Here is a 72,089-nt window from a genome sequence, read left to right as displayed (position 1 = left end):
GTTAATTGTTTTCTTTAAAAAGTGAATACCATTTATAATAGCAATAAAAGTCTGTGAATAAATCTAACAAATAGTGTGCAGGTCCTAGTATGGAAAAAGGTTATAAAATGTTATTAAAAGACATTAAAAAGACCTAAATAAATGGAACCTTATACCATACCCCGTGATAGAAAAACTCAGTATTATATGATGTCATTATCCACAAATTAATCCATAGATTCAATAGAACTTAAGACAAGTTTCCAACAGGAATTTTCATGAAACTTGAGAAGCAGATTTTCATCTTCCTGGAAGAGGGCCAAGAATAAGCAAAATAGTCCAAAACAAAGAGCGAAGTAGGAGAACTTAACCTACTAGACATATTATGAAGTTATAGAAACTAAGTTTGTAATTTAGTTTCTGTAACAGTTAAGTCAGTGCATAACTGATGCTGGAAGAGCTGCACAAACCAGTGGAGCAGAACAGCGAGAAAGAGGTATGCGAGTACATGAGCCATGATCTATGCCAGGGGCCGCGCTCTGGGCAGTGGGAAAATAATAGATTATTCAATAAATGGTGCTGAGTTTCCACGTGAAAAAAATAAAATTGTGTCTCTCACACCACCCCTGAGTCAGTTCCAGGTGGGAAGAGCAAAGACTGTTATGACTTCTAAGTAGGGAAAGATTTTTACAATAATCCCCCTGCAAAAACCTGTAAAATCATAAAGGAAAAAAATGAATAATTTTAACTACATTAAAACTAAGAACTTCCACGCATCAAAAGCCCTCTAGATGAAAAATACAAGCCACAAACTGTGATTAAACATTTGTAACATATGTAACCAACAAAGGAGGGACAGCTAGAATTTATGAGTTAATAAGAAAAAGATAACCCAACAGAAAAAGAAATGAGCAAAGGATATCACTGATACTTAATTGGAAAGAAAAATATGAATGGCCCATAAACATATGAAAATATTCTCAACCTTATTAGTCATTTAGTAACTAAATATTGAAACCACCAGGAGATACCATTTAATACTAATTAGACTGACAAAAATTAAGGGATTTCTCATTATTATTGCTAGTGAGGATGCAGAAAGAGAGATTCACAAAAACTGCTGATAGGAAGGTAAATTTATACAACTCCTGTGAAAAACAATTTGAACATTTGCATACTCAAATACTCCATAGAAGAATGGCTTTAAATCTTGTGACTATCAGCTGCAATAATATATTTTATATCCCAAACCAGCACAACAACATGCTTACAAGTGAAAATAGTGTTCTATGTGATATACTGATACTTTCTATTTTTTCATACAAAAGTCTTCATTTCTTTTAAACCAATCCTGCCATGAATTTATATAGAGTCAGTCCCAGCAGTGTAAACCTCTTACCTTGGGCCTTCATAAAGGTATTATGTTTACATAGAGCAGCCTGGTGTCCCAGTTGAACCCCATGCCTTTCTCGGTTGACTTCCATTTTTGTCTGAGCATTTTTCTTCATATTTCAGTAAACTCCCTCATTTCATTAGAGTGCTTAATGCACAAGTCACACATTACTTCTGGTAAATATCTTCTTTGATCCAACAATTTCAAAAGTGTGGTATTTGACATTCTAGATTCCTTCCAGGTTTGTCGCAGTAACGTTTGCAGCGCCTTCCTTTTAGAATAGGATCCCCTTGATGTCTGCAATATCAACTTTCTGGTGGATTCCCACTATACAGCCAAAGGAACAACTCCATGGTTTCAACAAGGCCCAGGAAACGTGTACGAAGTCCCTCCTCTTTTTCCCTGTTCACCATCCTGGTAACCACTAAAAGATAGCACTTCAGGTTGAAATCTGTAGATGCTGGTGGCATGCCAAAATTTGTTTTCATGACTTACTAATGAATTGTGACCCACTGTTTGGAAAACACTGCTCTAGAGAACTTCTTACATGGTGTGTCAGGAAATACATGCAGAAATATGCATCACAACCATTTGCTCATAGTAGAAAACAATGTAGAAACTACTAAGTGCCCACTCTCAGGAGAAGAGAGAGTTAATTTCACACAATGAATGTTTACGCAGTCAGGAACATACCTAGATACACCTAGATACAATGTGGATAAATCTTGGAAATGTGTTAAGTGAAAATAAGCAATTTGCAGACTACATATAGATACCATTTTTGTAATACTCAAAACAAGCAAAATACAATGTTTAGGGAAATGTACATACGTGATAAAAACTATTTTTCAAACACCAAAGGAAAATTCAGAATTTTTTTTTTTTAAGATTTTATGTATTTATTTGACAGAGAGAGAGAGAGAGCAGGAACACAAGCAGGGGGAGTGGAAAGGGAGAAGCAGGCTTCCTGCGGAGCAGGGAGCCCGATGCGGGGCTCGATCCTCGGGATCATGACCTGAGCCGAAGGCAGCCGCTTAACTGACTGAGCCACCCAGGTGCCCCAGAAAAAAAAATTTTTTTTGAGAAAAAATGTTTTTAATTTTTTTTTTAAGATTTTTATTTCTTTATTTGTCAGAGAGAGCGCAAGCAGGGGTAGCTGCAGGCAGAGGGAGAAACAGGCTCCCCGCTAAGCAAGGTGCACTATGTGGGACTCGATCCCAGGACAGTGGGATCATGACCTGAGCCGAAGGCAGACGCTTAACTGACTGAGTCACCCAGGCATCCCAAAATTTAGAAATTTTAGAAAATTTAGAGTAGTGGTTAGTTCTATGGGGAGCCAGGAAGATGGGATTGGGTAAGAACACACAGGTAACTTCAACAATATTGATCATGTTCTGATTCTAAACTGGATGATGATTTCGTGAGTGTTTATCATTACTACTCACAATTTATATCTATATTATTATACTTATTTGTTAGGTTTATTATGTGGTTATTATTATATATTATATGCTTGTTATTATTAAACTTATGCCTACACTTATCCCACATAACCCATACTTCCTTTTTTTATATGTATTAGATAGCATATAATGCACATTTTTTAAAAAGATTTTATCTATTTATTTGACAGAGAGAGAGCACACAAGCAGGGGGAGTGGCAGGCAGAGAGAGAAGGAGAAGCAGGGCTCTCCGAGGAACAGGGAGCCCAATGCAGGGCTTGATCCCAGGACCCTGGGATCATGACCTGAGCCGAAGGCAGACACTTAACGACTGAGCCACCCAGGCACCCCGCATATAATGCACTTTTAAAATTAAGAAAAAACCCAAACCTGTAGGTTTGGTCCAAGTTGCCATGCACAAGAGTCAAGAGTGCATCCCATATGCTCAGAGTAAGAACAGCTTTTCCCCAAGCCCCAAAATCTCCACTAACAGTCCCTAAGAGGAGGCACTAGAACTCTGCATGCTCCAGGCAAGATTCCCAGTTCACCTAACACTCAACCCCACAGCCTTGACACCACCAGAACTAGGCTCATAATTCCCTTTACCTGCATGTCAAATTCATACAACTCCAGGATTCCCCATTTGCCTCTCAATTCCCACATTCAAACTCCATACAACTTTGCATAAAGTTGCAATCTCATCACTCACCCTTCTTTGATTCTTAGATTCTGTGTCCTCTGCAAGGCAAGGTCAGTCATCAGCAAAATCCCTTATAGCCTCAAACTCTGAATACTCCTGTCATCTTCTTGCTATAATAGAAACCCACCTCTCTCCTAAGGACACTCCTTCCCTTGCAGCCTTCACATAGTGTTGCTCTGTGTCGTCCCTCATACACCTGGCCGGGAGATGGTGAAAATGCCCTTCCTTCTTCATTGCTACTTCCAGGCCATTCTCCCTCCTTCCTCAAAAAATCCCTGAGCTCTGAAACTCAGGCCATCCAACTATACCATTGGCTACCCCAGGTCATTCCTCCTTACTTCTTTCCTTGAAGACTTTAGCTCCTGATTGATTCCCACTCTTTCCAGTACTACTCTTGCTGTGATTCTTGGTGATTCCAGTGTCCATGTAGATGATCCATCCAGTACCCTGGCCTCAGGGTTCCTTAACTTCCTTTCCTCCAGTGATTTTTATCTTCACCAATATTAGCATTCATCCCCATGGTGACATGCTCAGCACTGTCCAGGACATCTGTCTGTGAAGATGGAAATGTCCTATATCTGCACGGTTCAATATGGTGGCCATCTGTCACATGTGGCTTTTCAAACTGGGCTAGTGCGACTGAAGAACTGAATTTTTTATTTACTTTTAGTTAGTTTAAATTTAAATAGCCACTCAAAGCTAGTGGCTATCATATTGGAAAGCACAGCTCCAGATTATGTCAATATAAGCAACTGGAAAACTCCTCTCCAATTTGAATTTCAATCATCACATTTTCCTACCATCTATTTTTCCACCACATTCCCTTGAACATCATCTATAATAATCTTTTCATTGCCATAGGAGCTAAAGCCCACTGATTCTACAATTATTTCATTGTCCCTCAATTAATTTCCCTCTTTACACAATTTGAATTCTGTAATCCCAAACCCCTTGGTATACCCCAGCTTCATTTTACCTGCTTGGCAAAACCTAAAACCTGATTCAATCCAAGTCTCTGCCTTCTACACACCAAAATCTGACTATCTGAATGTGGAGAAGAAAAATGCCCAACTCTACGGATTGGACTTGTTGAGAGATTGCCAACCTCAAAAGGGTACTCAGTGAGTATTGCCTCGCAATCTAATCTATTCACTTTCTGACCATCATAGGATGACAATTTTAGATCTTCTTTCTTCTCAAACCTGTTCACCCGCATCAGCACACTCAGCTTTCCCAAGTTCCACCACCATATCTTCCCACAGGCCACATCTACGCTCACAAGCTCTGCATTCCCTTGGGTTACAATGGATCATTTATCTCTGCTCTTATTTGAGACAGGTCCCTTCTCCCCTAACTCAGCTAAGGACATCCTTCCAACAATTCTCTCCTCTCTCTCTTGCCTCACCAATTTTCCCCTCTCCATTGGGTCTTTTTTGTCAGCATACCAACATACCATTATTTCTAACATCTTAACTAATTCTTGATTCTAATTTTCCCTCAATCTAATATTCAACTATCTCCTCCAAAGTGTTGCCTTTACTTGCCGAAAATGCTGAATTTCTCTCTTCCCATTCTCTCATTCACTTTTTTCTGTCTTCCGATTATCTCTCACTTTTTGAACTAAAATTGATGTACAATAAACCACATATACTTAAAGTGTGCAGTTAGATAAAGCTTGGTGTATGTATTCACCAGGGCACAATCAAATTAACAAACATTTTCTTCAATCCCATAAGCTTTGCTCTGTTCCCCTTGTGTAGCTTCTCTTAAATATTTGAGCATATTTAGCATTCCATTTTAATTCATCTATTGGCATTGTGGCTATACCTCTTTGTATTTTTGTTGTTGGTTGGGATGGTTGCTCTAGGGATTATAATATACATAATTAAACTTTCAAATCTGTTAATTGTTGAGATCTTGCAACCATTGAGATCCTGTTATTCTTCCCCCAATGCACTTTGTGATACAGTTATCACAAGTATTACATCTACATACATTTTTCTTTCAACACTTGAAGGATGTTCTTCCACTCAATGTTGTCATGCTTGGTTTCTGATCAGAAATCCATGATTACTCAAACTGTCATTTTTCTATAGTTAAATTTTTCTTTATCTTTAATCTTATGCAGTTTGACTATGATATATGTAGGCATAGTATATTTTAATTTGTTGTGCTTGGAGTTTGGTGAGCCTTTTGAATTTGTGAATGTATGCCTTTCATCAAATTTAGAAAGTTTCTGTTATTTCTTTAAATGTTGTCTCTACTCCACCATTTATCTCCTCTCCTTCTTGGACTCATGTTAGACATATATTAAATTTTTTAAGATTATACCACATGTTCCTAGAGCTCCGTTCATCTTTTTTCAATCTTTTTTTCCCTCTGTTCTTCACATTTGATTATTTTTATTGATCTCCAAGTTCACTATCTTTCCTATATTATTTTCATTTTGCTATTAATTTCAGGAGTGAATTTTTTTATTTCAGATGTAATTTTCGGTTATAAATTTTCATTTGGTTTTTCATTATAGTTTTACTCTATTGAGGTTTCTCACCTTTTAGTCATCTCAAGTGAGTTTTCTTTTACTCTGTGGAGTATCTCGGCATTGTCTCTTCCCTTGGGAATGGGTCACATTTTTGTTGGTTCTTTGTATGTTGTGTAATTTTGTATTGTGTCCTGGACATCCCCAGTATTAAGTCATATAGCCTGAGTTTTGTTTTAATGCTCTAGAGAATGTTGATGTTTTTATTCTTTACTTTATTTCTGTCCTGGTTAACCTCAGACCAGAACTCCATTTTGCCTTTAGTGGTTCAAGTCTCAGTTCAGTTATCTAAGAGTTTGCAACCTTGGATTGGGTCTGCCCTGCACGCATGTGGTCCAGGGTTAATCTGAGACTTATGCAGGTACATACACAGAGTTAAGGAATCCCCTTCTCTGTTTTGTTTTGTTTTTTCTGTTGTTCTCAGATCTGTCCATCCCTTTACCACCACCACACTCACCAGACTACACACACTCTCTCTTTCCAGTTCATGGGGCTTCTTTACCTGAATCCTCTGGCCAGAAAGACGGGAGTTTCTACTGGAATTTTAGCCAAGTGAAATGCACTGACAAGCTACTATGGCCTGCCCCTGGGGGCGAAGCACTGAGGGGGAAAAAAAAAAAAGGAAACTGGTCACTATTTGACAATCTGCCTTCTTTTGCATATTTCAACATCCTCATGTAGTGTTTTTGTGTTCTGTACAGAGTTTATATGTGTAATCAGCATGAAGAATGTGCTATCAGGGGAAAGAACATAATAACCAGACTAGGAATCTCCTCCTTCCCTTTGACCCCACTCCAGGAAGGTCTTTCTCCTCACCACTGCACCCAGTTGTGCTGCTAAAGGTGGCCAGAGATTTCCTCTTACTTGACAGTTAACTTCTTTCTCCTTCTACCTACTGGACATTCTTTTTCAGTCTCCTTGGCTGGTTCCTGCTCATCACTCTGACTTTTTTATGTTGGAAAGCCCAAGCTTGTTCCTTCTCTAACTCACTCTTTTGTTGATCACCTGGCCTGATAAAATTCCAAAATTTAGGGGCACCTGGGTGGTTCAGTTGGTTAAGTAACTGACTCTTGGTTTCGGCGCAAGTCATGATGTCAGGGTCCTGGTATCAAGCCCCACATTGGGCTCTCCACTCAGCAAGAGTCTGCTTGTCTCCCTCTCTCTCTCTGCCCCAACCCCCACTTGCACGCTCTCTCTCTAAAATAAATAAGTCTTTAAAAGAAAAAAACTCCAAAATTTATATCACCCTTCAAGACTCTTTTTAACTGCAGACTTGTGTTTCCAGCTGCCTACTTACCATGTCCACTTGTATGCCTGAAGGCATGACAAAATTAAAATACCTGACCATACCCATGATTCTACCACCCCTTCCCCACCCACTCCTCCCTCAGTCTTATCCTTCCAATGAATGCCAACTCCTTTTCCCCCAAAATCCTTGAAGTCACTTTTGATTCTTCTCTTAGTCTTACCTCATATTCCATCTGTCAATTCCAACTTCAAAATATATTCGGAATCATCAAGCTTCCTTATCACCCATACTGCCCCAGCCTGATTCAAATCACTCTCATTTCTTAGATTACAGGAATAGTCTCTCAACTCACCTCCTGTTTCTTTGCACCAGTGTTTTCTAGCACACCTTTTATTGACATTTTGTACATTGCAAAATGTTTAGCACCCCTGATCCCCAGTCTTTGTGACAACTAATACCCCTTCACCCATGTGTTTGTACACAAATGCATCTCTGAACATCCTGTTAAGATGGAGGTCATAGAAAGATATTTCATACTCATGAATTGGAAAAATTAATGTTAAAATGTCCATATTTCCCAAAGCAATCTACAGATTCAATGCAACCTCTACCACAATTCCAATGGCATTTTTCACAGAAATAGAAAAAACATTTCTAAAATTTGTATGGACCCACAGAAGACCCTGAATAGCCAAAGCTACCTTGAAAAACAAGAACAAGGCTGAAGGTATCATGATTCTTGATTTCAAACTGTATTACAAAGCTATAGTAATCAAAACAGTATAGTATTGGCATAGAACAGACACAAAGCTCAATGGAACAGAGAAGAGAGTTCAGAAATAAACCTATGCATATATGGTCAATTAGTTTACAACAAAAAAAAGCCAAAAATATACAATAGGGAAAGGACAGTCTCTTCAATAAATGGTGTTTGGAAAATTGCAAAAAATGCAGTTTTCCACATGCAATAAATGAAACTGGACCACCTTATACCACACACAAAAATTAAATCAAAGTGGATTAAAGATTGGAATGTAAGATCTGAAACCATAAAACTCCTAGAAGAAAACATAGGCAGTAAGCTCCTTGACATCAGTCTTGGTGATGAATTTTTTGAATTTGACATCAAAAGCAAAGGCAACAAAAGGCAAAAATATAAACAAGTGAGACTACCTCAAACCAAAAAGCTTCGCACAGCAAAGGAAACCATCAACAAAATGAAATGGCAACCTACTGAATGAGAGAAAATATTTGCAGATCATGTATCTGATAAGGGATTAATATCCAAAATGTATTTTTAAAAAAACCTCATACTACTCAATAACAAACAAACAAACCAATTTAAAAATGGGCAGAGATTCTGAATAGATATTTTTCAAAGAAGACATGCAGATGACCAAAAAGTACATGAAAATATGCCCCACATTACTCACCATCAGGGAAATGAAAATCAAAACCACAAGGAGATATCACTTACACCTGTTGGAATAGCTATTATCAAAAAGACAAGAAATAACAAGTGTTGGGTGTTGGTGAGGATGTGGAGAGAAAGGAACTCTTGTGCACTGTTGGTGGGAATATAAGTTGATGCAGCCACTGTAGAAAAAAGTATGGAGATTCCTCAAAAAATTAAAAGTAGAGCTACCAGATGACCTGACAATTCCATGTCTGGGTATTTATCCAAAGGAAACGAAAACACTAATTTGAAAGGATATGTGGCAACCCCATGTTCATTGCAGCATTTTTTACAATAGCCAAGACATGAAAGCAACTTGACTATCAACTGATAAAGAAAATGTGATGTATATATATACAATAGGATATTATCCAGCTACAGAAAAGAAGGAAGTTTTGCCATTTGTGACAATATGGATGTACCTTGAGGGCATTATGCTAAGTGAAATAAATCAGAGAAAGGCAAATACTATTTTCTATGTGAAATCTTAAAAAAATAAGCAAACAAACAGAACCTGAGAGCTACAGAGAACAGATTAGTTGTTGCCAAAGGTGGGTGTGGGGAGGTAGACAAAATTAGTAAAGTTGGTCAAAAGGTACAAACTTCCAATTATAAAATAAATAAGTCATGGAGATGTAATGGGCAGCATTAATGTGAACGTTGCTAAGAGTAGATCTCAAAAGTTCTCATCACAAGAAACAAAAAATTGTAACTATGTGTAGTGATGGACACTAACTTGACTTATTTTGGTGACCAATTCATAACATATACTGATACTGAATCATTAGTTGTATACCTGAAACTAATGTGTCAATTATATCTCAATTAAAAAACTATTGCTCCTTGAACTTGCTAAAGTTTTCTCATAAGTAAGGTAATATCTCTCAAATATATCTTCTTCCTGGAATTTGCTAAATGTTTTACATATTTCATGCTTTATGATATGCAGCTGTATCTCATGGCCAAATTTTATGCATTCCAGGCTCTATGCTCTTCATAAAAATCTAAATCAAATCAAGTAAGTTTCAGAGTGTTATTTTGTCCCAAGACCAAAAGTATAACTATTAATCATTTCTGATCTTATTAGGGTTCTCTAAATATTATAAAATTAACATTTAAAAAAAGGTAGAAGTCAGATCATGTACTCCTCTGTACAAATCCTCCAAAGACTTCCCATCTTACCCGGACTGAAAGCCAAAGCCCACATCATTGCTTACAGGACCCTACACAATCCAATGGCATTTTACCTCTGATTTTCCCATAGGGTTCCTACTCTCCTCCCTCTCTTTATTCCTGCCATACTGATGCTCTTTGAATGAGCCACTGAATCCTCCTGCCTCTGATACATTTGTGCTATTCCCCCGGCCTGCTCTTGCCCAAGTCTCTGCATGGCTCCCTGCATCATCAGCTCTTAGCTTCACTCAGACCCCATCTTTTAGGCGAGGTCTTCTGCAGCTACTTGTTCTAGCATTGTAAGCCTCACCCCCAGCACTCTCCATCCCTCTTTCCCACTTTATTTCTTCCATGTGTTTATCACCACCTCACATTCTACATATTTACCTTATTATTTTTTATATAATCTGCATCCCCCAACTAGAATATATATTCCACAAGGGCTGGAATTTTTGTTTGATGTATTTGCTTATCTATTCTGACACTTAGAAAGGTGTCTGGCACATAATAGTTTCTCAACAAATATTTGTTAATAGAATGAACATGGGAATGGTGTATGTTTCCTAAGAATGAAGTGCATAATACACAGATGGCCAATAAGCATATGAAAAGATGGTCAACATTTATGTCATTAGGGAAATTGAAATCAAACCCACAATGAGATACTACTTCACACCCACTAGGATGGCTATATTTTTTTAAAAAGACAATAACAAGATATGAAGAAATTGGAACCCTCATATATTGCTGGTGAGAATGTAAAATGGTGCAGCTACTTTGGAAAAGTTTGGCAATTCCTCAAAATGGTAAATAGTCATCATGTGACCCAGTAATTCTTTCTCTAGGTACACGCCCATGAGAATTGAAAACATACATCCACACAAAAATCTGTACATAAATATTCACAGCAGCATTATTCATAATAGCCAAAAAGTGGGAACAACCCAAATGTCCATTAATTGATGAATGAATAAGCCAAATGTGTTATATCCATGCAATTGAATATTATTCAGCAGTAAAAAGGAATGAAGTACTGATATATCCTACAATACGGATGATCTTTGAACACATTATGCTAAATGAAAGATGCCAGTCACACTTACATGAAATGTCCAGAATAGGCAAGCATATATATAGATGAACAAAAGGGAGATTAAAATTTGCTTAGGACTTGGGGTGGGAGTGGTGGCAGTGAGGGAGAAGGGGGAGTGAGTACTAATGTCTATGGGGTTTCCTTTTGGGGGGTCAAAAATATTCCAAAACTAGGTTGTGGCATTGCATAACTTTGTGAATACACTAAAAAACACTGAATGTATACTTCAAATGGGTGCATTGTATGGCATATAAATTATTCTCAGTAAAGCTGTTTTTTTTAAAGAGGATGAGTTGCATAATTAAAGTTAACAAATATTTAATTCACTATACTTGGTCAATTGCATTTTGTATCAACTTTTCCTACTCCATCTGTAAATTTTCCACAATTCCTTATATTACATAGAATTAGTGGCCTAATTCCCAGTTTTGTAAAACACTCTCAGTAACTAGTTTATGATCCATTCGATCATCTTTAAATCAAAGGGCAAGTTTTCTTTACTGAATTCAAAACATCTTGACCAAACTCACTCTAAGCCTTATAGTTCTATTCTTAAATAGTGAGGTTCATAAAATGATAATCAGAAGTTCCTCGCAAAGTCGGTATTTGTTGACTCAATGACTGCTCAGAACTGGATTTTTCTTCCTACTTCATTGGTTTCTATAACACTGGGTTTTCGAAATCCAGTTAAAACCTGTGATTTGTTGCCTGAGAGAAAAAGAAAAATAGTTTAGACTGTATTGTGACAATTATAATTGTTAATATTTATTGCATGGTTAGCTTGCACCAGACACACACTGAAGCACCTCATGTATCTTAACTCATTTTAATCCTCACAGTCAACCTGTAAGGTAGGTATTATTGTCTCTATTTCACTAATAAGTTACTTAAAAGACAGAAATAACTTAGCCAAGGTCATATATCTACTAAGTGGTGAAGCAGAGATCCTAACCCTAGCAGCATGGTTCCAACACCTATGCAGAGAAAAGTCAGCAGTGAGTCACCGAATTAACCCTTTTCCCACTGCAGCATTCACTCAGTTAATAAATCTCTATAGAGTCCAATCAAATGAAGACATAAAAACAAAACAAAATAATAATGAGCCAGGGCTCTTGTTCTGGAATTACACAATCTAACGTGGGAGACAAATACATTCTTGAGCAACAAAAATACAATATGATAAGCCTGTATCATAAGGTCCAAAGTTCAACCAGAGTGAAAGGTGCATATTAACTTTGCGGGAGATGGGGAAGGATGAGGAAAAATGGCACTGAGAGGCTGTTTATTCTAGACAAAAAAAGCAGAGGATGCAAATGTAAAGTGGTATGAAAAGAACATAGTGTCCTGGAATGACCTTGGTGTGTGAGAGCGGCAGAAGAGGACTGGTAAAGTGGACGCCTGGCTGTGAGGGACCCTGTATATTGGGCTAATGCGTTTGGAATAAAGAGCACCAAAGAGTATGGGCTTTACATAATCCTATTTGCATTTTGAGGAGGTAACTAAGAATTCCAATCACTGACAAGGGTTAGAGACAATGAAAGGGTAGAGACGGCAGACAGTAGGCTCTTGTAACAATTAATCTTCTTACACTGTTGGTGGGAATGCAAGCTGGTGCAGCCACTCTAGAAAACAGTATGGAGGTTCCTCAAGACATTTGAAATAGAGCTACCGTACAACCCAGCAATTGCACTACTGGGTATTTACCCCAAAGATACAAATGTAGTGATCTGAAGGGGCACCTGCACCACAATGTTTATAGCAGCAATGTCCACAATAGCTAAACTGTGGAAAGAGCCGAGATGTCCTTCGACAGATGAATGGATAAAGAAGACGTGGTCCATATATACACAATGGAATATTACTCAGCCATCAGAAAGGATGCTTACCATTTACATCAACGTAGATGCTGAGTGAAATACGTCATTCAGAGAAAGACAATTATCATATGGTTTCACTCATATGTGGAACATAACAGGGCAGAGGATCATAGGGGAAGGGAGGGAAAACAGAATGGGAAGTCATCAGAGAGGGAGACAAAACATGAGAGACTCTTAACTATAGGAAACAAACTGAAGGTTGCTGGAGGGGAAGTGAGTGTGAGGATGGGATAACTGGGTGATGGGCATTAGGAAGGGCTTGTGATGTAAGGAACACTGGGTGTTCTATGAAACTGATAAATTATTGAACACTGTATCTGAATCTAATGATGTACTCTTAACTTGGCTAGTTGAATTTAAATTTAAAAAATGCAAAAAAAAAAAAAACCCACCCACAATTGACACAGATTTTTTTTAAAAAAGAAACAATTAAAAGTTAGTAATTTATTTCTCTTTTTAGGTTTATGATAAGCCATTTGTTGTCCCAGGACCGTGGTTAGTACTATCTAAAGCAGTACTGTCCAACAAATACAATGCAAGTCACATATGCAATTTAAAATTTAAATTAAATCAAATTAAAATTTAGAAGCCCCATTAAAACAAGTAAGACAAACACATGAAATTAATATTTTATTTAACCCAATGTATTAATCATCTCAATGTGAAATCAATATAAAATATTAATGAAATATTTTATTCCTTTTTTCGTGCCAAGTCTTCCAAATCCAGTGTGGGTTTTACACCTAAATGGTTCTCAAATGCTAAATTTGCTTTGGAACTACTTGATCTGCATGTAGATTTCATAAAATTTACAATCAAAAAGTAGACTCATATATCCAGGTTGTTCTAAACACAGTTAAATGTTGCCCAGTATTTAAATTGAATGTCCATTTTCAAATTTAAATTGATTCAAATGAAAATTTTTTTAAAGATTTACTTATTTATCTTTTTTTTTTTTTAAAGATTTTATTTATTTATTTGACAGAGAGAGAAGTAGTGAGAGCAGGAACACTAGCAGGGGGAGTGGGAGAGGGAGAGGTAGGCTTCCCGCGGAACAGGGAGCCCGATGCGGGGCTCGATCCCAGGACCCTGGGTTCATGACCTGAGCCAAAGGCAGACGCTTAACTACTGAGCCACCCAGGCGCCCCTACTTATTTATCTTTTAGAGAGAGCACAAGCGGGAAGGGGAGAGAGAGAAAGAATCCCAAGCAGGCTCCACACCCAGCACAGAGCCCTATGCGGGGCTCCATCTCACAACCCTGAGATCACAGCCTGAGCCGAAACCAAGAGTCCAAGGCTTAACCGAAGGCGCAAACCCAGGCGCCCCTCACTAGCTATATTTCAAGGGCTCAGTACCCACACATGGCAAGTGGCTACCATTTTAGACAGCGCAGATTGAAGTACTAATTCTGAACCAAGGCAGAATGACTTACCACACACTCCTGCTTGGCTTATCATAGGTGTTCACTAAATATGTTTGTTACTATCAGAAAGCATAGGATTTAAAAAATAGAGACTCTGGGCTGCCTGGGTGGCTCAGTCAGTTAAGCGTCTACCTTCAGCTCGGGTCATGATCTCAGGATCCTGGGATGGAGCCCCGCATCATCGGGCCCCCTGCTCAGTGGGCAGTCTGTTTCTCCTTCTGCCTCTGCCCTTCCCCCTGCTCATGCTCTCCCTCTCTCTTAAATAAAATAAAAAATCTTTAAAAATAAAAAATAAAAAATACAGAATCACTAATTCTAAACCAACTTCAAATAAAGCCGTGTATAAGATGGGAGGAATTCTTTTGGAAACCAAAAAGAATAAATGCTTGGCACATCATTGATTTTGGCTATTATTTAAAAGAACACTTTCCTTTAGACCAATCCTCTGTTCAGCTACATAGAAAATGCAAACTATGTTTAGAAAGAATTATTCTGTGTTATTAATGTACCTACAAAGTAGTAAAACACACACACACAAAATAAACAGTCCCAACAGGTCAGGAAACTTACACTGTGCCTTGAATAATAGTACAAGAAACTAGCCTTCCTGCAGGAGGGAAATCATCTCCCCTGCCCCCTGCTGTCGGCTGCCCTCCACTGCAGAGCTCCAATTCTGGATTCACTGCATTCAGTGATGACAGATGGCCAAAGGTTTCCCACAGCACTGAGAAATTTGCCAATGGTGAATACATTTTCCTTCCTAATGATGATTTGAGTGCCATCTCTGAGTAGGGAAGGCTGGGGGCCCAGCTCCCTATGAATTGGTTTCCCCACCAGTCATGGCACTAGTAAAGGAGAATGTAGAGAGGACTCCTATGACAGTTGAAGGAGAGAAAAGTAATGGACAAGGCTGGTGTGCAACAGAGCAAATGATGATATCGGCACAGAAGGTCATTCAACAAGTGGTGTGGACGTAAGAGACGGCAGGGAGCAGCAGGGACTAGGGTAAATTGGAGGGTCAATGACAGCTCCGAAAGGGCAGCTCCCTGAGCAAGTGGAGCGGGGGCCAATCACTACTGCCGGATCTGCCCACTGTCTGTTCACAAGAGAAAGATTTGGGATTTCACGTAAAATCTGGTTTTTAAAAATCAGCAAACATCCTGTGGGCCAAACAGGTGTCTAGTTTACAACCTCTGAACATAAAGTCACAGAAGGTCAAAATAGGGGCGCCTGGGTGGCTCAGTTGGTTGAGTGCCCAACTCTTGATTTCGGCTCAGGTCGTGATCTCATGGAATCGGTCCTGTGTGGGACTCCATGGTCAGCGGGAAGTCAGCTTCTCTCCCTCTCTCGCTGTCCCTCTCCCTGCTCATGCTCTCTCTCTAAATAAAAAATCTTAAAAAAAGAGAAAAGATCAAAATAAAGAGCAACACCAGAAACAGAGTTAAAGTAAAAGCTATGTGAAAGATAGTTATTTTGAAGAAAGAATAATGCAAATTAGATCATAGACCAAAGAGAATAAAATCCCTGCTGGGATAGATGCAATCTAGGTCAGTTTACATCCATATCAGGAATAAGATAGATTAATAGACTATGTACCCATAACAATTAAGTAAAGGCCTTCTCTCTAGACCTATATTTGGGGGCGCTTGGGTAGTGCAGTCAGTTAAGTATCTGACTCTTGGTTTTGGCTCAGGTCATGATCTCAGGGTTATGAGATCAATCCCTGGATGGGGCTCTGTGCTCAGTGAGGTATCTGCTTGAGATTCTCTCTCCCTCTTCCTCTGACCCTCCTGCTCATTCTCTCTCTCTCTCTCTCAAATAAATGAATAAATCTTAAAAAAGAAGAAGAAAGAACTATATTTGGATTAGGTCTCCCAAAATACACTCCCACTACATAACACCTGGAAATGTTGGGTAGAATTCTTTTTTATAAAGATTTTATCTATTTATTTGACAGAGAGAGACAGTGAGAGAGGGAACACAAGCAGGGGGAGTGGGAGAGGGAGAGGCAGGCTTCCCGACAAGCAGGGAGCCCGATGCAGGGCTCGATCCCAGGACCCTGGGACCATGACCTGAGCCGAAGGCAGACGCTTAACGACTGAGACACCCAGGCACCCCTTAAGCCCCAGTTTTGCCAAAAGTTTGGTTAAAGATGATTTTGTGAGCCTATTCTACCTGATGGGTAGAATTTTTTAAGACTTTTTTTTTTAAGTAGGCTCTATGCCCCATGTGGAGCTTAAACTCACAACCCCAAGATCAAGAGTTCCATGCTCTATTAACTGAGCCTACTAGGCACCCCTAAAAACACCTTCTAAGCTCATAGCTGAGCTAGCAAGAAAAGGTAAATTCTTAGAAGTCAAAAAATTGAAGTGAAAGCTTGAGGAAGGGGGAGCACAGAGGCTGGTAGCTGCCAATGATCTAGAGGGTTTAGCAGCTGCTTAGGGGATAGGCCAAGGCCCAGGAGCCTGTGCAGTCTACCAGTTGTCCCCCAGAAAACTGTCCCCTTCTTCTTTACCAATAGGAGCTTTAGCTCAGTGCCTGACCACCTACCAAAAGACATATCCCGACCTCATTTGTAGCTATGTGACCAGGTTCTGGCCACTGTGATGTGGGCAGAAGTGACATATGCAACTTCCAGATCACACTCTTAAAAGGAAAAGAGGTGTTTTCTCCATGCTTTCCCTCTTCCCATGAGCTGATATGCAAATATATTCCATTGTGCAGACAAGAACATTATTCTCCAAATAGCAGAACAACACTATTAGGAGCCTGGGCCTCTCAGTCTTCTGAGCAGTCAGTCATATCAACCCTGGACTGCTGCTTGGACCATCATATGAAAGAGAAATAAACTATCTTTTTCAAGCCACTGCATTTTGAGGTCTCTTAATAAAGCAGCTTTGCCTGTATCCAAAGTAATATGAGCCATACAAAGTAAGGAGATGACAGAACCCCCCACCTCATAGAACAGGGACACCAAACGTCTACACTAGGAGCCACCCTTTTCATCTAATGGACCAGAAGACAGTGATTATTTTAGGCATTGCAGGCTGTATGGCCTCTGTCCCAACTAGTTAACTCTGCCATTGCAGACCAGAAGCAGCCACAGACCATAAGTAAACAAATGGGCATGGCTGTGTTCCAATAAAATTACTTACATAAACAGTAAGTGGGCTTGATTTGGCCCACAGGCTATCGTTTGCCAACCCCTTGTCAACATATTACTAAATAAATAAATGAATAAAGTGTCTAATAAAGAAAAGTTGCCTGTTGTAGCCTTGGCTCTCTCAAGTGAAAGAAAATTCTACTGAGAATTCATTACTCAGAACTGACTCTCTGAAGCGACTATGGTTTCAAGTCACACTATATATGTGGTCTAAGAAAATCTTCAAAGTGAGATGTTATTTTGAAGTGGACCTGGGTCAGGTGCCTAACAAAAAGCAAATGCAAATCCTCTGGAACACATCTTCAGCCTCAAAGAATTCCCAAAGATAAATTCCTGTCAAGGATGAGCTCACACATAAAAATTGTAAAACACACAAGGAGAAAGACAATCACTTTGAACAATTCAGCAGAAGAAAAAACAACAAAACCAGATTCTATTGACTTTAGATACAGGACTTATCAATGACAAACATAAAATGAGTACATTGAATAATGCATAAAGAAAAGAAAGTGTAAGTAAGGATAAGAGATTATCAAAAAGTGATGAGGCATAGTATTTAAAGGACTAATGAGAACTTCCACAAAGGAAAAAAAAAATAGAAGTTTAAAATTAAGTGAATTTTCAATAAAATTACCAAAATGATTAAAATTTTTAAAAGATGGTCTAAACACATGGAAAAATGGTCAACATCACTGGGCAATCAGGGAAATACAAATCAAAACCACAATGAGATACCACCTCACACCAGTCAGAATGACTAAAATTAACAAGACAGGAAATGACAGATGTTGGTGAGGATGGGAAGAAAGGGGAACCCTCTTACACTGTTGGTAGGAATGCAAGCTGGTGCAGCCACTCTGGAGAACAGTATGGAGGTTCCTCAAAAAGCTGAAAATAGAACTACCCTATGACCCAGCAATTGCACTACTAGGTATTTGCCCCAAAGATACAAATGTAGTAATCTGAAGGAGCACTTGCACCTCAATGTTTATAGCAGCAATGTCCACAATAGCCAAACTATGGAAAGAGCCAAGACGTCCATCAACAGATGAATGGATAAAGAAGATGTGGTATATATATATAACGGAATATTACTCAGCCATCAAAAAAATTTAAATCTTGCCATTTGCAACGACATGGTTGGAACTGGAGGGTATTATGCTGAATGAAATAAATTAGAGAAAAACAATTATCATATGATCTCATTCATATGTGGAATTTAAGAAACAAAACAGAGGATCATAGGGGAAGGTAGGGAAACCAAAACAAGAAGAAATCAGACAGGGAGACAAACCATAAGAGACTCTTAATCACAGGAAACAAACTGAGGGTTGCTGGAAGGGAGGGGGGTGGGGGGATGGGATAACTGGGGGATGGACATTAAGGAGGGCATATGATGTAATGAGCACTGGGTATTATGTAACACTGATGAATCACTGACCTCTACCTCTGAAACTAATAATACACTATATGTTAATTAATTGAATTTAAAATTTAAAAATAATGAATAAAATGAAAATTAAAAAATAAAAGACAGTCTAAAATCACAAAGACAATGAGAATAGGAAAAAAGTTAATAGCAAAGGAATTTTAGGAACCATAATGGAAAAGTAACTTAGCCGATCAAGAGGAAGGGGAGGGGCAGAGGGAGAGGGAGAATCTTAAGCAGGCTCCAAGCCCAGCATGGAGCCCTGCTCCATCTCACAACCCTGAGATCATGACCTGAGCTGAAAGCAAGATTTGGATGTTTAACTGACTGAGCCACCCAAGCGCCCCAAGAAAGCTACTGATACTTCTGCAAGTAGGGGTGAAGACGGGACTGAAAACAGAATTGACTAAAAGCTTTAAGAGGTGAAAAACAGTCACTTCCAAATGGAGAAAAGGGAGACTGCTGCTTTTGTAACAAGGCTTATAGAAACAGTTGACTCTTTAAATTCTGTCATGTGATTTTGATAAAAAATAATAATTAAAAAATGAAAATAAATTCTGCTATTTTCAAGAGTAAGAAATTCACTAAACTAATAATTCAGTTAGAAGGGCATAATATTGATAAACAAAAATATGTCTTTAAATGTTCATATATCATCAAAAATAGGGATGACCTTCAATGATACATTTTCAATCTTATTTATATACAAATGATTTAATTGTATCTGTACACATACAGACACACACATACACACACCTCACACACAATTACAGTTTTAGGGGAAAAAAAGTACAAATAAGACCACATCCACATAGGCTCAACACTACCTACATAAGGATCCTAAAAGTGGTAGTTTTTAGAAACTTCTTAACAGATTATTTCAAAAATAAGATAAAATCATTCCATCAAACAAGTGCTCAGTCAATAAGGTCCAATTAAAAGACAGTTTATTCCAGTTTCCACAGTGGCACCTACAATTCGCCAAGTAAGGTAAGAATAGAATTTGTCACTCATGTTGTTTATCTAAGAGTTGGTGTCAGTGAATCAAGTTATCATGTTTATCTAGGAGAAAAATTTTTAGAAAGAAAAAAAAGCATTGGCCACAGAGATTTAACTTTTCTTCTGCCTTCTCAATATGTAACTATATAGAAGGCATAAAATTTGGAAATGACACTGAGCTGAAAGTGCTATCATTTAATAATGGGTTTCTAAAACTTCACTAGAACAACACTTGGGATATTGGAGTTTGAATCTTTAGCATCATCACTTAGGACTTGTATCACTTTGAGCAAATTACTTAGTTTCTTCTCTCATCTCTAAAAGAGAAAGGATATCACCTACCTTAATGTTACTGGAATGCTCAAAAACTTCATGACTGTCAACGCACTCTAGAAAGTGGTATCATGAAGTCTCCTTTCAGTTCTGCGATTCTCTAATTACAACCTGGCACCAGCCACCTCGCTGAGTCTTCTAAAGACAACTTCATACAATTATGAAGTTGCAATGGTAAATAAATACAAGACTATAAATTGTATAACTTAAAATGTCTTAACTCTCTTTTTTTCTTCTCATTGACTTCTCACTCATTCCCAGAAGTCATAAAAAAAAAAAAGACTAAAAAATTTTGGCAACATAAAAAATTAAAACTTCTCCACAGCAAAAACAAAAACAACCATAACATTTTTGTGTGGTATTAGCCGTCTTTTAAATAATTATTTGTAAGAGCTCTTTGGAGGTATTCACTTTCTATTCGTAGAGATGTTTGGAAAAACTAACAATTTTAAACCTTTAGTCTTGGATCCGTGTGACATTTTTAAATGAAAATTATGTCATCATCCCCCCTTCATGTTGCTCTCAAACTTTCTTAATATTTTATATAATTTTTTTTCAAAGATTTTATTTATTTATTTGTCAAAGAGAGTGCAAGAGAGCACAAGCAGCAGGGGCAGCAGGCAGAGGGAGAGGGAGAAGCAGGCTTCCCGCTGAGCAGGGAGCCCGATGCGGGGCTCAATCCCAGGACCCTGGGATCAAGACCCGAGCCAAAGGCAGACGCTTAACCAACTGAGCCACCGGATGTTAGCTGAATCTGAGCACAGAAAATACCCTACTCAGATTTATTTTCCTCTAAACTCCCAGCAGTGACTTGCATACAGCAAATATTAACAAATGTTTACTGAATTAAACTGACTTGCTACCAGAGGATTCAAAGGGAATGATTGAGGATGACAAAAACAAGGTCTCTGAAAGTTAAATTTACAGCCCACTCTTGAGCACTGCAACCTTTGTGAGCCTGGTAGGTTTTCTGTTGTGCTTCACTGGCAGATTAGGTAGGAGAGGAAAAGTGCATTAGATTGAGTAGGAAAAGGCAAAAAACAATTTGGACCATGACCAATTTTTCCAGTAATCACTACTCTTTCCTCTATCGCTATCTCTGAGCACCTGAGCTGCTTGCCCATTTCCATGGTCTCCTCAGGCCAGTTGAGGTTCATCTCTCTGTAAGGAGAGATCTAGTCTCACGCAGTCTGAGCATGTAGTGCTGTCTTGGGTTCCAGGAGTCAGGCAAGCCTTCCTGGAAAGGCTTTCTTGCTAAACTTCTTACTGTCCTAAGAGTCAAATAGCCCAAATTGCTCCCCCTTACCATTTTCAAGGTGAGCAGAGCACCCCTCATTGCTGGAATGACTGGCTTTTCTCTGAGCCTCTTCATAGGGAAGCAGTGGGAAAAGGTGGCTACCGGAGTGCGGCTCCTGCTTCTTCCTAACACTCTTTACACCCTCGATATGACTATTCACCAAGTCCCATAGCCCTTTGTACTTACCTTGCCTTGATCTATAGTTTATTGTATACTTGGAATTTCCCCCATCTAAATCATGTAATGTCATTACCCTCAGTGCCTTTGAGAGCTTAGGCATGGAAATCTGTGTGCTATTCCTGTTACCACAGAAAACCCCAGCTCCAAGATTTGACAGCCATGTGACCTCCAGTAAACTGCTTAAATTAAGCCTCAGTTTCCTCATCTAGAAATTGGAGTTTTTTGCTCTATAGGATAATATTGAGATTAAACAGGGTTAAGTGTATAAATGTTGCGAGTGTGCCGCCCAGAACAGACTACACACTCAATAAATGGGGGATACCCATAAGGCAAAGGTGCCTTTGTGAATGAGATTTGAACTAGGCCCTCTGGCTCAGATTTTTCAGGACACTGACCCTGTGTTACCAAGTCCCAAGGCTGCATCCCCTAAGTAATAACTTTGTGGTGTGAGCTCCAAAAAATACAGTGCAGCCAGGTTTATACACAGTGAAACTGGAACAAAGCACAGAGGAAGGGGATGCCAAAGCGAATGTGATAAAGCATTCAAAGCCAAATATTTCACACACAAAAATCCCATTACAATATTGCCAAAAGCACTATTCAAATTCCCTTGTTGCCAAAAAACACTATTTGAGATTATTCGGAAGACGTTAACTTGGGTTTACCGTACCATCACAGAAGAACAGTTAATCTGCCTCTGTAATAATGCGAATGACCTTGTACCAACTGCAGGAAAAAATCCACCCTCAGAAATAAAATCAGGATGCTGTTAGGAAAAACAATTAACCAAGTATCTAATAAACACTGTAAAACCTTGCTGAAAGAATAAGAGACCTAATAAACGCACGTATCATGCTATCCATATTAAGATGTCAACTCTCCCCAGATCATAATGTATTTTATTTGTATAAACCCAATCAAAATCCCAATAAGATCTTTTAAAGAAAAATAATAGGTACTCAAGTTTATTTTAAAGAATAAGTGTCCTGGGGCGCCTGGGTGGCTCAGTTGGTTAAGCGACTGCCTTCGGCTCAGGTCATGATCCTGGAGTCCCGGGATCGAGTCCCGCATGGGGCGCCCTGCTCAGCGGGGAGTCTGCTTCTCCTTCTGACCCTCCCCCCTCTCATGTTCTATCTCATTCTCTCAAATAAATAAATAAAATCTTAAAAAAAAAAAAAAAGAATAAGTGTCCTAAAATAGCCACCCCACACACAAAAAAAGGAGTAAGATAGGGCAGCTTCCCCGCCAGGTACCGAAACAGAGCACCCAGCTCTAGTGATTACCGGCAGTGAGGTACTGGTGCGCAGCAAGAGCAGTGATGCTTGCAAAGCATCAGGAGCTCGATTCTATTACTAACACAACTACCCATCTTTACCAACCCCATTTTTCAGATGATAAAGCTTAAGGTCTAGAAAAGTGAATAACTTGCCCAAAATCACACAGGTTCAAGGCAAGGGTCTGAACCCAGCTGACTCCAGGAGTCCAAACTACCTCACAAGAAAAATACTAATGTCCATTATCTAGAGATCATTAAGAAAAAAAACCCTACTAAATAACCTGGTATAAAAATGGACAAAGGATATCAACATGCAATTACATTAACGTGCAAATGGCTAAATATATATTAAAAAGCTCAGCCTCACAAATACTTATTACTAAGATTGATAATATCTAGGGTTACAGAGAATATTTGGAAATGGGTACTCATACATGCTGCATTAGTGTATTACTTATACAGCAATTTTGGAAGGCAATCTGGCATTAATAAATACAATCTGTATGCCTTTTCAGTAATTCCTCTTCAAGCATCAGTCCCAAAGAAACATTAAACATAAGCACAAAGAGCCACGTACAAAGATATTCACCGCAGCTTTTTCTGTAAAACTGAAATACTGGAAAGAACTGAATTGCCCAAGCACAGAGAATATGCTATGGGATGGTACATAAAAAGCGAATTACATGGACTGACATGGAAAAACATGGTGATCTATCATTAAAGGGGGAAAAAAGCAAATCATAGCACATACAGATTTTTAACCCGTTAGAAAAAAAAAGGATCTAAGAGAGAATGATAAAATGTGAGAAAACGAGACAGAGAAATAAAAGGGAAAAGGAAAAAATGAACATTTGTCACACGTTACATGGGAACCAGCATTTTTTAAAGGGGTCCAAAAGGACAGACACCAAACTATGAACAGTATATACTCAGGGGAAGAAAGTGGGATTAGGGCCTGGGAGTTGAAGGGGACTTTCACATTCTACCCAATATTCTTCTATATAACTATGTTTTTGTAATCTTGAGAAGACAAAAGCAAGTGACAAAGAACTTACTATCTTGTGTTCACTCTGTAATTTTTTAAAGAAGCAATATATTTAACCTGGTAAAAAGAAAACACTAAAAACCAACCAAAGGGAATAAAAGAGCAATAAAGAGAAAATTACATATTAAGAACAACTACTGACACCTATAAAGATTCAAAGCAACTGACACAATAAATTTTATTGTTTACATAATGATAGGCTCTGGACAGAGTGAAGACAACGGGACAATGACAACACATTTAAACTCCTATCACAAATTGATCTGTTACAAATTTCCAGTGCTTCAACATATTAAAATGTAAAATATATAAAGAAAAAAATAAGAAATATAAATACTCAGATTTTTGCAGCACAATGCAACGTCCTTTTAAAAAAAAGGTTTGCTGTAATTGGGTATTTAATTCCGACAGTAATTCAAAACACAAAATCCCACATTTTCCTACCCCTCCCCAAAATCTGGATCTGGGGATTGCAGTATTAGAGAAGTATGCAAAAATAAAAACAACTTCAGTGCTCAGAAACAAAGCATTTTCCTTATTTTAATGCATCAAGGCGCAGAAGTTTCAATTCCAAAAAGCCAATCATTGCTATATGCGGATAAATAAAACAGATTTAACAACACTTTAATAATCAAACCCAACTAACATTATACTAAAAATATATGTGTGTGTATATATATATATATATGCAATACCTATTTTAGAAAAAAAGGTGTCTTGGTGAAAATGATTCTGAAAATATTCACTTGATGCACATTATGTACAAAACCTTCTATATAAAAAATTAAACTATTTTCAATGAAATTCCATGTTCACATCCCATTTGAAAACTGTACTTGAAAGATAAGTAGGTCTACCTAATGGTTTCTGTCTGAAATCATGGCTAAGGCAGTTCTCTTTCCAAGGGCCCTCTTTTTCACCCACTCTATGTCACTAATACTAATATAGACAAATATTACACAGATGCAATCTGACATGCCTATGTGCTATTACCTGGAATTCTGTTCACTGTTAAAATGGGATAGTTTATAGTTGCTACAAAGAATACATTTTTTCTTAAAATATATTGTTTCTCTATTCCAAATTAAGCACTTACTTAAGACATTAAGAGGTTGATAAACCACTCCATTTGGTGTCAATATCAATAGCCCTATAAGAAAGAACTCTGTATTGGAATAGCTAGAAAAGTTTCCACTAAAGTAATAGTGCATCCTTCACCTGCATAGAGTCAATTTGGCTTAATAGCTCTTTGCCCCCAGACACCAGTCTGGAGTTCAAATATGCTCTTGAAGGTTCATCTCAGATATGAGAAAACATCTCATATAGGCAATATGAGGGTATATGGGATAATAAAAGTTGTTAAAGTCTGTTCAATGATTCTTACAGCACTCCTCACTCAGAGTAGCTGTTAGAGGTTAACGTGGAAACAAAAATGGAAAAGACTGGGGGGCAATGAAGCAGAGTTGGTCAAATATTTACACCAGTAATCATTTCACTAAATCTTTAAGCAAATAACTGCAATGACCTGGTACCTCTAAGCTCATCATTCTACAAGCACTGAGGATTTGAAGCTTAAAAGGTGAAAAATAGAATACCCTTAGAAAAGGGGAACAAGTCTGAGGCAAAAGTTGTAGGTCTGTAAATATATATTTTATATGAACACACAACTGTGTGTATTATTCTGTATATATTTACATATGTATTCACAAGATGCCCTGCAGTGTAGTTCAAAAGGCCTTTATCAAGGAACAAACTGATTCTAGTATAGGACTCAGAGTTCATACCATCTGTATAAGAAACAAATGTGCATATATTCACATCATGTAAACCTTATCAACAAAAACATTGCTACGACACTAGGTTAAATAGGTTTTACTAATCAGTGATGTAATCAGAACATTTCTTACACTGACAATCAAAATAATGAAAAATACACAACTGGGTTTCAAATTCACAAGAAAAAAGATGTTTAGCATGGCAAACAAGAACAAAGTTCAGATTCCAGAGTAGGGAAAAATATCAAAACTTTATAAATCTCCTGGGATGCAATTTAATTACTGCATCGATTTTAGAAAAATAGACTCATAGAATGAACGATGCTGCTATGAATTCTCAACCACATCAACCCATATGTTTATCTTTTTCCTCTTTTGTTTCCAGCTGGAGGTTTCTTCAACTGAAGGAGTTGTCCTCCTGTTCCAAAACCTGCAGAGGCAGGATTGGACACCCCAAATGTCAAACCAGCTGATGCCGTGATGCCAGGATTGCTGAAGTTAAACCCAGATGTACTTGAGCTGCCAAAGCCTTATGTTTAGGGAAGAAAATATTCATATCAGAAGTTAAATAACAAAAACAAATATAAAAAAATGGGGATGAGAGGTAAATTTCTAGCTAAAAGAATATATAATCTATAAAAATAACAAGTATCTTAGAACCCTAACTTTGTAACATGGAATTTTACAGGAAAATAATTTAGCTAACAACTAAGAGGCACCTTTAAACAAGACAGAAATTTAGTGATCCAGGCCAAAAGAGAAACCTTAGCACAAATAACTGAACTCTACAGAAAACTTCAAGTTGTCAGATACTTTCCTGTTAATTAAATATTCCATGGTGCCTTCCTCCTCAGCCCCTCTAGAAACATATTATCAACACGTAGAAGAGAGACTTCACAACCTTTGGGCCCACTCCTGTAATCCTAAGTCCTCCAAGAAGGCCGTAACCCACGATTTTCAGGGCAATGAACACACCAAAGAGTAGTACCAATTGTTCTGATTTTATAAGAACCTTTGCAAAACTAAGATCAAGAACTAGCACTGCCTACTTAACTAAAAGTACCATATTTAGATTATAATTCTCAAACCACTGAATTCTACTGTTATTTTACTCTTTTGGAACTGCTGATTTTAAATACCACTTAATATTAAATGGAATTTCCTTAAAATTCCCTCAATTTAAACATAACTTAATAAGTATTGTCATTATTTCAGACATGCTATTTATTCCTAAGCACTGCATGTTAAAACAAGCCATTATTTACGAACATAAAGGAAATGGAGAAGAAATCTGGAATTTTCTACTCGAAGAGTCAAAAGATTATATACCTATTTCAAATGAACAAAGAATCGCGTTGGTGGTATAGTGGTGAGCATAGCTGCCTTCCAAATGAACAAAGAATCCAATTAATCATCATGTCTAAGCCTGGTGTTCTTAAAACCAAAGGGACTGATAACTAAAGAACATCTCTTTGGGAGAAAAATTATTCTCCTAAATAATGATAAAAACTGGGTTAAAACCTTTATAATCATGGGTTATTTTTATAATAATGAAGAGACTTGTTTAACCATTGAAACTAGTCTTTGGGTTTAAAAGACTCTCTACTTAGTTAAAAGAGGACATAATTACTTATTATATCAAACTAATAAGTCTGGTTAGAAATATTTCACAAACCTTTTAGTTTATGAGAGAGAGAAAACTGTATGATTTGTTAGGCTTGCATGCTTCATTCAGGGGGTAGAAACTGAATCAGGGATCATTTTTGGATACTGGAAATAACAATACTTATACTTTTAAATTAAATAATTTGCATCTTTAAATCTGCCTGAAATTCAGGCCAAAAACACACAAACCTGCACTAAGACTTCCTGAGGGTTTATTTGTTGTTCCAAATCCAAATGTGGAGGCCCCTGTGGTGCTGCATCCAAAACCAGAGCTAGTTCCAAATCCTAGTGGAAGGGTAATAGAGAAATATACAATGGTATGTAAAACATAGGTTAAAGGATACTGACAAGTAAAACCTAAAATTATCAAAGGTCTAATAAATACAGTGCTATTACAGAAACCTGTGATTTACTCTTTTGCATAAGGCTTTTGGAAGAATCAGGTTAAATCTGAGATAAACATTTTTTATGTATTTAGACTAAATTTATGACCCATCAGTAATTTTTAAAGAACAAAGCTATAAAGAACAAGATCATATTAGTATTTTCTCTCCCAAATGGACTAGAAATGTTAGTGACCATTCAAATATGATGTCAAACAGATATAAACATAGCTACTTAGGGATATTTCATTAAAAAAAAAAAAAAAGACTGACTAAATTCATAAATAAGCATGACATGCACAACAATTCAAATGCCAAGTACCATAAGGTTAACTTTACTCTGCTTTTTACCAAAACGTTTTCACTTACACACCTTTACCACTGAAAACTTGCATAATTACAACATAGTCAATCACGTTAAATCTACTCAGTAACGGTAGTCTCCTGTCACATACCAGCCGATGTTAACAATTGAGAAATTTAGAGTGGGAGCATTCTTGGTTTTTCTCTTAATAATACTATTCACAATTTAAATAAAGAAATATTTTTCATTATATAAAGTTGAAGAGTTGATTCTGCTAAATAAAGACTGTTTCCATTCCCTTAAAAGTCAAGTGCTCTAAAAATAAGATTCAAATTCTTAGGCCACTCTGCAACAGCTTATCTAAAATACTGAGTTTGACAGTATTATGGCCTATTACGCTAAGAAATATGATAGCAAATTGGATTATAGATCATAGGACATATGCTGTCTGCCAAAATTCTACTAATTCCAATAGAGACTACTATATTAAGTAACCTTGATTGCTCACTGGCTTCCCTCTTATGATGATGTATTTTAGTGGAAATAAGGGAACCTTATTCATTTATAATGAATGACAATACAATTGTTACAATACACTCTACTTTCAAATACCCATACCAGAGAATTGTGAATATGTTTGTATTTAGCATGACGACTTATAGAAGACTTACCTTACTAGTTAGAATTAACTTATAAAACTATTAATTGCTACATATACAAGTATGCATAAAGGCAAATATGCCAAAAATGCTCAGGAAAAGACAGAAGCCGAGCTGTTCAATTATAAAAAAATTATTTCCCCATTTAAAGTGTCATTTACAGAAGAAGAAGATAATGATTAGTAGGATGTATGTCCAGTAGTTTGGACTCCAAACCGATGTTATTAAGACTACTGATTTTTTAAAGTTAATTAAATTTATTAAAACTAAGTAATTTTCAATTTCACATTTTAGCATATTGCTTTGAAAATATGAAAATCCCTACCAATTAATTTTACTACTCTTTTGTACTTACTATTCACCAAAGATGAAATGATTTTTTTAAGTTCTAAATCTAATACTAGAAAGCACTAATTATGTTTGGAGAACTGTTTTTGTCAGATGGAAACTTCACTTCCAAAACAGCAGACCCTCTTAGAAATTTTTTACAGGCTACTATCAATTCAAATGTATAATAGTCCATTGCAATATTAGAAAAGTGAAAGTGTACCTCCAAGGTTTGAAGAACCTAAGCCACTTGATTGCAAGCCAGTGCCAATACCTGAGCCGAATGGCGTTCCAAAACTAACTCCCAGAGATGGCTGTGGCCCTGGTATAACAAAACAAAACAAAAACAGAAACAAAACAAAACAAAACAAAAAATGGGGGGGGAAAAAAAACAAATTTGCCTTACTCTTTCAAGATTAAAGTTTCTTTATGAAATTATTTTTTAAATAAACAGTGATTAATTTTGACAAATGCTATTTGCTAAAACTCAATTTTCAGGATGTCTCCCCAGCCTGATTTATCTATCCTAACTGATTTACCTATCCAAAACAAAATTGTTTTTAAGTGACTTGTTTGTGCCATACAATTAAGAGGCTTACCACACTGAACGATGAATGTTAATTTACCCTACTAAGTAATTTGAAATCTTTAATGTATTGTAAATTATAATTCTTTTAGTTTTACTTCTAGAATGGTTTTAGATCTCCCCACTTGTTTTCTGATGAAATTACTTGGTGTAATCAGTAAAGGTTTTTATTTTTTTTTCTTTTTAAAACAAGCTCCTTATCGTTAGAGTCAAGTCTCAACTGATCAGACTGACACTAACGTGGCAAAACTATCATGTTACTTCATAAGAGTAAGTACCAAAAAACTAGGCATCACTTTTTATATGAAATATAAATAATATATACAATAAATAGATAAAAAACAAGACAATGTTTTATTTTATTAAATTTATTGTTCATTTTAAAGCAAATCAATTACACAGTAACATGACAATTCCAACTTGTTCACAAAAAGTGATAACTGAGTTCTATTATTAAGCTCTGCTACATTACACCACTTATCACCTGATTAAATAAGATAGATAATGAACATTTACAAAGGCACCGCTGTGTACCTTGACAGATTCAATACATTCAAGATTTCAATTCAGAAGTTTCTTTCCAACATTTTGGAAAATGTACTCAGGTGCAGAACAATTAGTCATCCTTTTCCCGTTTGTTACTTTAAAGATTTTGGCTGAGTTTGTTTGGCAAGAATAGCATCAAACTTACTAGCCTCTCTTTTTAACTACTTTTTTTTTCTTTAACTAAGCAGAATACAAAAATCTAAAAATCTCTCATTTGATAAATAATTTATGAAAATTATTCAATAAATTTCATAGTACAATCTTCAGTCTTGTCTTTTTCAAGCACAGTGATCAGTGCATCTCAAAGTTGAGGGAACTGCCAAAGTAATATACAGTTTGAAATTTAAACTTTTCAAAAAAATCAAAGCCTTCAAGTTGTTCAATGAAGAATGAGGTTTGTATATTCAAAAGGTAGTGTAAAATTATAAAGCATTAAAAAAAAAAAAAAGAGGAAGCTGCATTTTGCTACACTGGGACAGAAACTGGACTTTTCAAATAGCTTCTACCCAGAAAATAAAGAATAAGAACTAATAGCAGCCAGAGTTCTTATACTATTATTAAAAAATAAATTAAAAAAGGATTTAAATTTTTACATCCAGTTTGAGATCAATTTGAGAATAAAATACCTGCCTAGCAGCTCTTTTGTAAAATGTTACTATAGGAAAAAGAAACTAAGCATATTACTCTCTTATTTCTAACAAAAATAACACGTAGAAAACACACGTCCAGTTTCTTGAACACTGAGAGACCTAAGTGTCACATGTTGATAGGAGGCACTGCTGGTGGAAGACCCTAAAGAATAATGCACACCACAGCCCTCAACCCTACAAGTCGTTAAGAGTTACTCAAATAACATGCTTTTTGTTGTGTGTGGGTCTGTTTTTAAGAGTAACCCTAATCATCAATATTCAGGATATAGGTAATCAAGAACTCTGACATGACAAGACTTTCCATTGCACAACAGGTACATGATACTTTGAGTTTTGTACCTTCACACAAATTCTGAAGGCAACATCATTTATAAAACTAGTAGGCAAATGTATAACATTTTTTAATATTAAAAACTCATGATAAATATCTCCCATGCCAAAGTATTAGCATATATTACACTCTGGCCACCATATAAATTAGTTTCACTATTAGAAAGCAGAATCTAAATCCTTCAGGCAAAAGTCACGTAAACAATTCAAGAAATCTGTTTCAAAATCTGAATAGTCATTCAATGAGAGGCTTAGTTCCATAAATAAAACCAAGTTAGTAGTAATATATCCCAATAATTGCCCAAAGTGAAATCTTCATGTAGAGTAACATTTTACAAAAGTTACCATATAATATATTCACACACAACAAAATCAAGTTTAGCACTGTAATTCATATTTTCCAGAATAAATTCTACTTTCTTAAAAGTAAAACTGCATTCACAGGAAAAGGACTAAAGTGCTAAAATTTTTAATAATTTTCAATAATACTCAAAATACCTAATGTAATTAGTATGATTATTCCTAAGTCATATTTTAAAAATAATTTTTCTTAGAAACAAAAAAATGCCTTTTCCCCAATTTGAAAAATTTTACTTACTGATTTAATGGGGAATGTTCCTTTGGTTGTTAAATACAACAAAACCACAAAACTACAAGAAACTAAAATGAAATACTTAAAGTTTCCTATTTAACACTACATCTTAAATGTCCAAACCTACACTAAAAGCTAGAAATTAGGAATTCCTAACAAAATGTCTCAGCTCTCCTTAAAAATAGCAGCTAAGTCACATGAGAATAGTCTTATTATGTAAACATCAAGAACTTTTAAAAGTGTCAAAACACAACAGCAAAACTTAATCCCAATACATTAGCTTAAAACAATCTATCCTAAGTTAAAATTATACTGATAATCCTAATGTAAATGTCTTAAGCTTTTTAAGAGGCTTCAAAAGCACTGATGGACAAGTGTACTCAAGATCTACTAATATGTCATTTATCCATGTATTGATGCTTATTTCATACATAATTAGCCTGCTGGTTTTTCATCAATTCTCTTCAGTCTTCAGAAGCAATAACCATAAATCATGCAGGCCTAATCTCTATTACATTTTTTCATTAAAAAACACCAAAGAAAAGTTAAGAAGTCACTTAAATCCATACCTCCACCTCCAAGAAAGACTACGCAGAAACCACCCTCAGAAGGTAGAAGCCTAAGAAGCTATCTGCACTTTTTACATTAATGAAGTCAAGAACTCATATGCAACCAAAAGCAAAACCCCTGACAACTCAGATCTTGCACAGATCAACAGTGATGTATAAAAACAGCACACCAGCTTTACCTAACTGAATCTAGATGGTCTTTAAAATTTGTTATTGGCACTTAAAAAAAAAAAAAAAGATGTCCTCAAAGTCACGAGACATAAAGAATAAGTCACTGAGTACAAAGCACAATGCAAGAATTTCTCAACAGGCTGTAACTCATGAAAGCAGTACATATCTAAGAGACCTCATCCATCTCCCTGTAGTGGTAACATGACTGGAATAACTAATATTCTAAGATGCATAAAGGAATGCACTATGGAGCTGGGGAGGCCTTCAAAGAAACAAAAGGAAAAAGAGAAGACATAATGCAAAACTGTTATTACTATTGTTTAGCTTCTCAGTTCTAAAAATCCACACAACTCAAAACGAAAACAATGTAAGACTGTTTAAGGCCGATGAGGAAGCCCTTACGTGGGTTTCAGAACTGCAGGGAACACAGAAAGCAGTCAAGTTTCCCTGAAGCGTGGCAAAAGTCACAATAAAATTAAATGAGCAAAGGCTCCTCAAGATGATTACTGTAAATCAAGCTAACATTCTCCACCACGATGGAGAGCAAACACCATACTCAACTCATATTGTTTACCTTTGTATCCTCGGAGCCTAGCACATAGTAGGCACTCATATGTACAGAACGAACTTATATCTTCATATGTCCATGAGCCCAAAATGCATGACCTCTCAAGACTGTCTACATAAGAGAACTAAAAACAACAATGCTGACAAGTGGTTTTGCTTCAAATTTAGTTGTATACCACAGAACATAATTCATTTATACCATGACATTTTAAGTAACTGACCTTTCTCAAGTTGTATTTATTAAAATGGAAATCCTTTATATTTTAAAGAATACTTAACCAAAACCCATGCTTATCTGATCTATTTTAAGATTAATATTGGCTCTAAAAAGTAAATTGGTATTATGTTGGTTTGATTAGCTGGTTAAATAATCAGAACTGATAATCACTAATTATGGGACTGATTCCTACACTGACTTGATAGGAATCAGCCACATAATGACTTTTTTCCCTCCATAACTTGAGAATGGAATTCTACACTCCAGCCAGCTAGAGAACTACTACAGAGTGCCACTGTGAGCCACTATTCACACGGGTCCAGCCATGGAATGTGGACGATTTGGCATAAACCAATCATCAGCCATTCACTGATGGTAAGTCAATTCTGTCATCTCCAAATGTGAAGAATAATTTTTAAACTGCCGGTACTGAAAACCAGAGAATGCTTTCCTAGTAGAGGCAGCCTGAATGCAATCTAGGTATGCCTGTGTTTTAATCTTTTTGTACTATAATTTACTACTGGACTATATGGAACTCTCAGAAAGACACATGTTATAGGAATAAGCATTACTCAAAAATGTATGAATGAGTAAAGTAAAAAATCAATATCCATTAAGATATTTTCTATGTCATACTTCAAGCCTGACAAAAAAAGAGACTGCAGAAGTAAAGACAATAATTTCCAAAAGACACAGGACCAAACTCCACATTGCAGAACTAGACTACAAAAATGTTTCTCTTGTTAGAAGTGGAATTAAACCAAGGACTAAAATTATCTGCTTTCCAGTATCTCACCAATTATTTTCATCATCTGCCCAGCTTCCCAGTTCATACTTCTTAATGTGCAATCCAGAACATCTCAAAACATCTTTTTCCTGCTCTTGCTACTGTTCTGTTCATTCTGAAAAGGTACAAATAATTCTAGCATGTACTTTCTTCCAAATTTGGTTAAGAGGACCTGTACTCTGTTTCCAGTCATTATGCATAAAAACAACCAAGTGATCTTCAACACACCTTCAGTCCTAACAATGTACTTCATCCTAAATGTGGGTAACTCTGTAATCACTATGTATGAGGAAACGAGAATGCACCATCTATCAGTATCATATATGAAAAATGCAATGTGTGGCTGGATTATCTCTGACTTTAAAACAATAAATGATACAATCACGATTTTAGAATCTAATATTCTTAAATGTAATTCGGTAGTGAAACACCATGTTCTAAAGGGCATTTATAGCAATACAGCAAATAACATTAAGTAATTCACAATATTCAATATCCAATTGATGTATAATTATTGCTAAGACTACCCTGCATTTTTTTATCAGGTATGTTTATAATTGTGTCCATCACAATTTTTAGATTGTATTGGAACAGCTACTCATAGAAATTTCTTCAGTGCTAACACAAAAGGAAGACTTAGAAAAATGCACATCAATGTTCTGCATTTGAACAGTAAGAAGCTATAACTTGAATGCATTCAGACCTGTAGCAGGCTGTTGCTGCTGTGTAAGTGTTGCAGCCATGGCAACGGCTGCTGCATTTGGCATGCTGCTGAAAGGGGTGGGTCCAGTAGTAACTCTGGGTGCATTCTGCCACTTCTTGGCTTCTGCTCGCCTGGCTTCAAACACATCTACAGCATCTCCCAAGAACATTTTCCTATAGCCAAGGTACTGTTCTTTTAGCACCTAAACAAAAGAAAAAAGAGACAGTTAATAAGTTCTTTGTTGACTTTGGAAATATATGAATAATCTAACTAGGAAATAAGTAAGCAGACAGAGGAAAGACACTGCCAATATTACACATTCGCCCTTAAGTGCAAATCAAAGGGAGGCATGGTGTGGGAAGTGATGCATGCAAGCTCTGTTACTCTCTGAAGTATTTTCTTCCCTATTTTTGTCATGTCTTTACAATAAACTGCCTAAAATATTCTGGCTCCATGACGCCCTCTTTAAAACGAGTTAGCAAAGCTTTTAAACAAGCAAAGTAATATCTAAAATTCCATTTTCAATATTCCAGTTTTTCACGTTTCCCCCTCCAACACCCAACCTTTTGATAACTTTTACATTCAAAAGGCTAAAAACTAGTAAATGCCTTCTTTAAAAGGCCTGGGTGACACGGGTTAAAATAAGAGGTTACCTTAGCAGAGAGAGCTTGGAGGGTATAAAGAGAACTTTTACTTTATCAATATTATTTGACTATTTCACAGTGAGAATGACTCATGTTGAGCTTGTGTCACCACACCGGGGGGGTGGGGATAGTGAGCTTATAATTTCAGATTAAGAAAGGAAAATTACCAAGGTCATAAAGTGGACTGGTTCAAGCAGTGCAACATCTGCCCTGATTAAGGCCATTAACGGGAGCGATTCTACTTCACATCAGAATTACTAAATACTTTCATTAAAGGCTTAATCTAATTTGGATCAGTTTCAAACAACTTTTTGAAGAGATGCAGAATTTTCAGATTTCCTACCATTCTCAGCAGAAATTAGTAAGGACTAGCCTTTTTGGTCTTAACACATAGAGCATTTAGAAATCTATTATTTACAGTATTTAAAAGTTATCATCCTCTTTTGTGTGGACATCAGTATTTGATGTTCCATTCCAAACTTTCCTACCTCTACAATGTATTGAAGCAGGCCTGCCAAAAACTGAAAACTGCGGGAAATCCAGTCAGAAGTAGGGTATGTGATATCAGAAGAATGAATTTTATTAAAATTGATCTCCCCCTAATCCATCCTCCCTTTTCTCTGTGCAACTGTGCAATTATATGCACATACCCATGCAATGTTTGGCATCGACGGCCCATAAATTTTAGTTCTACTTCAGGTACTAGAAAATAATGACCTGCCTTAGAGACTTGAAAGACAATTGGTTTAAGGAAAGGAAAAAAAAAAAAACAAAAAAAACTGACCTCAGCCATGATTTATATAATTACTGATACAATGTCCAATTTTGTTAATGTCCGTGAAGACTGGCTGGCTCAGGTAGTTTAAGCCTGTTTCAGCAGATTATCTCATGAAAAACAATACACAAGAAACAAAAATAAAAAAAAAACCACCTCTTGTGAGATTTCTATAAGTAAGTAAATCTCAAAACTATAGTTTGCTCACTAAAAACAGCTGAAAATAAATGGCAACACAGCACATCTGCGCACAGAACATCCTTTGGTTCTTAGGAATGTGCATTACAAAAAAAAGAGCAGGTCAAATTGTCATGTCAAGTTTATCCAACATGATCAGAGGTGATTTTGTGTGAATCTGTCTCACTGTTTTATGGTCATGTTACTGAAAAGGGTAGTCTTCAAACCAGAGAGGAGAAACTGCCACTGAAAAAGCATGTATGCTTACAAATGACATGTCTGGAATTTGCTTTAAAATATTCCAGGGGGAAAAAGCATCTCTGTGTGGAAAATTGATAAAGCAAGAGCAGCAGAATCTTGATAATGATTGAAGCTGAGTGGTGAGTAGCTGGGCATTCATTACAATAGTGCCCTACTTTGTGTGTGTGTATCTGAAAACTTTCACAGTAAAAATTAAGAAAAAAAAAAAATCTGTACAACACAGACTTCAAAATATCAACAGGGAATCATCTTTAGCCCTTTAAAAAACTAAAGTAATGGGCGCCTGGGTGGCTCAGTTGGTTAAGCGACTGCCTTCGGCTCAGGTCATGATCCCGGAGTCCTGGGATCAAGTCCCACATCGGGCTCCCGGCTCAGCGGGGAGCCTGCTTCTCCCTCTGACCCTATCCCCTCTCATGCTGTTTCTCTCTCTCTCTCAAATAAATAAATAAAATCTTAAAAAAAAAACAAAAAAAAAACTAAAGTAATATTTATTACAGACCTATAAATTTCAAGAAAATTCGAAAAAAATTCCTTCTTTAAAACTAAATTATCTAAGCGCCATCTTTCACGTGGGCAGAAGAAGTTGCTGTTTAGTTTTCGTTTCCTCGTGGGACGCCGCAGAAATGTCTTCTGTGCTGCTTCTGAGCTGGAGTTGAGGACTTGTTGATTACCTCCCATTTACCAGGATCACAGCAAATTAGATTTAACTGTGACTGGCATGCGAACTATCTGACATCAGACATGGATGAGGAATATTGCTATATAAACCACAAGCTACTGTGAATAATGCTATTAACATGGCTGTACAAATATCTCCTTGAGACCCTGCTTTCAACTCTCCTGGGTATATACCAGAAGTGGAATTGCTGGATCATATGAGACTGGACAAAGACTCAGAGGAGTCTCCTGATCCCGCACCCAACCGTGAAGCAGAGGCTCTCTGATTTCATTGCATAATGGCAAAGACAGTTTTACAGGCTGAAACCAAATCACTGGGATAGAGATAGCGTGCAAAATTGCAGGGAAGGAAAGTTTCAGGGAAGGGAAGGAGACCCTGGAGAGAATGGGGACAGATGTGGGAGCTGAAGTAGAGGACAAGACGAGGGAGGTTCCAAACTATGGCAGGGGCGCCAGAATGGGGGAAAGCAGGAGGAGAATATAAACCCCAACTATTGCATAGTTTTATGAACAATGTACTGATGTGTACTGTTTCTAGCCCTCTCATCAACTTAATTCAAGGCAAAGGTCTCAAGGATGGAATGTTGGAATTATAGAACTGCGCCCAGTAAACAAGAAGTCAAAATCCATGGTTTTTCTCATTACATAAAATTGTCATATTAAAGTTACAAATGTTACCTCCAAAAAAAAAAAAAAAACAAAACTAAATTATCTAAAAAATTTGGTTTGGAATTTTAAATATATTAAAGCAAAGGTCCAAAGTATGCTCATTTCAAACATGGTATAATTTAAATGGTTAACTTTTTAAAAAATCTATTACTATGCACCAGATTAAAATAAAAATGAAAATAATGGTAATCTCAAACTGTATTCTACGCAGTTACTAATTTATTTAGACTCAGGTTTGGATACTTTGAATTTTAAAGGTTTTTCTGACTATATAACTCCAAAAAAGAATTTAATTATATTTGCCTCACTAGCTGGAAAAAGTATACTTACATTTAACATTTCACTTAAATTTTAAAAACTAACATTACACAAGATACAAAATATTCAGTGACAGATTATTTTATATTATTTAATAAACACAAATAGCTCCCTGTATTTAGAAGAGAAAAATGTAAGCATTTGATGACCAATAAGTATTTAAAACATATGTAAAATTAAAGCAGTGCAAAATGATTTTGCTACTAAGAATGTTTATTTTCTGTAGTACTGCTTATTGTGGTAGAGATGGAAACAAGCTAAATGTCCAACAAAAGAGGCCTGGTTAAGGAAACTATGCATGTATATACAATGAAATCCTATATAACTACTAAACATGATGCTGAAGAAATATACATATTAATGCAGAGAGTTGTTTACAATATACTACTGAAAAAAGTTAAAACAGCTGACTGCATAGAATACTTGGATCTTTTTGGGAAAAAAATAGATCACTTGGGTCTAATATACAGATATGTGAACTGGTAATGAAAACTTACCTTTACATTTTCATGAATAGACTGAAGTTGTGCAGCTAAAGCTACAAATGTTTGATAAATTTTCTGCATAGCCATTGACAAATCTATAAAAGAAAATTATATTATCACACAAATATCTATGTAACACAATTGGTATTTCTCTATTACTTGAGTCCAATTTTTGGTACAGTTTAAAGCATAGGAGGAAAAAACTACATGAATAGTTGCACGAATAATGAGAAGACAGCACAGTGAGCACACTGAGAGCAGGGTGTCTGCATTAGTCATCAGGGGGAAGGGAGGAAGCCCTGAGACTACTGTCCTGGTTAGCATAGTAAGAATTCATAATAAAGCACTTTCTACTTACAGAGAATAAAGATCTAATCAAGGCCTTAAGGAAATTTTCTTATAGCAGCTTAAGACAACTACTAGTAGTTATTCAGAATATCTATTATGTAATGACACCTTAACCTTTCTCACCAAAAAATAGTGCTATCAAAAAAAAAAAAAAATCACCACAGAAAGCATGTTACCTTGAGGGGTTATATGTGAGTTATTTGCTTGAGTGGCAAGATGGTTTTCTAGTTCTTCGATCTGCTGTCTGTACTGCTGAAGCTGTACCTCAAACTGCTGAACCAAGATTCTGAAGTAGCTACACAAAAACATTTACAAAGTCAGATCAAAGTTTTAAAAATATTATTTTCCTTACACTCAAAATACCAAATAAATAAATATATGTCCCCATTTAAGTAGGCCTTGACTTAGTCTGACGACCTAATGACATAGCACAGATATTATTGAAAGAAAAACTAAATAAGTTTATCAAGGTATCAAAAATAGATGCACATCCTTACTCTAATCATGAAAAATCCCAATTAAGGGATAATCTACAAAACAGCTTTATACTCTTCAAAAGAATCAGGGTCATGAAAGACAAATAAAGACTGAATGGGAGAGAGTAAGGAGAAATAACAACTAAATGCAAAGTGAATAGGATCCTGGAATCAGAAAAGTACACTAGTACAAAACAGATCGGATCCTGGAAAATAAAAAGCACTTTAGTGGCAAAGTCAATAAAATTCAAGTAAGTTCTGTAGCTTGGTTAATAATATCGCACCTATGTTAATTTCCTATTCTTGGTGGTTAACGTTAAGGGAAGCAGGGTAAGGGATATAAGGAAATTCTTTGTACTACCATTTTTCAAATTTTCTTAAGGTCTAAAATAAGTTCAATGTAAAAAGTTTTTGTTTCTTTTTAAAAGTGCAATTGTCAGTCAGGTTTTACAAGCAAGTACTTAGGGTTCTTATATTTATAATCTAAAAACACTATAGTGTTTACAGAAAAAACATGTAATACTACTACTATTCTGATAAATTTAACTAGAGAATGCCAGAAAGATAAAAGGGACCTTGAATAGCATGCAAAGCCTGCCGAATGTTATTCTGTAAGAAATGGAGAACTATGAAAGCTTTTTGCAGTGGAAAATGACACAATGCACCATTTTAAAACCAGCTCTGATGGCAGCATGGAGAACAATACAGAGGGATAAAATACTAGAGGAAGTCCAGTGAGGAAGCACAGACCATGCTAATCTGAGTAAGATAAGAGGAGCATTACTGTCTTTGTTAATTTCCTGATTTAGATCATTGAACTGTGGCTATGTAACAGAATATTATATTTAAGGAATACACATTGAAGTACTTTAGCATAAAGGACATCATGTCTGCAAATAACTCAAACTGTTCAGGGGGGAAAATATGTATATACATATAGAGAGCAGGGAACAAAACAAATATAGTAAAAATATTAACATGTAAGGAAACTAGATAAAAGATACAATGGAATTCTTGGTTTTATTCTTGAAACTTCCCTATAAGCCTGAAATTATATCATAATAAAAAGTTAAAAGAAAAAATAAAGTGAGGGACCAGGAATCAGACGGACCTATACCACTCACAAGCTCAGGGCTTCACCTCTTCATGCCTCAGGCTCCTCATCTCTAAGAATGGAATAGTAACAGCTGTAAAGGTTTTGTGGAAAATGAGATAAAGTACGTAAAGTGCTAAGCATACCGCTTGGCATATGGTAAGCATCTGATAAATATTAGCTATTATTATCTCTAGCAACAAAAAAGGATATAAAGAAAAGAAACAAGATAGAGATCACATGGCAACTACACAAATACACAACCTACATGATGAGACTGCAGGTGGATTTTTTAAATTTTAACTTATCTACATCTTAACTGCTGTTCCTGAAAACTTATTACCTATATGAATAAAACTATGCAAATAAGTAAAAGGGTTAAACTATTTCTAGAATGCCTGTTTAAGGAAGGGATGATCATAAAATTATTTTTAAATTAAAAAGTCCTTATTGATAAAAATATGTTTCTACTACCTACAAAATTTAATATAGTGGAATAGGCCCTGTACGTAACAGGCAAATAAACTATAATTGCATAATAGTGGTTAAAAGCTCAGATCTTAGCTGTCACTTACCCTTCAATAAAATGAAGGTAAGAACTGCCTTCTTAGGGTTATTATGAGAATTAAATGGAGAAATACATGTTAAGTGCTTATTAACCCAGGTTTGCTACAGAGTAAACTAAAAATTCTTAGCCTGTGTATTGTACTGATTTGCTTTCTTATGGTGAGAAAATCTAGTAACTTACTCAGCAGGAGCTGTGTTTTCATGTTGGAGTCCAGGTGGTGTTTTCTGGGTTCTTAAAGCTATTTCAGCATTCTTTAACTCCTAATAGATCAGGGGATTAAAGAAAAAAAAGACCAGTTAAAAATACCAATTTTCTGGACTGAAACTTCAAACAATGCCACTCTTATGCTATGAGAACATGCTATGTTTAACCTGCTTTACAAGTTGCTAAAACCTCTTCCCAAAGAAGACAAAGTACACCTTTAAAAAATTTTATGATAAATTTACAATGAGCTGCTGATCTATTTTAAGAACTATGGACTCAGGGCACCTGGGTGGCTCAGTCAGTTAAATGGCTGCCTTTGGCTCAGGTCATGATCCCAGGGTTCTAGGATCGAGCCTCACCACAGGCTCCTTGCTCAGCAGGGAGCCTCCTTCTCTCTCTGCCTGCCAATCCCCCTGCTTGTGCTCTCTCTCTCTCTGACAAATAAATAAAATCTTAAAAAAAAAGAAAAATAACTATGGACTTCTGTAAAATTCATGAAGTTAATTCATCTACAGCAAGACTCTGCTATTATTTAAAAATCTTTAATATACAAATACAGAAAATGCTATTTTAAAAAAGCAAGGTAGTAGCAATAATAATGTTGAGGCTGATGCAGCAGGAGTTAACATTCTGGCAACTTACTATGTACCAAGCACTAGCTAAAGGCTTTATGTGTACATGGTCCATCCTTAATAACAACCTTATAATGTATGTGATGTCTCCCTTTATACCAATGAAGAGGGGAACTTACAAGGACACGAGGTAACTTGTCCAGACCCATGTAGCTGGGATACCTGAGACCTGCATCAAAGCAGCCCCATTTTAAAGCTTACATACCTAACCATTCTTATATTGCCTTCTACTGTTCCTCAATGCCATTCCTCTCTTTTAGCCAGTGGTTTTTCAAGACTGATACTCTGGTTCTACCCCCTTACATCCCACACTGCTATCACCTCACTGATTTTCAACCTCTATTTAAGTTCTTATTTAAAAAAAGTACCTTAACTTTATATTCCCTGCAGCAACCTCTTGCACTCATCTTACTGCCAAACTAAGTCTCTAACAGTCTCTACCTGTTCTTTCCACTTCCTTTTCATTCTTCACCTCAGTCTTCCATCCTATCCCACTTTAGGACAAATGCCCTGGAGGGATCTGGACTATTAACTCTGAACCCTGCCTACCTCTTGCCAGGCCCAGACTCATAATCAGTGCTCCTATGATACCTAACTGCTTACAGATCCTCAAACGTGCCTATTTCGCGGCTCCATGCCTCTGCTTGGTATTCTTTCTACCAGCCTGGTGAACACTCATTATGTTCAGGATTCAGCACAAAGGTATCCTACTCTGGACAGATGATAAAAGTGCCCACTTGAGTTCTTTGTGCCTCTATCATACCTTGTACCTGGAACATGTTACCCAACTGATTTAACTCATTCTCCCTAGTATATTTTAAGTCTTTTGACCCCAAACACTTCTGTTGAAGTGCTCTGTGTATAACAGATCCTTAAAAATGCTCACTGACTGCATGTAACCTCAACAAACCATTGGCACCTGCCCTACCCAAAAAGAAGAGATTTAAATTCCTTTCTTATTTAAACTCTTGAGTTATGTAACCAAAAAATGAAGGATTTAAGAGATTTTGCTTTCATAAGATTCTGGTCAATCACAACACTGCTCCTCAGAATTGCCTGCATTTCCCAAAAAGGCTTTCTTTGAAGAAAAGGTTTAAGGGTTAAAGAAGACTGATAACTACTTCACTAAGGGAGTCAGAATATTTTCTCAACTGATAATTCACTAAACTGTAGTAGAGCAATAATTCCTGAATTAGAAATAAGAATCTTATATCAAATTTCTTTGATATCACCTAAAAAATTTTCTAAACTCGACTTAGATGACTTTTTCCTTACGGACACTTTGACTCATCCTCTTCTTCATTTGCCACCTTTATACTCTACCCAATCTTTTATTATTTCATTTACACCACTAGTCTTTTAGTATCTTTGGGGTTGGGTCTTTATCTCTGAAAGACTATTAACAAGTCTGATACATAAAAGGTATTCTATAAATATTTATGAATGGAATCATCCAGTGCTAGAGTTACAATGGATCCCATTATAGCATTCATTTCTCTTTTTCCTAAGTTTGCTTCCTCTACTACTGTGCTAATGACCCTTCCCATATAATTTATATAATTTCATATATTTCACATATGAAATTTATAATTTCATGTAATGTTTAATCGGAGTCTAAACATTCTCCACTGTCTAAAAGTGTAACTAACATTTCCTTCCTCCTAGAAAGATGATACATACATATCTGATGATGTATACAGAACAATAAGTGGAAAAAAAACATGGGAGAATATCTTAATCATATTTAACTAAAGAGTTTGTAGGCAACCAGGAAATCTGAAAGCAGACAATAAAGGCTTTGAATTCCTTTTAAACATCATAGTTTAGAATAGCTACTTTAGTAATACATTTTTATTAAAAATATCACAAAGTATTCTCTAATAGTTGACTTGAGGACACATAAGCACATACAAACTTCCAATTTTAAATCAAATAAGTCCTGGGGATTTAATGTACAGCATGGTGACTATAGTTAATAATAATGTATTGTATATTTGCAAGTTGCTAAGAGGGTAGATCATGAAAGTTCTCATCTCAAGGGGAAAAATTTTTTTAAGTATGGTGGTAGATGTTAACCAGATTTGTTGTGGTCATTTTGCAATATATACAAATATTGAATCATTACACTGCACACCTAAAGCTAATATAGTTTTATATATAAATCATATTTCAATAAAAAGGGATATATGAGCACCTTTAAAATTTTTACTTAAATTATTATCACTTTATGAAGAGCATAGCACTCTGATAAGCCCATGTTTTAAAAAGGCATATAACAGGGGCATCTGGGTGGCACACTTATCATGAGATTAAGCCCCACATTGGGCGCCCTGCTGAGTATGGAGTCTGCTGCAGATTCTCTCCCCCTCTCTCTCTGCCCCTCCTGCTGGTAAGCGTACACCTTTCTCTCTCGTTTGCTCTAAAATAAATAAATCTTTAAAAAGGCATATCACGGGCGCCTGGGTGGCTCAGTTGGTTAAGCGACTGCCTTCGGCTCAGGTCATGATCCTGGAGTCCTGGGATCGAGTCCCACATCGGGCTCCCTGCTCAGCAGGGAGTCTGCTTCTCCCTCTGACCCTCCCTCCTCTCATGCTCTATCTCAGTCTTTCTCTCAAATAAATAAATAAAATCTTTAAAAAAAAAAAAAAGGCATATCACATAAAGTTCATTAATAGATGAGGGAAAACTCTAGGGAAAGATTTCTAGACTGCCACAATCAGATCAAGCATATTTTATAACTGTGAAATATAAAACAAATCATCTACCATCAATCTTCCCCAACAATGTAGATAAGAACTATGTACTATATATTTTATATATATTATACCATAGAAACAAAAAACAAGTACACATGAGTGACAAAAAACATGAGCCTCATTAACATTTTTAACTAAGACATAAGACTAGCAAGTCATCAGAATTATTTATAAAGCATGATATAGTTATTATTTTATCGCTGACAGATTTTTAAAAACATATTTTTCTGCCCAGCTTGTATAATATAGCAATTTAGCCAGCAGGCACTCTTAGGAAGCAAACTAGTTAAGAGTATCACCTCTAGAGTTGGATTACCAGGGTCTGAATCCAAGGTCTTCCATTTATTAACAAAGCTCTCTGTCCATTTTCTTATTTATATAGATAAGATAAGAGTGCCTACCTCATAGATCTGTCATGAAAACTAAACTGGACTAATAAATATAAACTGCTTAAAATACTGCCTCATAAATAGCAAGCACTCAATACAAACTAGTAACTATTATTATTAAAGCAGCTTAAAAGTACACAAGCCATATGGTTTTCTTATAGTGTATCTGTATCAAGTCTTATAGTCTATAAAAGAATGATTTCCACTTACATAAAACAAAACAAAACCCTACAATAAAATGACTGTAATTTAGTTTACCTGAGCAGTTTCTATTTTCAACTTGTCAATATTGAGGGTGTTTCTCTGTAATCCACTGGCAGCCAGTGACAGAAGCTGCTTCAGAGCTTTAATATCTTCTTGTACTTTAAGCATGGCTTTTGAAGACATTCTACTAATTTCTTCTTGTACCTGCTTTTGTTCCTTCACAAATTTCCTAAGAAGATATATAAAACTGACTTAAAAAAATACACTTTTGGTTTCCTACAGGAAGAAAGTACATTTACAACAGGTTGGTCAGAGTCCTAGTGTTTTAAGAAGGAAATATTAAAAATTCATCTACAGTTCACATGTTTTCAGAATGACAGTAAAAAAATTTTAATTCCTATTATTCTGCTTTCTCTCCGTTTATAAAAATATTAAAATTTTTACCCAAGTTAAAATGTTTAAGAGGAAGAAGAGATGTTCCCCCTAAAATTTATTCTAACATTCTTCAACATGATTTATCTAATTATATTTTACACACTTACTGGAGATTTTCAACATCCTGGCAGATGACAGGAGGTAGATTTTCATCCTTCAGTGCTTTACTATCCCTAAGAAAAATGCCACAGATGTATTAAAGCCATTGAGATTATAAAAAGCTAACAGCTGAGTTCCACTAAAGTATGTGTTAAAGCGGAGGAAATAAAGCAAATATTGCCCATTTATAGCTTTCATGGTTGATTTCAAATCTCTTTATAAAAAACCGTAAGTTTCCTGACCTTTAAAGTAACTTTACCACTTCATCTGACAGGGAGATTTCTTTTCTAAAAAGACTGGCATCTATCGTTAAGTACACATAAATGCATCTGACCAAATGTTTAAGAAAAAAATTAGAAAATACAACAGATTAAATATTGAAGTAACTTCCCCTGGCTCAAAAATTCTGACTGACCTTTTATTCAGTTCAAAAATATTAAAGCATTCATTAAAGAAAGTCTACAAAACTTCTCATAATGAGATGCTCACTATATTTTAATAATTTCAATTTGTTCTTCAACAAAATAAAAACTAGGAATAGGCTAAGGGAATCATAAACACTTAATGAGGATAGGAATAGGTGAAATTTGGCATGCTGTAATGTAATTATGAGTTAAATTTCAGTCACACATCTGCTACTACTTCCTTGATATAACCCTAAGCAAACCTCAATCTCTTCCAGCTTTCTCATTTATGTAATAGGGCTAAAATATACACAAGATGTTTTGGAGGCATGAACTCGATCATTTATTTACAAATGTTTTATTTAATGTAATACAAATTAGGTGAGAAAATACAAGTAGTAGTAAAAATAGTGATCTTCAAACATATATGATGTATATGGAGGCTTTTCTCCCTCTTCATCATAAGAAAATAAATGGTACTGGTATAGTAATTTACATATAAAAGGTATATATATGTAAAATTGAGCATAAAGCATTCTAGAAAGAATTGGTTATAAATTTTCCTAATAATTAAAAATTAAAGATTTGACCTTCCAAAATCTTTGCATATGTTTATTATTTTATTTTAGACAAAAACTGATTCAAAGAATTTTTCTTCTAAATGCCTATATGGTTTCATTTACTTCCAACGATACCACTTGCCTATAAATTAACAAATAAAATTCTTCAATTAAAAATTGCAAACTTACTCTGGTCTTGTTCCTGTTTTATCACCTAGAAAATTCAAGAAGCTTCATGTAAGAACAGGTCATTTAACAATGTATTCCAAATTCAAGTTTTAATTTAACACAAACTAGGGTATAAAAAGAAACTGCTAAGCATTTTTTAGACTGCCTCTTATACATCATGTGAGGTCATGAGTTGTCATAAACTCCAAACAAAACATGTTATGGAGACATGTTTGTGTACATATAAACAGACAGTTATGTAGCTGATTTGTATCTATTTCTTTAAGGGCAAGAATCTTCCTCTTTCAACTATCTTCCATGAAAAAGATTCTTGCTTAGCGCAGTTTAACTCCTGAGAGTTTTACTTGATGCTTTCTTAGGGACTAGCAGTTTAGAATACTAAAATATGTCAGATTACCTGGACGTCTCTAAATATTTTACAAAAGCAGCAATTTTTTTTAAAGATGAAGTTATTAATGTGCGCAGATATATCAACTACTTTCTCACTAACACCTATTTAGTGGTTATCATTAACAGTATTATGTCTAAAAGTAGAAAAGAAAAATTTTCCGTCAGCAAAATGCAGTGACTCCCTTTCTCCTTTTCCAAAATTTATTTCACACTACAAAATAAGACCTGCTTAATTAAGAAAATACAGGAACACACAAAACTTCATCCCACCAGAGAACCTTAATGGTTCCTCTTATAACCTATTTCTGCACTTACACACACATTTTTAAAAGCAATCAGGATGATTATAAGTTATGCTAACATATTTTCTCAGCATGTTGTAATTAAGTCTTTTCCAAGTCACGTAACATGATTTTAAATGACCACAGAATACTGATGACATAGCTGTATCAGAACCTTTATGTCCAACCCTCTTCTTAACGTATGAGCATTCACTATATAAACAATGCTGCTATAGTCAATGTCTTTATCTCCAAATACTTGTGCATGACTTTATTTGTATTCCAAAAAAAGAGGAATTTATAGGTCAAAGATTACATCAGGGAACGCCTCTGACATCAAACTGATCCTTTAAAACAATTGTTCCACTTTATCTTCCCACCTACTATGAGTAAGAGTACTTTTTCCACCACACCCTCAACAACAATGAACATTTTTTTAAAACAATCACTGCCAGTATATAGGTGAAAAATGCCACTTCATTATAATCTAAATTCATATTTCTGACAGTACTAAGTAAAACATTTCAAATGTTAATTAGACAAGTACATTTCTCCTTTAGTGAATGGCCTATTCAGGCTATTTGTACATCTTTGAGGTATGTTTCTCACTGACTTCTAAGAGCTATTTCAACATTATGCATATTAATTCTTTGTCTCATATATATATTTCATGTGTCTATTTCTAAAATCAGACCCTAATTTTAAGACACATCTCAATTTCAGAGGTTAAAATGTGAAAAAATAAGCATCTAGAAATCAAGTATTTTTCTTCCAATTTGTCATTTACCTTTTGCCTTTGTCCATGGGGTTTCTTTTGTTTACCTCTTTAATCTAACTGTAATTTATTTTTCCATATTTTGTATTTCACTGATTCTAAGATCTTTCTCTTTCATAGTTTAACATTTCTGAAATTGGTACCCATGTTCTACAGATGGGGGTCTTTGATTGGATGAGACACAGTAATATAAAGTAGGAATTTAATTTTTTTTCCAAACAGTTCAACTTTTTTATTCATTAATGTACTATTTTGCTCTTTCCTTGATATTCCATTTTTATTATATTCACAGAAGTTTATACAGACAAACCTGTGTACATAAAACTTAGGCCTGTTTTTAGTCTACTGTGGGCCCTGACTAGTCTATCTAGCTTTGCATCTGTAATACCTGTGGACTGCTATAAAAGCTCCCTAATAGCACTCTGTAACTGTTCTTGCCCTCCTGCACATTATCTTCCACATGGCTGCCAGAATGCTCTTCTTCAAAAATGTATCTCAGAGCACGTGGGCGGCTCAGATGGTTAAGCGTCTGCCTTCAGCTCAGGTCGTGATCCCGGGGTCCTGGGATCAAGTCCCGCGTCGGGCTCCCTGCTCAGTGGGGAGCCTGTTTCTCCCTCTGCTTCTGCCACTCTGTCTCTGACTCTCATGAATAAATAAGTAAATAAATAATCTTAAAAAATAAATAAATAAAAACGTATCTCATGTCACATTATCCACATCAAAACCCTAGCAGGTCTCAACTGTCCTCCATGTAATTACAAAACTCCTTAAAGTGGCACACACGGCCCTTCCCTTTATGACGTCTGGAATCTGATCTTCCCCTGCTGTAGCTCGCCAGTCTTCTAGCAGTTCTTCAAAAGAGTAAAGATCATCCTCATCTCTAGATCTTGCTCTATGCTGCCCCCACTTACAGAACATTGTTTCCTACCACTCTTCATCTATTAAACCCAATACTGTAGGTCCAGGCTAACTGATATAGCTACTAGAGAAACAGAGAAATCCTTCACATTAAAAAAAGAATCCCTTGACATGTATAGCAGGTTAAATGGAACTGATGTGGTACATCAGGTCATGTATATTTATTCTACATATTCCTTTTGTTCAACTCTAAGGTATAACATGAGAGGAAGACAATGGGGGAAGGCGGGGGGTAAAAGGAGGAGAGATTAACTCCTTATATTTCTCTTACTCGTTTGCCTCAATCAGCTCTTTCACATAGAACCTAAAAGCAATTACAATAAATAGAGAAACAGTTTCATAATTAAAATCAAAGTAGTTGGAGGGTACCAAACTGCTCCAGCTGAGTAAAAAAATAAGCTGCTAAAACATCTAAGATAATTTTTCTAATTTTGAAGTTGCTACAAAGAAAACTAAGTAAAAACAAGAGATAGACCCCTATGTTTAAAAATCAGTCAATTTTCATTCAAATAAAAATAATCCCAAATTTTCTAAGTTTAAAAGGATTTTAGGATAGCCAACTTTTAAAACAGTACTTCACCCTAGAATAATATCTCTATATAATAAAAACCATGTCCAAAAAAAAAAATTCTTACATAGATATATGGACACGGCATATTTTACATCTTCATCTATTACCTCATTCTAAGTTCTTCAGAGGGGTTCAATGCAATATGCATATATATACCCTACTGAAACATGCTTTCTCCAGAGGCATAAGAGACATTGCAAGGCAAAACAAAAACTCATGCACAGGGACAACAAAACTAAAACACTTTTTTTTTTTTTAAGATTTTATTTGCCAGAGAGAGAGAGAGCACAAGCAGGGGGAGCGGCAGAGAGAGAAGAAACAGGCTCCCACTCCCTGTGGGACTCGATTCCAGGATACTGGGATCATGACCTGAGCTAAGGGCAGACACTTAACCGACTGAGGCACCCAGGCGTCCCTAAAACACTTTTCAAAATGAATCTAGACTGGCAATTTTTAAAAAGAATATTCAACATGGCAAGAACACAGCGAGAAGGGCATTTTCATACTGGCTGGTGGGAAATAGATTGGTAAAACCTTTCTGAAAAGTGATTTCACAATATATACCAAGGGTCTCCAAAACTGTCCCTTTCTTTAAGCCAATGATTCAGTTTCTAGTTATTTGTCTTGAAAAAATAACCAAAAATATGAATGAAAATTTATAATAAAAGCAAACACCTAGACAGCATCTACTATGTGCCTGGCTCTGCTGAAGTCTTATAAATAGTAATCCTCAGACCAACACTGTCAAGTAGGTACTATTATTTTCCCCCACTTTACATAAAGAAACTAACGCACAGAGGGATAAATAACTTGAATAAGGTCACAGAGCTTGTAAATAGCTGGAGGGATTTGAAACCAGATGATTTCAGCTCAAGTCTATACCCTGAAACTACAATACTATTTTGCCTCTTTCTTTTTTTTTTTTTTTATTCATGAGAGACAGAGCGAGAGAGAAAGGCAGAGGGAGAAGCAGGCTCCCGCCCGATGCGGGACTCGCTCCCAGGACCCTGAGATCATGACCTGAGCCGAAGGCAGACGCTCAACCATCTGAGCCACCCAGGCGCCCTATTTTGCCTCTTTCTATAAAGATGCTCAATATGTTGAGCTTCTACTTCCTAGAATAAATGAACTGAAAACAAACACTAACAATAGAATAATGGTTGATTAATGATATATCAATTCATAATGCTGATATTAAGCAACAGTAGAATACCCCTAAAAGAATTACTGAACTGACAAATACTTGTGATATAATACACGAGAAAGAGCAGATTACAAAGCAATACAGTTGACCTTTGAACAATGCAGGGATTAGGGGTCCCAACCCCCCAGGCAGTTGAAAATTCGTGCATAATTTTTGATTCCCCAAAATCTTTACTAATAGCTTACTGTTGACCAGAAATTGTACTGATAATATAAAGTCAATTAACACACACTTGGTATATGTACTATATACTGCATTCTTACAATAAAATAAGATAGAGAAAAGAAAATGTTTTAGGAAAACCATAAGGAAAACACATTTATAGTACTCCACTGTTATTTATTGGAAAAAGTCCACATATAAGTGGACCTAAACAGTTCAAAGCATGTTGTTCAAGGGTCAACTTGTATACCCTATATGTGTGCATGATCGCAACTTAAGAATATATATTAATACACACATTAAGATAGCTACATAAGACATAAGCACATACAAAACTGTTTTTTACAAAAAAAATCTTAAACACACAATACACACAAAATTTGTGAAATATAAAGCAAACAAATTTAAAAGTAAAAACTTTACTACTAAATATATAACTAAAAATCTTCCTGACATAGGAATTTAAGTTACTGTTAGAATATAACATTACTTACTCTTTTTATCTGATGAGCTACTAAAATCTATACCACCAAGACCTTCATTGCCTGCAGTTGAAGTAGCTGCTGTGGTTCCCAAAGTCAAGCCTAAAGCATTCTGTCCAAGTCCTACAAATAAGCCAAATATAATTTACAAAGTTCACTGAAAGTCTTTATAATGATTTTCCCTTAATGACCAAAGCTCTCAAATGCTTTTAAGTTGGATCCCGTTTTCTTCATTCTTAAGTAAATAACAAAGAATAAGTCTGGAGTGAGGCAATGGTATATGTAGTTTGGATGACGTAATTTTAACTTCTTTACTTTTTAGGTCATTTTTTAAAGTGTAGTTGACACACAATGTCACCACACAATGTCACATTAGTGTACAACAGTGATTTGACAAGTCTACACATTATGCTATGTTCACAAGTGTCACTACCCCATCTGTCACCATACAACCTTATTATAATAACATTGATTATATTACCTAGGCTATATCTTTCATCCCAGTGACCTACTCATTCCATAACTGGAAGCCTGTACCACCCCCTTCCCCTTCACCCATTTTGCCTGTCCTCCCTACCCTTTCTGGCAACCATCAGTTCTCTGTATTTATGGGTCTATCAATTTTTCTTTACTAAAAACATCAGAGCGTATCTGTTAATTCAAAAATGTGAACATACTACTTATTGTTTTTTTAAACCCTCCTAAAAAAGCAGTTTTAGTTTGTGTATTTTCAGGTGAATACTTCTTGTCTTCCAGTCATGCTTTGGAATTGTATACTTTTAAAATAATCTAATATTGGATGTGTTAATTAACTTGATGGGAATTTACATTGTGCACGTATATATGAAATCATCATGCTCTACACTTTAAGTATCTTACAATTTTACTTCTCAATTATATCTCAATAAAGCTGGTGACAGATAAACAAATAAATAAATAAAATAATCTACTAATGATTTATAAGATTTCAATATAACATAAAGCAAATAGTTTTACTATTAATGAAATTTAAAGAACTGAGAGTTGGAAGCCTTACAGTTCAAACATCATCAAAATTTTATACTCCTACGTTTTCTTAACAAAACTTTAATGAAAGAAGTAGACTTCATTTATTTAAATTCTACCTCACTGACAAAAGGAACTGAAGGGACTAAACTATAGTTACTCCTAAGTCATTAATGTATGCTTGTGAATCACGTAGCTCAATTTTAAAAAGACGTGCATTGGTAAATCATCTAAGTCCATGCATTCCCAAGCTGACACAACTGTGGTTCTTTTTGGACAGACACTATTTACTTTAGAAACAGAGGAAACAGTAGGATGTACTGGATAAGAGCATGGGATAACTGAAAACCGGATTTAAATACTGACAATGTGCGACAAAAAATATAGCTAAATAAAGGTCCATTTTTTTTAAAAAAATCAATGGCATCTTTAGGTTAGCATAACCATAAATCAGGCACTGACGTGTGTCTAGAGCCTAGCAAAAATTAGAACAGGCCTAAAAACTCATTAGCGAGACACAAGAACAATCCTCCACCTCCCCTTTCTGCTATTTTTGTGTTTTGCTCTCATAGGAATTTTTGGGAGAGATGTTTAAATACTTATCCTGCAAAGAATGTATGTTATAGTCATCCAGTGATTTGGTTATTAGGAGACATTTTGAATACCCACAAGGTTAGACAATAGTGACAAAGATAAGTATTTGAAAGATCAACGCAAACTTAAATGCTACAAATTTTTACAGATGATCTTCACCATCTCCTTTTTTCCCCTCCCACTGACCAAGAGTTTCTTCATTAAATTTAGTATCTGAATAGAGTACATGAAAGAACCGTTTAATAGAAAACACCAGGTCATACTCCTTCATCTTTCCCACACAACCAAATATTAGACACCTATAGGTGTTCAGTAAAACTTCTGAAATTAAATAGCCATTATAAATGAACATACGTATTATTGGAAATTCTGTGATTTCAACATGTTTCAATGTTGAAAAACATGTTTTTCCTAACTCATAAATTGTTAAAGAGAAATTCTTGATGTGATATTGCTATTTGAGATAATCATACAATGTTTTCAAGTCAGAGGAAAGCTTTTCTCACTCTTACATTTTATTACATTATATATAGTATGTTTCCTCTATTATTCATTCCCAATATTCAAAACATCCATAGAATCCTTAACATGAGGCTAATTTCAAAATAAGCATGTAATGAAAAATCAATCCAAGATAAAAAATATTAAGTATTCTCTGCCAAGTGAATTGGTACTTTAGTATTTTGCCTGACTATAATAAATTTAATACTTGTGTTCTAAAATGTTGTCTTCAAAGCATGCCAACCCTTTCCTGATGTCTGTAATGGAAAGCCATGCTTAAAACCAGGGCTTAAAAGGTCAAGTTGTTTTACAATTAACTTAGATACTAAATGATCCAAAACTATGCAACTGGCATTTATTAAAAAGATAAGTTTCTCTAGAATAGTTTACAGGCTCCTTAAACAGGCCCTTCTTTGCTTCTTTATCTAGTCAGTCAATACTGAGAAACAGAAAAATTTATTTCTACAATATGGCTAAGATGTCCAATTATGTATGAAAAACAGTATTTTATAATTCAGTTTTCATACTAAACAAAAAACATACAGGTTAAAGAGACAAAGTGGTCTGTTCAAAAGGTCAAAATATAAAGTAAATTTAAATATAAATATTTACTATTTTGGAAAATGAGTATCATCAATTACCTGATGTCGCTGTATTTGAACTCTGGAAAAGCGACCCTCCCAAACCAGCTAAGGCTCCCCCTAAGGAAAGGCTTGTTGATGCAGTGGTAGTTGTGGCTGTTGTTCCACCCAAATTATTTAGGGTAAATCCTGTAGATGCTATAAAAAGTGAAATCGTAAGGCTTCACAAGGAAACATTTCTAAGAACACCAGAGAAAATGCAAAACATTTCCAAAAAAACCAAAAAAAAAACAACAAAAAAAAACCCCTCATGTCCATGATAAAATTCACTCTTAGGAAAAATTACTCACTAAAGATAAAATTATATATACTTAAGAATAAAGACAAATAGTACCTTAAAGCAAAAGCTAGTGACAGAAATAAGAGTCTTGGGTAATACTAGAATGGTATCAGGTAACTGATTCCAGACAGTAATAGTTTTCAACCCAGGACACCAACTTCGCCTTCAAAAGACAGGCAAGGTTTAGGCAAACTCTTTATCCTTCCTTGTCACCAAAATGCTCCTTGGATATTAATAGTTTTACATTTTACCTCTCACCCTGTCCCTGCTTTGCTCTGTAAATAGAGACCAGCTTCCAGGATGGCCCCTGCTGCTTTAAAGCCCAATGATGACCTTCACAAATCAGCAATTTTATAGGTCAAAACTGCTGACTGATTAAAATAAAAACTTTCCAAAACTGAAGTTATCTAATAAAGGTGGATACCTATATTCACTAGCCAAAAACAAAATAAAATTCAACCATAAAACGTGACTTTTTCCATTCTGCCTCACCTGCTGGAGTTGATGTCAGAGCAGACGAAAGAGTAAGACCACTAGCTGAGGTAGAAGTAATAGGGAGAGCAAATGGTGTGGCAGATGCGGCAGGTTTAGTGAATCCTAAACTGAAACCTGTTGTAGACGTAGATGTAGTAGCTGGCGTTCCTGTGTCAAACAAACAAACAAATCCTATTTTACCATAACTGTGTATGTATTATACCAGTTTCAATCAGGATCCCTAAAAGTTTGTGATCCTACTTTTGTAGATAGAAAGATATTTGGATATATATGAAAAAGGAAAATATAGAAGTTGGAACCAAATCATGGTGAATACTTAAAAGAGGACCCTATGATTTAAAAAAAGCAAAAGAAAGTCCAATCAATGTGGTAATATTGAAATCCAATTTCAGTTCTATCCCTGGATTTACCTAAAACAACATTTATCCTTCCTTTTCTTTATACTCAGCAGAAAAACATCCCTCCCCTCCAAGGCTATTTAAACCACCATTCTCTACTGCTTCCACTTCCTTCTGTGTTTCTGTCAGCTCCTGCTACACCTTTCAATCTGCTTTTGTCCATCTCCTTCCTCTGTTCACTTCTTAAATGATACTGCCTATGGCTCCAGACCTGCTTCCATACTTCCCAACTGCAGAATTTCCACTAGGGGAATATGGGTCTAAATCTACACCTACTGGAGTCTCCCCTGGTTAGTTCCACCTGGATGTCCCTTCCCTTTGCACCTCGTCTCCCTATACAAAAACGTTCCTAAATCCCCCGCCATGGTCCACTTGGTTGCTCAAGCCAGAAACCATAATCACCCCTGACATTCCTTCTCTCTCCTGCATTCTATTAGTCACAAATCCTATTGATTCTACTGCAGAAATATCCCTGGATTACAAGCAACCTCAAAACCCTTAGCTCAGGTCATCTCCCTCTCAAGAACAATTACAATAACCTCTTAATTTGTTTCTGTGCTATCAGTCCTTCTAAACTTTAATCTATTCTTCGAATTACTTCAGTTACTTTAAAAATGAGAGAACACCACCAAAAAATAATACCCCGGTGATTCTCTCTGACTAAAGGCTCCCATTAGCTCTACACTATCTCTACACTGGAGTCAAAAGGCGTGGCACCCACATGCTCCTCACACCCCCTCTCCCTACCATTCCCACTTCTGAATCCTAAACTCCAAGAACCAAGTACTTCTCCTATTTCCCTGGATCCCTTTATGATTGGGCCTTTCCACTCCTCCATCAGGAATGATGTTTTCTGCCACCCCAAATAAACTCCTACTCTTATCTTCCTCTGCTTTCCTTGGTGCCTTTCATACATCTGTTAGAGCATTTACCAGATCACACAAGAACATATTACTACACCTGCCAGTCACCTTCACCTCATAACCCACTGAATGCCTTGCTCATGCATTCAGCAGCTGACATCATCAGTACCATCCTCCCCACCAGTACCATCACCACACCAAAAGCTAATACTAAATGTTCAAAGCATTATGTATACCTAAGGCCACAGAGTTAGGAAGTAATAGCTGCTCAAAAATATTAAATAAAGAAATACATAATGACCTTCATTTTGGCTTCTCCTCAAGGCACTGAGAGAAGCAGCTGCCAGAAATTAAACTTTTGGATTGCCCTTACCACAACGAGAAATTCCTGCCAGAGTACAGTGCTTTGAAATCCTGTATGGGTTCTCCAATCTCAGAAAATAAGAGAATCCACTGCTTGCCCTTGAAGCCAATCCTGTCCAAAACTCTGGTAGTAAACAGATGTGTTACACCTTCTGCTGGTAACAGGTGAGTAGCATCCAAATGAAGAAAGTCCACCAATCTTTAGTTTATTTAAACTTTTTATTTAATGTCAGTTAAATTAATAAATCTAACTTTTACTGAGTTTCCTCACTGTCCTCTCATTCATTCATTTCCTTTGACATTATTAACTGCCATCCTACTCCACTCACATTCCCTTTGGCATATCATTACAGAGAACTATGATGTTTTTGAGCTGGAAGGGAATCCAAAAATGTTTTAGTCCAATACACCCCTTTTATAAGTAACTAAAAGCTGCCAGATACTCTATGACCACCTAAACCTCACAATGATTTGGAGGTACAAGCAGGGTTTAATTCCAAGACTTCTGGCCTATAGTTTGTTGCTTTTTTTCACTAAAAGGATTCAAATGACTACAAAATTCAGTGTGAAATAAATCTCCACAGAAAAACCATATCTGTATTTTTTTTTTTTTTAAGATTTTATTTATTTATTTGACAGAGAGAGACACAGTGAGAGAGGGAACACAAGCAGGGGGAGAGGGAGAAGCAGGCTCTCTGCTGAGCAGGGAGCCCGATGCGGGGCTCGATCCCAGGACCCTGGGACCATGACCTGAGCCGAAGGCAGACGCTTAACGACTGAGCCACCCAGGAGCCCCCATATCTGTATTTAAGGGTTTTTTCCTGAATTAAAAAGTCATTGACTTTTTTAAAAACTCCAATACTGAAAGGTTCTGTGATGAGTCAGTGTCTGTGATCTATATTAGGTTCCTTACATGCTTCCTTCTATACCCCAGCTCTGTGAGATATTAAGAAAGAGAAGAGTAGAAAACCACAGATCTGGGATCTTTCCTCAAAAATTCTTACCCAGAGTTAATCCTGTAGTTATAGTTGTTGCTATTCCTGGGGACAAAAAGAGAAATAAAATTTAATCATCAATGGAAGATGACATTTTTTGGAGTTTATCACAAGGGCAAGACTTGGGAGTCATCCTGAGGGTGTGATACTACAACAACCAGTATTTTCTACCATAACCACTAAAACAAACATTCTTCCTATAGCACTGGTTTTCATATTACAGGCTGTATATAATTTGATATATTAGGGAATAAGATTTATAAATGCAAACAACTAATGCTTATAACAACACTAGGCAAGAAGTAAAAAAGCTACTCCAAGCAAACACTGGCACACAGTGTTGTCTCAAGAAGCTCACTGGCTGCTCTCATATTTACTCCTGCAGTTCTTACATTTTCTATGTATTGCTGTGAAAAGTTGCAGTCAAAGCTGGAAGGTCAATGCAAAAAGTGGTAACAGACTAAGAGTCCCTGAGGGTAGAGAATAAAGAGTAAATAAAGAAGTAAACTTTTTAAACAGCAGCACCAGTGAAACATATTTTTAACTTAATAATAACCAAATGTCTGTAAGTATTAAAAAACAAACAGCTTTTTATTATAGAAATGTCTACCAGAAACCTTGACCTCTTGCCCTTTTCCCATCAAAACAACTGTTTTAATAATACAAAAACTTAAAACATCTCTTAGGAAGGTAAATGATAATGTTATAGTAAGATAGGATGCTGACTGTCCCACATATGTGGCTAAGTTAATTAATGTCCAAATTGGTAAACTTGGCTTATCTTCACTAAGGTTAAACACTGCATTATATAATCTAATATAAAAATTAAATTAATTCATTATATTTAAAGAGATGTGTATCTTCTTTGTGTCAAGTATATTTTTAAAAAGTTATTTAAAAAAAGAGATCTTATTTCTTTTAATGTGTTTTCCTTCCCTTTTTTTAAGATTTATTTTTGAAAGACAGCTCGAGTGTGGGAGGGGGAGGGGCGCGACAGGGGGATAGGGAAAAGAGAGAATCTCAAGCAGACTCCCTGAGGAGCCTGAGGCCCAAAGAGGGGCTCATTCTGCAACCATGAGATCATGACCTGAGAGGAAATCAAGAGCTGGACCCTTAACCAACTGAGCCACCTACCCAGGCACCCCTAAATGTGTGTTTTCCTTTACACTAAAATACATCATAACCAATGTTGGGCCTATCACTGGCCCTTAATCCCACATCCCTATATATTTTTTTCATCTTAGTATTTACCATTTTTTAGGTCTGTCACCAAAGACCATCCCTATAAAGGGAACAGATATAGAACAGAACTTGAAAAAGAATATCCCATACCTACTCCCTGAAAATGTGACAATCCTCCTTACCTGTATTTGTTCCTCCTAGAGTGAACCCAGTGGTAGGTTTCGATCCAAAGAGCCCGGTGCCAAAACCACCTGAAGGAGCAGATGTAGTTGCAGGAGTTGCAGTGCTTCCAAGAGTTCCAAAATTGAGCCCCACAGAAGGGTTGCTTGTTTATAAAAAAACACAAAACAAAGTCTACTAGAACCAGTATTTCCTTAAGAAAAATAAAAACTCTTCAAGGTTAAGTACTTTCTTTCATTTAACGTATTCAATATATCACCATAGGATACAAAAGGAACTAACTATTTTTAACAAACCAAATTCAAGTATTTTCCTGTTCTCTTTAAAAAAAAAGTCACATACAAAAGATTTCAGATCCCAAGTATCACATATTCTACTTTTATAAGTTTTATTGAAAGCTAGCATATTTTTAAATGGCCATAGAGAAATCCTATGAATGTGGATCATTTTCCTCTTGAATGACTCATGTATAGTTCACACTTCTAAATACATTTGTTCTTCCCCAACTACTAATAACATAAAGAAAAATAAAACATACTCAGAAATAGAAAAGTTATTCTAAGTTGTCTTCACCACCTCTCTGTTGCTATATCACCATATTTATGGAGTTGGGCGGGGAGTGGGGGATGCAGTTAGTTTTCTTGCCACCAAAACAGCAATAAGAACTGGGGTCGGTGTGGGAAGGGGAAAAGGACTAAACATAACCTGGCAAGAGTAAAATACAAAGCAAAACTACCCTCTATCCAGATTATGTGTTCGTTCATCAGCAGAAATCCTCTTCAGAGTTCTTGAAAGCTTAAAAAGAACAGCTGATAATAACAAGGGATGTGAACAAAGTTCACAAATTTCAACTGTTCTTATCAAAACTCAGGGGCTCATATTTGCTATCTATAGGTGGGAGAGCAAATTATAAAAATAAACAAAAAATCTTGACAACTTGACACTCCAAAAATTGTGTAGGAGAGTTAAGAGAGATTGTAACACATAACATAATGGGAGCTCCCATTCATCCTATATAGGTATCTTTATTCCATCTGCCTGCCCTTCCATACAGACACAATCACCATAAAAGTCAAGGTCAGTTTTAAAAAGCTTAAAAGTCTGGGACATTTCAATTTAAGGAGGCAACAGTGTTATGGCTGGGTTCTAGTACCAGCTCCCCAATGTCCTGGGACTTGTGTGATGTAACTTAGCCTTTTTGATCCTCTATTTCCTCATATGCAAAATGGGAATAACAGTGCCCACTTAACAGATTTTTTGCAAAAGATTAAGAGATTGTGCATGGTGAATTAACTTCACTTAATAAATGTTGTTACTACTGTCATCAGTAGGAACTTAATAAATTCAACTAAACACATTATACACAAGGTATTATGCCAGCCCATCACCATGAGGGGAATAGAACCTGAAATCAGGCATCAACACTGAGTACGGGGGAAAAAAGGGAGTGTATCCTATGTCTTAGGTTATCACTGATTTTAAAATGATCTCTAGGAGCATAGGTGTGTGAAGTACAGAGGGTTGGCAGAACAGGGTTGCAAGGTCTCACCAACAAAGCACAAATCTTTAAACACTTAATCAACTGAAATAAAAAGGTATTTTAATAAACATTATTGGCAAATTTTGAAGACCTCAAATTAAGAAAATGGTTATTATGCTCTCCTCCCTCCCAAATAATTCAGTGATCCCATTTGGTTTTACTGCTATTCCATAAATATACAAAAGGTGTACAGTGAAATTATGTATTTTTAGACAATTAAAATATTTAAAATTTCTTGACAATTTAAGATAACTGAAGACACAATGAAGTGTTTCATAATTAAATGTAAAAACATTACCAAAGAAATACATCAAAGTGGTATCTTCTTACTCAAGAAAGTAGAAGAGAAATTTCTCGCAGGAGAGAAATTGATTTAGTTTAACAAAAGCTACCCCAGACAGGACCAAGTTTTGCCTCAAACCACTATTATCTGCCAATGACTCATCAGGATGTGTTACAGAAAAGCCAAGTTGTCTCCAACAGGTCAGGAATATTGTTTTAACTTCTCCAGCATGCCCTAATGTGGACTTAGAAAGTAACATTTATTGAGCACTTACCAAGTGCCAGATATGATGCTAAGTACTTTTACGTGCTTTACCTCATTCAACTACTCTGTGAAGTAAATATATTATACCCCTTTTCCAGATGTGGGAACTGAGGCTTGGAAAGTAACTTCACTAAAATGATTTACCTAAAGAGACCAAATCACCAGATGGCACTAGGGGAAGTCAGGTCTCCAAACCAGTACTCTACCAGAAAAATGTTAGACTGTGTCTCCTTTCGTTCATTTATGTAAGCCCTTCTAAAGTTTATTTTATTTATCTCTACACGCAGTGTGGGGCTTTCACCATCCCGAGATCAAGAGTTTCATGCTATTCTGACCGAACCAGCCAGGTGCCCCTTATCTAAGCCCTTCTAAAGACTGTGTACATGTTTCTAGCTGATCACTAATAACTCCTTTACTCAATCAACAAATATTTATTAAAGCCCTCTTCATGTGCCAGGAACTGTCATAGGGACTGAGGATGGAGTGGTAAATAAGACTCAGATCCAGTTCAGGAAGTTTCCAGTTAAGTGAGAGAAAGAGATTACTCAATCATTAATTCATTCAAAAAAATGTGTATTGAGCTCCACTGTGTCTACTAAAAAAAAAAAACCAGTATGAAAAGGTCTTCACTGTCATGGAGCTTCTATTCTATTGCTGGGATCAGAAAATAAGTCAACAAAAAATACAACGAACTGATTACAACCATGATAAGTGCTATGTTACAGGGTACTATGAAGATGGAAACTTCCTGTACACTTGCAGATCTAAAAACTGCCCCTCTGGAGATGTTAACATTTGAGTCCCAAAAGTAGACACTAGCTTGGCATATGAGGCAGGAGGTGATAGGGGAATTCCAATCAGAGGGAACTGCTCCCAAGTGGGAAGGGGTTTGGCCAAGCCTACCTGAGGAACTGAGAAAATGCCCAAGTTGCTACAGCAGTATTTTTCAAACTAAGATTAGGAGTATAAAATCAATTTAGTAGATCACAACTGACATTTTAAAAAATGAAATGGAACAGAACAGAAAATATCAAAGGGCATCACATAAATTAAGGGTAAATATCTTCCTTTGAAACTCTGTTTCAGTTATTTCTTTGCCTGTAATTTTTTTCATGGTAGAGTCTAAATCACTGAATTGTGGCAAACTGAAATGAGGAGTTGGGCTCAGGATGAGTCTGAAGAAGTTCCAGATTATTTGGATCTTGTGGATCATGGTAAAATTTATTTTTACTTCATTCCAAGGATAATGAAAAATCATTAAAGGAAGGCAATGGGAATTTTAAAAAATGACTCTGATTATGTGTTAAAAAAGGCTTGACATCAAAGTAGATTTTTGAAACAGCAATTACGATTCCACTGAACTAATCAAAGTAGGAGATGACGGGAATAGTTTTCATCAAATATGAGAAGGGTTACTGGTTGAAAACTTGGAAGAAATCCTAAGTATTTACATAAGAATGTAAGCTTCAGGAGAGCAGGACCCTTATTTATCTCACCACCTAAAACAGAGTCTATTATATAGTAGTGTATTCAATGAATATTTGTTCCATGAATGACAAGAGCTTGCAACAGGATGGTGGCACTGCAAGTGAAGCAAATGGAAACTGAATAATTAAAATTATCAGGCCTTGCTGATTAAAGGTGCAGAGAGAAAAGGAGGTATTAAGGGAAATTCCCAGATTTTTTACTTGACTGTGTAGTCTGCCCCCCCCCTTCTAATACAAGGAAGATATTTTTGCCTTTTTAATCTACAATGACATCCCTCAACTTGAGGAGATACCTTGTAACACTTTCTATGCACACTTCTTAATTTCATTAACTCCTCCACTTTTACCTTTTTAAAAAGACTGAGTTCTAAACATTAAATCTCTCACCATGAAAATGACGTTTAACTATTTTAATTGTCTCTTTCTGGACCTCTGCTAGCTGTATTTCGTCACCGCCTGAAGTGGTGGTTTAGCAGGTTGCACAAAAACGACAAATATGCTATACCTACATTTTTCAGTGTAAGCAAAAGACCATGTGAGTCATTACAACACAACACTCACGTACACTAATTTGCACATACTGTTCAAAATTATCACCAATAAATTCTACAACACGTATTTAAAACAAGAAACTACAGTAACAAAGGATAGGGTTCCATGAGGTACAAAGATGTGAGCTCGTTTAAAATGCCACAAAGTCATTAAAGCATTGGAATGTCCAAAACCGTATATCCTGCAACTGAATCTGAATTATCAGAGATAAACTTGTAATTGTCCTCCTTAAAATTTCCTATTGTCTTTTTCTGAAACTCCAGAGTAGCCACAATGTCGTTCATTCGTTCTGTGCCTCAGACTGCCGCACTGAGAGGGCTCGGCGTGAAATCCCAGGCCCTTTCACCCAGCCAGACCGAGTGGGGAGGTAGGGACACTGTGTGAACCACTGTGGATTCTGGGGACCTCACAACCCTGTGACCATCCTCCCCATCAGGCCGCCAAACGGCAGAACTACGAGGCTGGCGCTGCGCAAGTTTTTTTTTTTTTTTCTTCCAGGCCCACCAGAAAGGAAGCCAGCGGGAAGAGAGAGGGACGGGCCCACCCACCGGAGTCTCGCGGGGAGGACCCGGGCCGGGAAGGCGAGGAAGCGCGGTTACCTAGATGCTCCCGTCCCGAAGGAGAAACCGCCGCCTGCGCCGGTCCCGCCGGCGGCTACGGTGGTGGAGCCCAGTGTGCTGGTTCCGAAGGAGAACCCCGTGGACATGGCTGCCAGGGCTCAGCGCCGTCAGGAAGCTGCAAGGGGTCTGGGACGCTCCTCTCTCCTCAAAGCCAAGGCGGGCCGGGCAGCATCACTCTCGCCCAGCCGCGACCTGGCGGGAACTTCAAGCCCCAGTGGCTGAGAAGACAAGGCCGAAGTGGGTGGGGCAACCACCCGAGAGAACGTTCCGGCGCCCGCCGCGCGCACGTAACCCACCAGGAGCGAGCCCGCCGCGCAAGGCACTCTGGGATGGGGGTGGGTTGCGCGCCCTGCGCCGCGCGCCGCGCGCGGCGCAAGGCATCCTGGGAGGGAGTGAGCTGGGTGTGAGAGAGAGAGAGAGAGCGCGCGAGAGGATGAGCAGGGTTAGAGGCAGAGGGAGAGGGAGAAGCAGGCTCCCTGCTAGCCAGGAGCCCGATATGGGGCTCGATCCCAGGACCTTGGGACCATGACCCGAGCGGAAGGCAGACGCTTAACCATCTGAGCCACCCAGGCGCCCTCTTAAGGGGTAGGCGCTTAGCGTTAAAGAGGAGCGAAACCGTTTCCTTTAGTTCTGTATTGGCATATGCGTTGACGTAATGTGTACTTTATGGCTGTAGAATCTTAATTATTGCTTACGTGTTTCCCTACTGCTAAAAGGGATGCGCGAAATCCCAGAGTGGGGAAGGCCCTTTTGAGCAATCCAAGCCCTGCTATAGAAAAGGAGGCGCGCTCAGCCTTCGGTTGGCTGCCGTCCCTTCCCGGAGAAGGACGGGGAGCTTCTCTGTTCCCAGACGGTTCGGAAATCAATCGATAATAATTCATTCATCCGCTCCACAGCGTTTGGAGCCCGTTAAGCGCAGTCATTGCGAGTTGCCACCCAGGAGGCTCAGAGAGCGTCCTTTAGTGGGGGGTGGCCGAACTTGGTGGTGGTGCTGTGCATACCCCTGGACGTCAAAGGATGTGGTCAAGTCCACGAAGTTTTGCAGCGTATCCTGCTGGGTAGGAGTTTGGGACCTCCGGCCCATCGCGGGAGGTCCCCCCGATGGCTGCATTCTGGCTTTGGGCTTTGCATTGCTCTGACGCCCCTTTGGTACCTACCAGAGGAACTGCAAAGTGGACGGGATAAGTACAGAAACAAGCACAATATAGTGCGGAATTTAAGGGTTCCATGAGCAACCCCTAAACATAAGAAAAATGTAGATTTAAGGAAGAGATCCCGTCTTGTAGAAGGATCAGGAAAGGCTTCGTGTCAGTGGTGCGAATGGGGTGCTGTCATCATAATGTGGGTCTTTATTCAGAGATTGTTACATTACTCCCGCAAATGGTTTTCTTACCTGTGATTTCTTCCAGTAAAATTCATCCCATAAGCAACCACCAGATTTGCTTTCCTAAAACAGTTCTCACCATTGCACTGCCTTGATGGAACACTCAGTGGCTGTTTAGTCTAGCATTCATCCTCCATATGACAAATCTTTCTAAGCTCAGGTCTCACAACTCTTAATGCAGCACTTTCTCCTCTGTTGAGGTTGGGCCTTGCTGCCTCCTGTAGACTGAATTGTGTCCCTCCAAGATTCATGTGTTAGAGCCTTAACCTCCAATGTGATGGTGTTTGAAAAGACGGCCTGTGGAACGTAATTAGGGTTAGGTGAGGTCATGAGGGTGGGGTCCTCATGATGGGATTAATTCCCTTCTAAGAAGAGAAATGAGAGAACTCTTGTTTCTACACTTCAGAGGACACAGCTAAAAGGCAGCCTTCTTAGGCAAGAAGAGAGCTGATGGGCACCTTACCTTGAACTTCTCAGCCTCCAAAACTGAGAAGTAAATTTCTGTTGTTTAAGCCACCCAGTCTGTGGTATTTTGTCATGGCAGCCTGAGCACTTACACATCACCTCTGTTTGTTTAATTAAAAAACTAGCATTTTAAATATTATGGAAGTCACCATAAGAATAATAAAAAAGGGACATATTTGAACTGTAGTATAAAGAAAAATTTCATAGTGATTGAACAGGAGAAGAAAAAATAAAATAAGGGTTTTAGAACTTTAGAAATAAGTCTATTTAAGAGGAGCTGCAATATGTATGGTCTGATCCTCTGAAATAGAATGCTATTATCAGTGATGATTTATAAGATGGTCAATAAGAGGACTATGGGGAAAAAAATCTAGGGTACTTTTGTCTGGAAAAGAAAAAGAGATGATTTTTGGAGGAAGATAGAATATGGCTCCCTACATCTTTTAATCTCATTGTGTATTCTTTCCAAAACTTTTGAAGAATATCAACCTAAAATTAGTAAGATCAAAATGCTTGGCACAGGGTCACCTGGGTGGCTCAGTGGGTTTAGCCTCTGCCTTCCACTAAGAGCCCCAAGTGGGGCTCTGTGCTCAGTGGGGAGCCTGCTTTTCCCTCTCCCTCTGCCTGCCGTTCCCCCTGTTTGTGCTCTCTCTCGCCCGCTCTCTCTGTCAAATAAATGAATAACATATTTTTTTAAAATGTTTGGCACATACAATTTATATGTTAATTAACAAAACGTAAGATTAGCAGGAAGGAAAGAGGATGTAAAAATGTAGTAGGGACTAATATAATATTTCATAATAGGGGAAACTGATGTGGGCTATATAGGAATTATCTTTGCAATCATTTTGTAAGTCTAAAACAATTTTAAAAAGAAGTTTATAAGGGGCACCTGGCTGGCTTAGTTGGTAGAGCATGCAACTCTTGATTCTCAAGGTCATGAATTCAAGCCCCATGTTGGGTGTGGAGTCTACTTTTTAAAAATGAAATAAAATAAGAATAAGTTTATAAAAGAAAGTAGTGAGAAATATGACTTAGATAAAAGTTTATGTATTGGGGGAGTCACTCAAATTGACAAACTATTCTTTTAACTTTATAAAAAATTTTAGTATGGCATTTTTGTCTTGTATCTGGCAGAGTAGTTTAAATTATGCAGCAGTAACCCCCAAGATGCCACAGAGAGGAACACTGCAGAGATGGAAAGTGGACTACTCAACGAACAGCAGTATTGCAATCTATTACATGCCTCTAGATACACCGAGTGTAAAACTGGACCTCAAAGACTTTTCTCATATAGCTTCTTCTGTTGTCCTATTAGCAAAAAGAAGACACTTTGCATCCTTTGTTCTACAGAAATAAAACTCCAAAGAAAGCAGTTACTATAAGCCAGTTATTTGGTTATTCAGTGGAAAGCTTGAAGTAAAATGTCAACATAGGCTTCATGCCTATTTAAGCCTAAAGCCTATGCAGCCAGGCAAAACCATGGAGCACAGGTATTTGGCTTAACCATCCTTATTTAGAGTAACACATTGTATTCCAAAGGATGTTTCAGATATTCCTCTTTGACATGGTGGGACCTGAACCCATGTATCAATTCTATGTGAATTATTGCTTTCCAAGAATGAAGCAAATGATTCAAATTCTAAATTATATAGCAAACCACTTTGCTTCCCCTTGTTTTTTATATTATGAGAATCATGCTAAGAAACCCCATCTTTCGCTGATTTACTGGCTGTATGGTGACATTTTTTTTTTTAAGATTTCATTTATTTATTTGAGAGAGAGAGAGAGAGAGCACATGAGAGGGGGTAGGGTCAGAGGGAGAAGCAGACTCCCCGCCAAGCAGGGAGCCCGATGCAGGACTCGATCCTGGGACTCCAGGATCATGACCCGAGCCGAAGGCAGTCGCCCAACCAACTGAGCCACCCAGGCGCCCCTGTATGGTGACATTGTTAATGTCATAAACTGAATTATCTGAAAGGCAATAGCACTGTAAAAAATTTTAACTTGCATTAAAATGTCTAAAGAGGCTTGTTTCCGTGGTGTATTCAGATCAGGATAACTCTGGGAAGGAAATTGGAATCTTTAAGTCTATTTAAGAGGAGCTGCAATATGTATGGTCTGATCCTCTGAAATATCCAAGAGAGAAGTTGTAATTTAGAGCCTATATATAACCAGATGACCTCTGTCTTGAATTTATTCCTGGGAATCTATTGACTTTAAAGATTTAGATAGTGTCCTTCCTTTTTAAAAATCCTATTAAATTTTCAAAAGATCCAACAACAACAAAATTTATGGAGAGAGAGATCACTAATGAAAATGTGACAAAATGTTAATAATTGGTGACTCTACAAGAAAGATATGTGGATGTTCATTGTACTGCTCTCTCAGCTTCTCTATGGGTTTGAAATTTTTCATAATAAAAAGTTGGAGCCTAAAGCTAAAACAAAAGTTTCCAAGAATAGGTCCAGTAGTGATCTGTTTCCTGATAAAGTTTTCACCCATCACCCAAGAAATGAAAAAAAATGAAAAGCAATATAGGAAGTTTTACATGAAGCTAATTTTATTTATTTATTTATTTTTAAACATTTTATTTTTTTAAGTAATCTCTACACCCAACGTGGGGTTCAAACTCACAACCCCACGGTCAAGTCACATGCTCTATTGACTGAACTAGCCAGGCATCCTGAAGCTAATTATATTTAATTTAAAGTGTAGTCATTTGTTTTGAAATTGTGTCCTTCTTACTGGTGAGTGTGGGCGATGGGACATGAAAAGGTTGCTTTCATGACCTGATAACAATAATGAATAAGAATAAGATCAGGAAAAGAAACTTGGCAATGTTGGCATAAAATAAATGAGGGAAGCTATCTTGTTGCCATTCATTTTCATGCTTCTCTTTTTCTCTAAAAAAAAAAAAAAAATCCCGATTTTGTTCAATGTGGCACACATTTACCTGTGGCCAATTAGATGTATGTGGGAGACTTGAGATGAGACTCACCTCATGTATGAATATGACTCATTTAAAGGAGTAGCTGCCGAACATCCCTTTTGCCATTCTCCTCCTCCTTCTTTCCTGCTGCCTGGGACTTAGACACATGGCTGGGTCTCCAACAGCCATCCTGGTCTGTGAGGAACTTAAGAATGAAAGTTATATGCTAAGGAGGGTGTAGCAGAAAAATAGTATCATAGAGTCATATCAGCCATGATTTGCCTACCTTCAGACTTGTTTTACTTTATTTATTTATTTATTTGAGAGAGAGAGCAGGGGGAGGGGCAAAGGGAGAGAGAGAAGCGGCTCTACCACTGAGCAGGGAGCCTGACACGGAGCTCGATTCCAAGACCCTGGGATCACGACTGAAGCTGAAGGCAGATGCTCAACCAACTAAGCCACCCAGGTGCCCCTTCAGACTTCTTTTAAATGAAAGAAAAAATCAACTTCTGTGTTAAGTTATCATAGTTGGGGCTCTGTTATTCATAGCTAAATTTAATATACCAGTTTAAGTAGGAACCCACACTAAAAGATAAATTTTACATGTGTTACTGAAGAAACAGGAAATATCCAAGATGAACCAAGGTCAAGATTATCTATAGGACTGGAATATAGTGATAAAGGCAACGACAAAATATCCTGTTATCTAATTGTTTGGAAAAATGATAGCAGAGGGCGCAGTCAGGTTCTAGTCTCAAAAACATGGGAGCCAAAGAGGGAGAATGTATCTGCATTTATTGTTCTCATATTTTAAGGAAACAAGTCACTGTACCTGATGGACTCAGTGTCCACTGTCATGAAGCTGAAATACATCATAAGACTGTTCCATAGCATGCACAAAATTTCCCTCAATTCTCTTTGATCAGTTTTCCCGTAGCTTGATTAGACCTCTTTTGATTACAAGGAATAGAAATCCGCTCAAAATAGTTTAAGCACAAGTGTGTATGTATGTGGGGGGATGTGGGAATACAAAGTTACTACTGATAGGTCTTGTTTTTGAGACATGGGAGACAGACATGGAATACAGAGAAGTTTCAAGTGAATCTAGAAGAAAAGGAATAGCCAGGCCTCAAGTATATCAGAAAGCAACTGCTCTCTCTCTCCCTCTCTCAAATAAATAAATAAATAAATAAATAAATAAATAAAGTAAAAGAAGTCTGAAGGTAGGCAAATCATGGCTGATATGATGATTTTATGATACTATTTTTCTGCTACACCCTCCTTAGCATATAACTTTCATTCTTAAGTTCCTCACAGACCAGGATGGCTGTTGGAGACCCAGCCAGGTGTCTAAGTCCCAGGCAGCAGGAAAGAAGGAGGAGGAGAATGGCAAGAAATGCTTTCTGATTGCTTTCTGCATCTAAGAAATGAACTGGAGAGGGTTGCACTTATTTCGGAGAACTGAGAAGATCTGGAGGTCCCAGAGGATGGGTGAAGGATTAACTAACTGATGGAGTGCCCAAGGGAGACAGAAGGGCATTCAGGCATCTGCCACACAAAAATCTGAGACCCGACTCTCAAGGAGCAAAGGCTAGTAAGCAAGCGGGGAGAAAGTGAAACAAACTTGGCAAAACAGATCCCTCCCCCCACCCCATCCCCACCTCCAACCCCACTGTTAACAAACTAGGGAGGTATAGGGAAAAAGAAGCTTTGAATAGGATAAAGGGGCAAGTTTATATTTATGTTAAAAATCAGATTTTTCTAAACCCAGAGTAATCGGTATAAAGTTATCAAATGAGGTAAAGGGAGAGCCAACAAAGCAGCCTTAAAGGGTAACTGTGAAGAAAAAGCTGCTGCCTGTTTCACCCTATAAGAATCCAGTGTTCAGTGAAGGGATTACACAGAATAGAGCACGACCGACCACTGTATCAACCAATGTTAATAGCCTGTGTGAATGGACAGAAAGATCAGACATGGATACCACTTGGGTAAATCATCAAGATTTACTCATCTAAAGGATTCAGAGAGAAAGTCACACAATCAGGATACAGTGAAAAATGATGAGTAATTTTCTTTAAGACAGAATGAGGAGCAAGCCTCCAAACCCTAAAAATCCTGAGAGAATGAGAGTCATACTAGCCTTCTGGAAATACAATATTTCTCCCTCCCAGTATGAGACTGAGGCATATCGGCTAACTTGGCTATGTGCACTTTACTGGGCCAGGTGCACGTCCTCACCTGCAGTTATAGAATACATAATGTGATCACTTGCATACAGCGTACAGTCACTCAGGTAAGAACAAATCTTTCCTCCATCACCCATCCTCCTCAAATGAACACAGCCTGATCCAAATAAATTCCTAAACTCAATGCTGAAGAGTTAGAATGAGGATCAGCAGGCATGCAGACATCTCCAAGGATTCTTGGGTGCATTCTTCTTAAAATGCATGTGCACACACCTATTATTTATTGAGCATTCATTGAGGCCAGCTACTAAACTTGAGCATTTCTCTTCATTACTTCATTTAACTGACGCAAATAATTCAATGGAGAATATGATGGTAAGTACTACCACTTACAGATAAGTAAACCAAGAGTTAGAGAAATAATTTTACTAAACTCACACAGATAATGAACAGCAGAAATGAGATTTGAATTTAGATAACTTTGGTTCCAGAAAGAATTCTGATCATAGATTTCATCTTCTGCAAGAATATACCTAAAAATAAAAGCTAAGAAACGAGTCAAATGAAATATTCTTGTTCTTTTAATGACTTATGTTTACTTAAGAAGCACCCAAATTAAGAAGTATAATTGCTTTTACATCTCATTAGATGGCAAAGAGTAAACATAATTATAATTATAAAAGCATCAACATTTACTTTTAAAATATGAAATGTTATCTCACATGACAATCATAGTATCAAACGCCTCTTACACATTTTGTAGGGGAATTAAGTTTTTTTAACAGTGTAAAAACAAACATTAAGCATTAGGGAGAAATGAATGCAGGAGATTCTGATTCCTTATTATTTCAAAG

At 36.8% G+C, this 72,089-nt stretch overlaps 1 protein-coding gene across 2 annotated transcripts; it reads right to left on the bottom strand.

The window, feature by feature from the left end:
* Positions 1 to 24,196: 24,196 nt before the first annotated feature.
* Positions 24,197 to 64,562, bottom strand: NUP58 (nucleoporin 58). 2 transcript variants are annotated; one of them, XM_006738120.3, is made up of 16 exons: positions 64,248 to 64,562; positions 59,525 to 59,667; positions 58,170 to 58,205; positions 55,539 to 55,688; positions 54,767 to 54,904; positions 52,038 to 52,148; positions 47,243 to 47,267; positions 46,098 to 46,163; positions 45,610 to 45,784; positions 41,551 to 41,630; positions 39,410 to 39,528; positions 38,898 to 38,980; positions 34,879 to 35,080; positions 29,384 to 29,482; positions 27,677 to 27,772; positions 24,197 to 26,351 (listed from the first exon to the last, which is right to left on the bottom strand). In XM_006738120.3, the coding sequence occupies exons 1-16, from the start codon at positions 64,352 to 64,354 to the stop codon at positions 26,182 to 26,184; spliced, it is 1,800 nt and encodes a 599-aa protein (XP_006738183.1). In that variant the 5' UTR covers positions 64,355 to 64,562; the 3' UTR covers positions 24,197 to 26,181. The 2 variants fall into 2 exon arrangements, with proteins under 2 accessions (XP_006738183.1, XP_006738184.1); XM_006738121.3 differs by lacking the exon at positions 58,170 to 58,205 and having other exon boundaries at positions 64,248 to 64,561.
* Positions 64,563 to 72,089: the final 7,527 nt, after the last annotated feature.

The sequence above is a fragment of the Leptonychotes weddellii genome, chromosome 3 (genome assembly GCF_054177405.1).
Source record: "Leptonychotes weddellii isolate Sample4059 chromosome 3, ASM5417740v2, whole genome shotgun sequence".
NCBI lineage: Eukaryota > Metazoa > Chordata > Mammalia > Carnivora > Phocidae > Leptonychotes > Leptonychotes weddellii.
This window is presented reverse-complemented; position numbering and strand designations above follow the sequence as displayed.

What these genes read in the sequence shown, in the direction of transcription:
- NUP58 (XM_006738120.3), bottom strand. Translation starts at nt 64,354, where the DNA reads ATGTCCACGGGGTTCTCCTTCGGAACCAGCACACTGGGCTCCACCACC. An exon ending in TAGCTCATCAGATAAAAAGA is followed by an intron (nt 47,268 to 52,037) that starts GTAAGTAATGTT and finishes TGAATTTTCTAG; the next exon opens with GTGATAAAACAGGAACAAGA. An exon ending in CTCACATATAACCCCTCAAG is followed by an intron (nt 38,981 to 39,409) that starts GTAACATGCTTT and finishes TTTCTTTTATAG; the next exon opens with ATTTGTCAATGGCTATGCAG.